General features: G+C 36.9%; 1 protein-coding gene across 1 annotated transcript; it reads left to right on the forward strand.

The window, feature by feature from the left end:
* Positions 1-3,416: 3,416 nt before the first annotated feature.
* TAPT1 (transmembrane anterior posterior transformation 1) lies at positions 3,417-50,768 on the forward strand (the record flags this gene model as incomplete). The annotated part of the gene is made up of 14 exons (XM_081999135.1): positions 3,417-3,657; positions 8,420-8,550; positions 12,232-12,350; positions 24,786-24,948; positions 28,762-28,897; positions 29,793-29,890; positions 30,044-30,113; positions 38,301-38,381; positions 39,246-39,355; positions 40,948-41,007; positions 42,389-42,457; positions 43,969-44,045; positions 47,648-47,808; positions 50,474-50,768. The coding sequence occupies 14 exons, from the start codon at positions 3,417-3,419 to the stop codon at positions 50,701-50,703; spliced, it is 1,746 nt and encodes a 581-aa protein (XP_081855261.1). The 3' UTR covers positions 50,704-50,768.
* Positions 50,769-54,590: the final 3,822 nt, after the last annotated feature.

Consider the following 54,590-nt stretch of genomic DNA (forward strand, 5'->3'; position numbering starts at 1 on the left):
TGTTTTCATATAGTTACGAGTATTGCAGTTACTCATAACTGTTTCATACAGCTATGAGTATTGCATTGTTATTATCACCATTTTAACACCTGCCTCTTCTTTATTGCTGGTTATTCTCCAGTTTCACTTACCTCTGCTTGGTACAGTACACTGAGTTTCCACAGTTCGCTCTAGACTTCTTTCGTATTTCCTAACCTATGTCCGCAATTTACTTCTCATAGAAGATGTAATTTTGTTGACAGATTTTTTCCATGTTTGTACTGCTCTCTAAAAAGAAGACCTTACTTGACCTCTTTTTAGCACACTTCACTGATAGACCACCTGTGTTAAAGAGGGGATATCTGAGTTGGTGGGGGTAAATGACATAGATGGCAAGGTCTGAAAAGACAACAAAGTTCCATCAGCAAAAACCACTACAAAAAAAATTATTATCCATTTTCTTAGCTTCTTAATGGCCTTTTGTTGGGCCTTGAGGGGAAAAAAAACCCTTTACAAAAAAGGAAGAGTTTTAGACCACGTAAAAGTGTTCTTTAGAAAAAGATGAGCCTCAGTAGGAGACACAGTAGTTGCAGCAATGAGTATCCAGAGACTAAAGCACAACTGAGCTGGACACACTGTAAAAGTTTTAATATTTGATAGCACCAGAATAAATTTTCCTGATACTAAATTAGCAAAAATCTTTCTGTGATCATTATGTATAAGATACATTATAGGTAGATAAACATTACTCCAGTATATGTATGGAAAATTTAAGGCAAAAAATGAAGTAGTTTGCACAAAGCCCCAAAGATCAGTAGTGCTGACATTTCTAATAAAATTCAAGTAATTCCATTAATTTCTAATAAATTCAAGTACTCTTCATTCCTAGTCTGTATTCACTGCATGACTATCCTAACGGTTTTTGCTGTTGTATGAATGAAACTGCTTGTTCTTCTTGGAGACAGCCATTATTTTGAACCAGTCCTCCCTTTCCCCCCTATCTGCTAATTATATTTTGGGGAAAAAAGTGGAACTCCAATTGCGGGAACATAGACAGGGCTGTGTCTTATTCTAAGAAAATTGCTTCAGGAAAAAGATTGGAAAATGGTTATGAAACTGCAAAGTGGATTCTGACCCGCTGCAGAGTCACTCCATAGCATGTCTCACAGCAGATAAGCTATGGAAAGCAACAAAATACAGCCTCTTATGCCCAAACAGCAGATGGTCCCAGATAACTCCCAACAGCAGGTATCGTAGTGAACCACTACTTCCTATATCAACACTGCTAACAGTTTTCACTAACAACATTTCCCCTCCGACTTGGCTAGTTCAAGGACTCAAATATCTAAAGACTGGATTTTGCTGCAGTTGTGTTGACCTTCTAGGAGTGGCCACCATGCCAAAATATCACATGTAATAGCTGAAATACACACATCTTTACATATGGAAAAGAACACATTAAAATTCTGGCCAATGACAGGTTACAAACTGGATGTAAAGCATAGAAAAAACCATAAAGACTCTGTGGGTAGAAACTTGAGGGTAGCTGCTCAATGTACTTTTGGAGCGTCAAAAATATGTCCAAATTCTTAGCTGAACCATATTGCAGTCATACTATTATTGTGCCTTCAGCTGAACTACTTCAAGCAGAAAACTGGAAGATCTTGTAAACTAAGCAAGCTTATCTTGAGTCAACCCCTGAACCGAAAATGTATGTGCTGTCACAACTATTGCCGGCAATTTATTAGATAGATTCTTAGTGGGCCTGAAGGAAGAAGAACATATCTGATTGTTAGATGATGCTTGATGCTGCAAATGCCTTCATTTTGGTAAGACTGATAACAAGGTTGTGACAATCTGTTGTCCTTAAATATCATGCAATGCATCTTTTATACACAGTTGGAAGCAGAGAAGCAGAGTATCTCTCAGGGTGTCATATAACTTTGGATAGACTGCAACAGAACTCCAGCTGAGGGAATTTTTCATCTCTTTTTGGAGCTCTTTGTTCTGCATCCTATTTTTCAAACTGCTTTGTACATCTGCAGAGAAAAGATGGGAGAAGGACCAAACTGATAATGTGTAGTAGCTGTCACTGTTAGCTTCCTGTACAATACTCTTATTACACATTACAAGTGCCTGTAAAAAGCTCTCCATGGCCTGAAAATATCAAGACTTGGATTAATCCTACTGGATTTTAGGCATTTAGAACCACTAATGGGAATGGAAACGGGCACCTCTAGTCTATACAAAGCCTGAAATGTTCTTTGAGACACTGTACAATTAACTTAGAGTTATAGAGGAAGACTACTACGGCCTTCCAAAGAAAGAATAAAGCACTCTTTGTTTTCCCAGGACGAGTAGCTAAATATTAAGCTAACTGAATCTGGCCTCTGAATGCATGATAAGAACATGAGAACTGAATGTGAAGGATACCTTGTACCTGGAATCCAGGCCAGGTATTTTGTCCTCGTGCTCATGTGAATTCCTCCCTGCAAACAAGTGCTTTGCTGTTTACTTGAGGTCCTTGCTTCTTATATTCCTGTTTACTCTTATATAAATTATAAGCACTTTGAGACAGGAACAATTATTTTTAGTAATGCAAGGCCTCATCACCGCCACTATCATACTGCCAGTAACTAACAGCGTTTCCAGCCTCAGCACCTCACGAACCATAGGACTTAAGACCCTGGTTCTCATGCTAGCGGGGCCTGTTGACCTTTGCGGGCTCTTCGAGCACCGGCATCAGCGCTCCTCTGCCCTGCAAGCCAGGTGGCTGCAACAGCACGCGTCCTTCACGCAGGTGGGCTCAGCAGCTCTGACTCCTTCCAGAGGCCTCTTGCGGGAAGCGCTATGCAACCCTGCGAGTGTGAGTCTGTGACCTCAAGTGACTGGTCTAGTCCAAGACGTTACGCAGTTCATTGAAATCCTGTTGGCTTTAGAGTTAATAATTCACCTCTCGCTTTCCTTTTCGAACAAGGTCTTTATTTCCATAGTGCAGGGTAGATTAATCAAGTTATTTGCAACTGTTTTGAACCACCATGCCCCAGCCAGTGTGGCAAGTGAAACCATGACCATTACACACATTTCTTACAATGGCAGAGAGCCCACTAGATCTCTCCCCTAACACAAATATATTTATTTGTGCTCAGTAGTATCTATAAAACCAGAGGAAGCTTCGAGGCCGAGCAGAGGAATGCGCTGAGGAGACGAGACTGGAGCGCGGGGTCCCGGCACCGAAGCAGTTAACGACGACGGCGGCGGCGCCGCGGCAAGATGGCGCCGCGCCGGCTTCGCCCCCATCCCGCGCGCTGGGCACTCGCGCGCCGGTCGGGCCGCGCCGCTGTCGCGCGGTGATGAGTCACCGCCAGGGGCGCGGCGCGGCGCGCGGCTCGGGGGCGGCGGGCGCGGGGCGGGCGGCGCTGCTGGCGGCGGCGAATATGGCCGGCGTTGCCGACGCCGCTGCCTCCGCCGCCGCTCCGGGTAGCGGCGGGGACGGGCGGCGCGGCGGCGCCCTGGAGCAGCAAGATAGCGGCCGGGGGGAGCCGAAAGCTCTTTGGGGGAGCAGCGAGCCGCGGCCGCCTGCCGCCGGCCCGGGACAGCCCTCTCCGCAGCAGCGAACGGAGACGCTGGGCTTCTACGAGAGCGACCGCGGCAGGAAGAAGAAGCGGAGCCTCTCGGGTGAGGGGCGGTGGCGGGGCGAGAGGCCTTCTCCTGCAGGCCGGGAAGGGTGGAGGGCAGCAAGGGCCCCTGGGCTGGGTTGGCCCCCACGGGAGACCGGGGCGGCGGTAGCGGTGTTGCCCGGGGCGGCGCCCCCGGGGCGCGCTGCCAGCGCTGGCTCCTCGCAGCGCCGCCCGGCCCGGCCCGGCCCGCCTGAGGGGCCGGGGCCGGGGTGCGTGCCTGAGGCGCGGCTGAGGGCGCCGCGGCCGCCCGCCTGTGCGAACTTCGGCGAGCGACTTGAGAAAGTGCGACGGGACCTCGCGGGCCCGGGCAGCGCCCGTCGCTCCGGTAGCGGGGGCGGGCGGGCGCCGAGCTTCCCCGCCGGCTGCGCTGCCTCTGTTCTCCCTGCCCTTAAGTTTAGTCGGCCAGCTCGCCCGCGTCGGTGAAATAAAGCCCGTCGGCGTGACTCGCGGTGTCCCTGCTTTCCACACGAGTATGTTCGGGAAGGGGAGCGGGGGCAGTGAAGTCCTTGTGCCCTGTCACGCAGCCTGTTAACTGCTAGTCGTCAGGAGGCTTTTAAACGACACCGGCACCATGCATAGAAGTGTTACACACTGAAGTTGAAGCTCGGGTTCTTAGGCTTGATGCCTGCCAAGTAGTGACTGCGCGTCGCACGGCGGTTTCGGACCGGAGCAGAGCGGTTCGGACCTGGGCCCTGTGTTTCCTGAGCCCCACGGGCTGGGCGCCTGCGGGCTCGCTCAGCTTCCTTGCTGAAGTACGAGAAATGCTTTATTGTCTTAACAGTTCTTGTTACTTACACATAACTATGAGTACAACAGCCCTTGCCTCTACTGAAAGTAGCGGTGCTGTTAGAGCCTTGAAGTTGTATGCAGATTATTAGAAGTCTTTTCAACTAAATGTAGCTTACTAACTGAGGATTTTATAGGGAAAAATAAGGGAAAATGTCATGGTCTTTGCAGTCGAACTACAGCTTTATTTACACTTGAACTGGTTATTTCAGGTATTTACAGAGTAATTTTTGAAAATACACCTGCCTTTTTTGTAAAAATTGTCGCTCGGTGTGGCAGGGTTGATTTAGTGTTGGTAAGGTTATAAATAACTTTATTAGCATCATATTCTTAATTGAGTGACTTGCTGAAAATCCATACAGTGCTGAAAGTGATGGTCACATTTCCAGGCTTTCTGCCTCAGTGTTGGCTTGAGTGTGATACCGCAGGTCATATCACATACAAGAAAGAAAAAAACAGGAATTAGGATTTAATTTAAATAACCTGCCAACAATTGAATGCTTTCCTTCTAAGTTTGACAGGTGCGATGTCCATTTCTGATGTGTTGTGTCATAGGACATGTGGCATCGTTGACTGCAGTTCTGTGGTGGTGATGAAACTGATGTAATTGCTGTAGTTGTAAGGAATTGGCTTGATTGTAGTATTTTGAATCACTTCGTGGTGAAAAAAGAATGGTCGAGATAGATGCTGATGTGCCTGAAAGCCAAACAAATAACTTTACAAAAGGAAATTGTTCTTTGTGGGTATGCGTGTAATTTCTAACTATGTTGCAGCAATTGATTTTTAAATTAAAAAATAGGTAAAAACCATTGGCACTCTGGCTCTTCAGGACAAGAAAACATTAGAAGAACAGGCTTCTTGACAGAGCAACTAAAAATTCTATCTCACCTAATGGTAGCAATATGTTAAATAGTAGGTAGAAGTAAGGTTTTTTCATGATGGTAAAGCAGGACCAGTACTGTACAGAGAAGCTGTTCAGAGCGAAAGGAAATACTTCTTAAAAAAATTGTGCTTTTTAATCTTGATTGATTTATTTGAGTATTTATGGAAGAAGTGTGTATTCAAGTTTGATGGGAGTGAAGTGAGTGCCTGGAATTGTTGCATTTAGGATTAAAGTTTATGGTTATATAACAATAGAAACTTACTGAGGCACTGTGCATTTCACGTTTGCACAAATTTTCCTCTCCATTTCGGGTTAATGGTTATCCTTTGTGTAGTTATGCACTGAGGTATAACTTAGGTAAATCATTATCTTTTTACCTTGAAGGAGTTACTGGCCTTTTATGTTTTGAAGATACTTGCGCTTTTCTGTCCTGAGGTGGGGAGATAAATGAGAATACTTTAATCATTAAGAGTGTGCTATCTGAACAGTTTAAACTTAGGCTGCAGTCTAAAACTTTCTGACTGCAAAGGGGGGAATTTGAAGTAGGGAAAGAATTTGAAGTAGGAATTAGAGTGCGTTTTGTTTTGGTTTTTTTTTTTTTAATGAAAATGATGCTTTGATAGCAGAATTGAGACATTTTTCAAATGATTTATTACTCCGTCCTGCTCTGGTGTCTCATGCTGTTCTTTTGCTTACTGTGTTTTTCCTATAGGATCAGCCGCTGATCCGTTTTGCAACTGGCACAGAACTAGGGCCGATGCTGGGTGGCAGTAAGTGCTCAGAAAGGAGGTGACTGAGCAACTGTGTGCTTCAGTGCGTCCCCTGTCACTGGAGAGATTGTTTCGCAGTCACAGTCTGGAGCTTGTGTATTGATCAGCCTCAGTCATGAGGAGTGATTATCTCTTCATATTTAGTGCATGAAAGTTTAGCCAGGTGGAGGAAACTTAAAATCATTTCTTTTTCAACAATAGGCCCGTGAAGCAGTTTGTGTGAAGTAAGGAGTGGGAACAAATAGCTCCTTAGAATCATGGAATATCTCAAATTGGAAGGGACGCATAAGTTACTCCATGGTAGTTGCCCATATGCATATATTTACTTCTCAGGAAACTTCAGTTGCTTGAGATGCATTATTGTTAAGTTAGTGAAGGTTGGTTATCTGAGGTGGAAGAAAATACACTTGGGCAGTTAACATGTTGACTAGTTAATTTGTGTGTTTATACCTAAGGTTATCTCTTTTTACTTTTTACTGTTTAAACAAGAAGGTATTGGGAAAAACAAAAAAGTTACAAGTGATAGCGTTACAAATGAAGACTCCAGAAAACAAGTTTGCAAGGTCCTTTAGTGGAATGAACTTCTGCCTTCTTTCACTGGAATGAACTTTGTTTGGAACTTCACATGTAAATATTAGGTTTTTACTACTCATTAAACTCATGTTGGTTTTGTTCGTTTTAAAATGAATACCTTTAAGGCTTACAGTGTCTTTGGCCTACTTACTAGAAGTGGATCAGTAATATATAAATCATCTAAATCACTATCCAAACAAGCGTGAACAAGAAAAAACTGTTCAGTTCACGTAGTTTAAAGCAAATCATTGCTTATTATTAACAATACATAATTTACCAGAAGTCAGTGAATTATATAGCTGTGATCAGTATCAGCAACATGATAAATCACAATACTAGACATACACAGAATGTTAATACACCACTGCAAACTTCAATATGCCTGTTTATATTCCCACAAGTTCTAATCACACTCCGTACATGTGCCTACCACCCAAGGCAGTGTAGGTTATAAGCACACCCTGCCTCTTCTGCTTCTTTTATACTTGTTTGAGCTGATTCCTTCTTTGCTTTAAAACTCTGTAATTTTCTGGCTACTCTTCCAGCTAATGGTCTTCATCATCTTCAATGTGGTGAATATTGAGAAGCCACTATCTTGAACAGTTTTGGGTGAACTCTTCACATGCAGCATCTATACTTGCATTGCTCTCTTAACAGCTGTTACCTAGGCTGTTTTACTAAGAGTGTGTTATGCAGCCTCTTCCTCCCCCAAGAAATGTGGAGCATTGTACCATGCAAGGTCCACCCCACCCACACCAGTAGTCATTAAGACTTTGGCTAAAATCTGAGTTTAACGATTTCTGAGCATGTGCTTGTGTCATGATAAATGCTCTGTAGCTCTTCACCGATCTGTCTAGATAAATTATTTCCGTCTTTTGGATGTTATGTGAATACTGAGAGTTTCTATTTTTAAAAGCCAATAATAACCAGAAATGTTGAGCTTTATTGTAGTGTTCTGTCACTTCTGAAGCGTTACCAGGAGGTGGTAATGTCAGACCATGTCAGTGAGTGTTGAGGTTTAAGCTCAACTTCCATGTACTGACAGCCTGAATTTTCATAATTATAATTTCATATTTTACTTCTTTTTGCAAGACTAATCTATACAAAGTTGTTTTTAGAAGCCATATGAGTTGACTAAACATAGGTCAGTCAGATTTCGGCTTATTTACCTACAGCCATTAAAATGCAGAAACCTGTACGTGCTTTCATGGCTTTTTGGTCTTGAAAGACTTCAATCTGATCATCAAATGATCAGCATGCTTGTACTGTTTGTGCATCGAATCACTTGGGATCATCTATTCATTAATGTTTTGATCATACAGGAAGTTGTTCTTTATTTTAAAGAACAAGTTGCTGGTGTTGCTGAGAGAAAAAATAGCTTTTAAGAAGTCTAAAATAGAGCTTAGTGAATTTAGGAGGGCTGTCAGTACATTAAGGATTAGATCCATTCAGCATATTGCATTCAGTGTAGCTGCTTTGAGTAGTGTGAGAAGTGGGATGTCTGATGAAGATGATTGGCTGGGAAAAGTGGGAGACAACAGGGGAATGGGAGAGCATAAGACTTGCTTCTAGTATATCTCCCTCCATACCAAGTTATTTCACATTTCTGGTTACAATCACATCTAACCCAGAAGGTTTCTGCTGATGTAAATGAAACATGTAGCAAGTAACAAAAAGCATAGCAGTCTTCTCACTCTTTCGAGGTCACGCCTGAAGTGTCTTCTGCTTATGTGTGTTCCTAAATGTAGATCTTTCATTGCTGAGATTCATCAGTGCTGAGCTAACAAGAGGTTACTTCCTTGAACACAATGAAGCAAAATACACAGAGCGGAGGGAGAGAGTATACACATGCATGCGGATACCAAAAGAACTGGAAAAGGTGAAGTATGCTTTAAGATTTGCTTTAATTTAGAGATTAAATCTGTTGTATTGAATTATTTAAATATTTATTTTTCAAACACTCTTGTTACTAAAAAAGATTTAGACATCTATAGTGATTAATTTTCAGTGTTAGTAACTTAAACATTTGTGTTTTGGGGTTTTTTGCCTACGTTTGCTTGTGCTGCTGGCAACTCATGTTATTAGCAGAGACAGACATGACTAACTTTCAAGTGCAGAAGACAAATTAATTCAAATACAAAGGTGTCACTGATCCTTAAAGGAACCGTCAAGCAAAAGAAAACTTTTTACAGCAAAATGTGATTTTACATTTATAGTGGAAAAAGCTTTTTTTTTTTAAAAAAATGTTTTGAGGGTGGGAAGGTTTCAGTCCTTTAAAAATATGGTGACAGATGAGTTTCTGTCTAAGGTTTTTAACTTCTGTTTTGCTTCTTGCCACTGTTTACTGCATCTTTCCTCTCGGTCCCAGTGCTTTGGCCCTTCATGGGGCATTCCTGCCACGTCCTTTATGTCAGCTTAGATATAATTCTGGCCCTGCAGTGAGTCAATTCCAGCACTGTAATGTAGAAGAGAGTTTTATTCTGGCTTAACATTTTGATTTCGGAGGCAGCAGGAATATGCTCAAGGATGATGACTAAGGCAACATCGGTAATAAGGTTTGTCTAGGCTGCATTGTAACTATAACATTAAAAGTAATATTGCTAAAATTCTCAAAATCTCTAGGGATGAAGTTACATGGTAGGGCTACATCAATTTAACCTATATTGAAGGAAGAGTCTTGTTTTGCTGTTCCTTTCACTTCAGTCTCCTCTTATGGATGCTGCCTGTTTTGCACGAGCTGTGATGCAAAATGTTGGACTGCTCTAAGTGTTAAATCAGCTCATAATTAGGCAGCGAACGCTTCACTTTTCTTGCTCTGTTTCTTCTTTGCTAGGATAGTGAGCTGAATTGCTCAGCCAATATTCTTGAGAATCCACAGCCCACACAAGGGCAGCAAGGGAGCTGTATAGCTTGGGGTAGGGGTAGAAAGATGAAAGAGCTGTGGAGGAGGGAGGGTGAATAGGATTCACTTTGTCAGCAGCACTCAGGTTCTCCCTTCAATATCATTAAATTCATCCTTGGACCATGATGAGAACTGGTTTTACAAAACTAAATTCCCAGTTAGTTACTGCAGAAAATCACGGAATGAATGAGATTGGGATAGACCTCTGGAGATGATGTAGTTCACCCCCTTGCTTAAAACTGTGTCACTTACAACAGGTTGCTCAGGACCAGATCCACCTGGGCTGTGAACATCTCCAGGGATGGTATCTTCACGTTCTCACTGTTTATCTATTCTAGTTTACAGTAGAATATTCCAGTTATAGTAGAGTCTCAGCTGAACAATATAACAGTTCTAAATCATCACCATTGTAATTATGTAGACTATTACGTGCCATCTCCAAGCCACAGAAATTATTCTGAAGGATCATCACTGTAGATTTCCAATAAAACTTTCAGTGCATAAGAACAAGTGAAGGCCAACAGCCTTGTATAAATAAGGTTGATGCTGCATAAGAACAAGTGAAGGCCAACAGTCTCTTATAAATAAGGTTGATGCTGTGGTGAAATTGATGGTTTTTGCATGGTAAATCAAACTTCAGTCTGTACTTTGAATATGAAAGAATATGAAACTGAGAAATAAGCAGGTAGATTTAAAAAGTAATAGCTATATTTTTACGGAGATTATGAAATTAATTTGTTAGTTCTTTGCATGGGCTTAGTCCAGATTAGTATACATACTAGCTATATTAAATTGAATCATACTTGTTGAAAAAATTGAAAAAGCATGATGAGCACCTAGAAACCAAACTAAACAGTGTACAGATCATCACCCATTGCAGGAATCTCTTGACTGTGTGATTCAAAAGTCTGCTTTGTTGAAATAAACATGCGAGACACTAGGAAAGGAAGAGTTTTCTTAATGACTTGTGTTGTTTACTAATAGTAATTTACTAAATTACCTAATAGTATAATTACAGACTAGGAATGAAAGTCATGATCAGATAGAGTGAGAATAAACTGGAGTAAATTTGTCAAAGCCTATCTCAGGAGATGTTCTTTAACATGCACTTGTTACATGTACATAATTTTGGAATGGGGTGTGATATTAAAAAAAAAACCCAAACCAACTCCTGTTCAACTCCAGTCATCCTCAGTGCTTGGATATTCAGCACCCGGTTTAAAAGTTAGCAAAGAAATGTATTAAAATGCAATACATAATTTCATCCATTATTTGTAACTGCTGCTTCTGATAATTTTGAGTGAAAACTCTCTGCTGAAATTTTAGAAAATGGTACTAGAGGTGAATGAGTGAATGTCAGGGAGGAGACCTTAATGTCATGGTAGTATTGAAGTACAGACTGCAGAATTGGTAGAAATAGTATTATAAGGGAAAGCGCCAGCTCAGTGATGATAGCAGTGCCCTTATGCCCGAGTCAGTCATCTTATGTGGCTTGCAGATAGATGTACTGGAGCGTACTCTGTAGGATTGCTTTCAAATTTACAATGATACATGAGGAGTAAGAGTGAGAGCAAGGTACCTGTCGGTGATATCTGCTCATTGGATGTTGAACTGGCTGTTGCACAAGCTGACAAAGAAGGTATTTTGAAAGGCAGAGAGATTGTGGGAGATAGAAGTATTTTACTTGTGCTTTGGTTTACTTTTTTCCTCCCCAAACCAGTGTCTTCCTTTCTCATCAGCAATACATACAACTTTCACATGTAAATGCATATCTGTCATGGATATCTAGGCCTGCTTAGATGTTGCTAGTCTTAATTGTGTAGCCAGTTAAGCTTGCCTTTTTATGTGAATTTCCTTGCAGGAAAAAACACTAACTTCTGGTCTGACAGAAGCATAAAAGCACATGACTAGAGTCCCATTCAGGTAAATCTTAGATACATTCAAAGAGCAGATAAAGAAGGAATGTCATGTGGGGAGAGTCTGGTATAGAAGAGCTTTCTAATTAGAGTTTAGGTCTAGTTTAATTATCATGGAGTTGCTTGGCTTGTGGCTGTAATGAGATGGCTTTAACTCTTTCTGTAACTTCAGGATAAAGCATTTAAACTGAGGACAGCTGGAAGATTACCATATTTTATATTCTTCTCTGTATGAAAAAGGTAGATATTCTCTGAAGGAGAACTTCCACAGCTGCAATTAGCTGTGCAATAGAAAATTAACAAGGTAAAAACAAAAAGTTTTTTTTTTTTTAAAAAAAAGCATATTAAAAAGGAGGTAGGCAGAAAATGCTCTATTTTTTTCTCCCCCCCCCCCCCCCCCCCAAGGTTAAAAACATTAACTTTTGTAATCTTAGAGGAAAGTCACCATTGGAAAATGAGCTCCAGTTATATCCAAATGCAATTCATCTATTCAATAAAGACTGAGTTTGGTGAGCCATGGAAATCTGCAAAAGCTTGGACCTTGTGGTGCAGAATTTTTGCTGAGTAGTCTTCCAAGTGCATAGCATGTTATTTTTCTTGCTGTTCAGCTGACTGAACAAGGGACAGTGTTGTGCTTATTTGGTTAATTGATGTATTTTTCATAAAATAATACAATTCTTTATAAACTTCTGTAACTCTTTATAAACTACTAACATGCTTCTATTTTATTTTTGTAATTTAGTTGATGTTTTTTGGAATCTTTTTGTGCCTGGATGCTTTTCTGTATGTATTCACCCTGCTTCCTTTGAGAGTGTTTCTGGCAATGTTCCGGTTCATCACTTTGCCCTGCTATGGCTTACGGTAAGTTAATTCAAGAGAAAGGTGTTGATACCCTTAAATAATGTTTCTATAGTTTTGCGTGTGCTTAATTTTATGATGTTTCAGTGTGTTGAACTACCAATGACTTCTTCCAGTGTAAAATAGAAGTTTTGGTCTAAACTAGCCAAAGCAAAGGTGTGCGTGCAACATTTAAGCTTTGCCACCAGTCACTAAATGTCATCGTTGTTTCCTTCAGACACAACAGTTTGATAACAGCACCACTTAGGCACATTCAGGTTAGTAAAGGACAGAGATGTAACCTTACCCTATAGGTTGGTGTTTTTTTTTTTAACTAACACCTGTTTTAAGTGTTTAAAGATTTCTTAGAGGTGAGTTAATGACTTGGCTCATGTCTTTTGATAGACTCTTTGATATTGAAACAAAAGTGTGATTTTTTTTTCTTTTTTTTTTTTTTTACAACAAAAGTTTTCCTTATTTCCGTGGTAAACTATACTCAAAGGATCCCTGTATAAAATGTGTTATTTTCTTTAGAGAGTAATTGGATAGGACTAAATAATCAGAATAATATTAAGAAATTTTACATCTTAACCCCTTGCTTTTTCATTCAGATCAATACTAAGAAGTTGCTAATACATAGAATTTTTGGTTTGCCTTTCTGGTCTAGGCATCAAAAATTGGATAGAATTAATTTCCTTCATAAAAGTTGCTATTTCACAGTAAAGCTGATTATGTAAGCCTTAAGTGTAGCCTAAAAGAAAAGGAGTACTGAATAAATATAGTATTGAATAAATATATCCTTGAATAAGTAAGGACTTCAGGGTTTTCATTCTGGATTTCTCCAAACGTGAACTTGATCTATGGTAGCTGATTTTTTTTTTCGTTGCTTGCATTTGCATTATTAATAGTCTTTTATATGTGAAGTGCTTTTAGATGCATAGTTTAGAATATATGTTCTGATTAGAGCAAATGGTAATCTATTTGCATAAGACATAATATTTCAAAGTATAGTCTTAAGTTGAAATATTTGTACTTTGGTGATGCTTAACATAGGCACTAGGTGTCAGTCTCTAATATTGTGCTGTTAATTTCGAGCTGAATCTCAGACTTCTGTTATGTTAAGAGAATTTTCCTATCTATGTAAAAAATATGAGAGCTATTTAGTTTTAGCCTGATGGCAAGTCAAATTAGGTGCCTATTTTTAAATATTTATATGGGTGCTATTGCGAAAGTATTAAAATTCAGGTAAATGTAATGGATTTTAACCTATCATTTCGATCTTACTACTTTTTTTTTATGTTTAAAAAGTGTTCTTCCTTGTTTATAAACTCAGGTTTGCTTTTGACAAACAAGTTTTCTGCTCTTCTGAAATTATGATTAAAAATCTGCAAGACCAGTTGCTGGTTTTGGATATTGTTCAATATACTGAAGAAAGCAACACTGGAAGTACCATATACAGTCACACGTGTGTGTATATATGTCTACATGCACCTGCAATGTTAAAACTCAGTCTGCTTGCTTGACAGTATTTTTAGTGTGTGAGGCAGGATAGAATCAAATTTAATCTATTCAGCTTGACTATGTTAACTTTAAAGTGTTATCAGGTAAGGTGCAGTGAAACTGAGATTATCTTGAGTGAAGAAGGCTTTGTTCCTGTAACAACTCCTGAAGCAATTTCTTTTGTCACAGTTATTTCAAATGTTTATGGAATTTATTTCCCTAGTTTCTCTTTAGTTGTTCACTACTTGAGTCTTTCTGTAATTCATTAATGTTTTAAAGTTGGTGGCTTTTTACTGAAACGTTCACAATTCATGTTCATAGTATGTAATGGAACTTTTTCAGATGTAATGATTCTTGTTTCCAAATATTCAGAGCCTGCACTTGGATTTTTGGGTTTCTGGTGTTTTTCTAGTTATGCTGATTTGATTTGTTATGGCAAAAAACGTTTGGGATTTTCTTCTAGCTCGGGAAATGCATTTTTATGTGTTTGTAACAAAACTTCAATAGGTAAAACACATCTGTAATTACAGAAGGTACTTACAAAGCAGGTGGCTCTTTATCTTTTAGCTTGCTCTTCCTCACAAATGTCAAGTAAGTGTTGAGAGACATGACTAGTTGTTATTTGAACCTGCCACATCATATTCCATTCTGTGTAGTAAATAAAAGTGCTCCTCCCTTCATCTTGACTTTTTTCTTAACATCTTAGTGATTAGGTAGTGAGTGTTCAGTCTCCCTGCCAGTTTATTCTTCTGTTAATTTATTTTCTCATAACTCTTTCTGGTTTTTTTAGTGTAGAAAATTGTTATATTACCCATTATTTCCTTAAAACAGTAAGACCACACTCTGGATAAGATGGGCTAATTCCTGTCTGGTATTGTGTGCAGTGCTTAAACATAGGGAAAAGGGAACAAAGAGTAACGTATCTTAAAGAACTATGTTTCCTTTTTCTGCGAAGACAGTGTAAGTGCTTCAGTTTGACTGCTAAGTCGTCATTCCTTGTCACTTGATCTTTCCTTTTGGGTAAATTTAGTTATGTGTATTTTTCAGAGCTATATTGGTGTTAACATAGCTATTTTGTAGAGAGACTTTAAAACTTCAAAAACTTCAGTCAGAAGAATCCAAGATTCTGTCATTAAATAAACTAAACTGCTGGTTAAATTGCTGTGGTCAAACTAGCAGAGGCTGAATCATCAGATTGTGGTGCTTTTGGCAGGTGCAGGTTCACTGCTGCTATGCTTTGGAAATAGCAGCATGCTCTTAAAAAAATTAACAAACACTTCACAAAATTAAGTTACATCTTCTGAAATTACAAAAAAAAAAAAAATCACCTCTGCGCTATTTTCTTCCAAGTTTCCTAAATTGCTGTCTTTGAGTCTTGTAAACTATTCTCATTTTATTAAAATAGTCTTTGACAAAATAAAAGCACATACTTTGCTGGAACAACAAATCTAAGGTAGAAAGAGAAGTGGACCTGGTGGGGTTTTTTTTCATAATTACAGTCCTTGACGATAAGGTTCCTAAAACTAACTCTACCTGTGGTTGAAAGATATGGTTTCCTTTTACAATTCAGAGACTTTTTTTTTAATTAACACCTCAGACCCAGAGATTCTGGGCAGATTAATTTCTCTACTTGTTTTGAAACACTTTTATAGAGCTAACTTTTTGTTTTTCTTGAAAATATGTTGCACACCAATAGAAGCTCTTGTGGGAATGTGGAAAAGCTCTTCTGTGTTATTTGAAGAACACAGATATGAAGGCTAAAACTGTATGTTAGGGAAACTCTGATGGGACTCTGGATTTAATTATACCTAAAGGCATTTTCCATCTTGTCCACAAAGCAAGTAAGGACTTGTTATGGAAAGTGAGACTTTTTTTTTCTCCAAATTCAAATTTTTTCAAGAAAATACAGAAGTAGGTTATGAATTTTCTTATATGTGAAGATTGATTGGCAAGATCTTTACATTTCTTCCACATGGAAATAGATACAGATTATGTGTTCTATGTTTTTCTTTTACTCCACTCTCTTCTCCCTGAAATAAGTGAATTTAGGTCCTGTCAGCAATAACATCATTAACTTCAGTTGTATTATATGTACCTCCTGAAATTCCCATTGCTGTCCTGTGAAATCATAGATCTATGCTTTCCAGTAGGAAATAAATACAACAGCATTACTTCAAGAAAGAAACTGTATAAAGAAAGGATCTCAGGAAAAAAAACCCAAATGAACAAAACCAAACAAATATACTGGCATTCTTATTATGGACATTATTTCTTTGTTCATATTATCAGGTTATTAAATAAATTTGAACCTCTGTTGCACACTTATTCCCAGGCCTTTTTTTTTTTTTTTTTTTTGCTAAGGGCAATCGCTGTTAAATACATAAACTTCCTATGGTCTAGTTAAGTTCATTGAGAAAGTAGAACACCTGTCCATGAAAATGTGTGGCTTTCTATCAACCAAAAAAAGGCAGGTGCATTCAGTATTTTCTGTAATAAACTCTCAGATCAAGTACTCCTTTCTCCTTTCCATAACAGTGCATAGTGTAGCAACATTACAACCTTCTCTTTCTTTCTTTCTTGTAAATCAGACCGAAGGGAAGAGCACTTTCACTTCCTTTATAGGATGGAATGTGGTGTCACAGGGATTCCTCCTTGGTGAGTAAATCCTGATTTTCTTTTTCCTTCTATGCTATCATCCAAATTGAGACATCTACATGTAATCAGTAAAAAGACTGATTACAAATGAACAGTGTAGCTAAATTAACCAATATACTTCAAAGGAGAAACCAACACTTAGTTTTAATATCCAACACAAAAAATTGATTCAGTGCTGTTTATGGTAGGTATATTTTCATATGTAACTTCACATCACTGTGGAAATAGGCTGTGATCTTAACAGATTTAAAACATTTTTTGCATAGAGTGCCTGTGGACCATTTGGCCCATTTTAAAATAGGCTATCTTGGAAAAACTGTAGCCCCTGCTGTACTTAGTTTATAGTGCCTTAAGCTTTTTTTATGCTTATTCTAAATAATGCTTCGGTGAGGTTCATAGCTATGTTTTTGTGTGTACTTCAAGCAGGTTTTTTTTAATGCTTAAAGTAAGTTTTGGGGAGTTCTGAAAGTTCATTGCCAGGTGTCTTTAATATTAGACTTGAAGTTGATTCTCTGCATAATAAAATACAGCACTGTAGCATATATTCCTATACTGACTTCAGTTATAGTTGATTCTGTTTTAAAAAAAAATAAAAGCTCAATGAAAGCTAATTCTGGTTGTCACTTATTTGAAACCTTATTTTTTTTATTTATTTTGAGACAGCTCTCATCGGGGCCTAACAGCAAGGTTGGTTTTGTTTCATTCTTAGCATGGTCTCGTGCTGTGTTGTGTGCATGTAGAGGCTTTTTATTGTTCAAGAAATTAAATGCCACCTAATCTTGGCAAACTCAGCTCTCCCTATCTTAGAATTCTTCATTTGGGACATATTTTTTATCAGCACCTAGTCTGTGTATCTCACAATTTTACAACAGTAAAGTCCAGCATACTGTATCTATTTTTGAAGTCTCAAACTGGATATTCGATTTGATCAAAACTAGCTTTTCTTCCTGAAGCCAAACTTAACTCCAAACTTGAGCATAATCGTAGGAAAATATTTCCAATAGATCACTTTGAACATTTTGAAAGTTCTTAGTGTGTAGCTATATGGGCAAGTATGCCCTTCAGACAGTTTTGCTTGGGTTTTGTTTTCCCTGACGTCTTTACTTAGTATGCTAACAGGAAAATAATCCCCTTATGTGTTAATCTGATCATTCTTGTTAGTGCTTCATATAAGATTAGAAATTTACAATACCACGGTTCATTAATGGAGGATACATTGAAGCATTGAGACTTTGATCAAGACTAAATATCTGCATGTAAAACAAAATCCCACAGTTCAGTTTCCATACAAGTGAATATTTTGTCTGTGTGAACTATGAAGGGGTAATAGCTTAAAGTAATTTGAATTATTTGGATGAGACTATGCTAAAGGAACCAATTAAAAATACAGTAAACTGTGAAATTAAACATGAAAAACTTACTGAATTCCTGTTGGTTTAAAAAAAATTTTTTTCAAAAACCAAACTATTCTACAAGGTGACTGAAAAACCCTACGTAATCAGACTAGTGAAGCATTGAGGAGGACCAGAAAGCCTGAAAGACAAAAGTAAAGAAGTTGTATAACTCTGCACTGACTGGCATATGCTAAGTTTAGAATAATATATGCAGGGTGTGTATGCAGCAGATGCTGAATGAAGTACTGGGACAAGTATACTTGCCTGCAGATTACTTTGTATACAATATAGTGAAAACATTGTTCCTCTTAGAATGACAGTTGCTGAAAAGCATACCATAGACTACTGAGTGAGGATTTTTTTCAGACTTTTTTTAATACAGTAAGAACAAATTCCTCTTTGTCCTGGTGTGCATTTTATGTTCCAAATGGTTTAACCATTTTAAATTCAATAAGCAAGGCTTATTAAAACACTTAACACCTGATCTTGGTTATTTTGGAAGTCAGTCACTTAAGGAAACTTGTGCATTAGCTACTTGTGATTTGTAACATATTAAAGCCATCCATTTAATTTGTAACAAAATAAATATTTAACATATTAAATATCAGTAAACTGTGATTTATTTTTCATAATGCTCTACTTAGCTTTAAGCAACTTTAATTGTACAGCTGTTGGAACAAAAAGGGATTGGTGGGGTAGTTGCCAGTACACTGAAAGCCTTGAGCTGTTTTTGCTTCTTGAATAACTTAAAGGAAAAATACTGTGACATCGAACATGCTGTTCAGTTGGAACAGTCACAAACATTATATGCAGGTAGTATAACCATTTGTATGGTCACAGCCCTTATGAATGATTGAACCTAATGTTTTTCAACCAGTAGATGGAGACAGAACTCTTACTATATGAAATGTGGATCATGGCCATTTGAGTATGGTATCAAATAGACATACCTTGAAAATGACTGTTAAGTAACTAGTTTCTTAAACTTTCGCTTGTCTAAGGACATTGCTTATGACGAACACTGTTTTTCACACCAAGTTTTTCTTCACTGGGTAGCTGTTATATGCATCTCTTGAAATAAGTTTGACTCTTAATTTTGTAACACTTAGAGTGGATTTTCTTAAAGTGTCGCAAGTAATCATGAAAAAAATTTAGATTTTGTTGTTGTTCCTAAAATGTATAGAACAAATTTGTGGATAGCCAGAATATTTGATAATATTCTAATTTGATAGTATTTTAATTTAATTTTATAGAATAGCAAAGTAATTCTTCCTAACTGTTTATAAGGGAAGTTGCTTGCTTTTAGCTTTCTAAAGCGGGGGGACGTATACAGATCCAGTGGTTTTCTAAACAGAGGAAAGACTTGGATTCATGCTTTCTGAATGTGTCTCAAGGTAGATAAACCATAAACTGGAAAGTTTGAAGCATGAGTATTAAACTTCGAGCTTATGAATTGTGTTGAAAAAAAGTAAATTTTTTTTTTTCTGTAACAGACTGGGGTTTTTTAAATTGGTTGTCAGTGCACTATATAAATTTTGCCTTAGTTTCACTTTCAACTGCTTCAAACACTGATAAGCATTGAGCTTGTCATGCTTCTTGGATGCTGCGGTGGAATAGGGAGGTATAGTAGTAAGGCTTGCACATCACTTTCTTATATTAAAATGAACAATAAGCTTTTATATCCCCTTATGCACCCATCTGTATAATTATGTTATTTGGAGACATAAGCGTTTGTTTTGGTGGAGGTTTTCTGTCAATTAGATGTAATGGTAAATGTACCCAAAGGCTTAGGAGTTTGAATATCTTGTTAAGTACATGCTGTAGAATATTGAAGACCCTGCATGTGTTTTTCCTGTGTTGTCTTAACTTGCTAGTTAGTGTTACAGTGTGAGAGAGGTTATCTGTAGAGGACTGCTTGGATTTTCACTCTGAATTCATGCAGATTGAAGGATCATCTCACATTTAAACAGCTTGGTGTATTCAGTGGTAGTAATAGTAAAGCAATACAGGATTTTATGTAGTGGATAATAGAAAGAATGGGTAAGCCTTACTTTTTACTATTAAGGTACTTTGATGTTAGCAGAATTTTAATTTAAAAATTTGATTCTTTGGTAGTCTAGTCTGTACAGCTAAATGTGGGAACTTGAGGCTTAGCATAATGAAACCACTTGTAAAATTCTGTAAAGAGCATCTTGGAGAGGCATGGCTTACAGCGAAAATGTTAGAAGTAATAATGGAATAGTGGCAGAAAATAATTAGATGAAAAGACAGAAATAATGTATCTTAATAAGGCACATTTGAAGGACAGTTCAAATGCCCTGAATCCATGTATTTACTGGTTTGTGAGATGTGAAAGTTGTAATTTAAATTACATTCAGCTGTGTAATCAGCTAAATTGTGAAATAATTCACATAACATTGTTTCTGGAATCCAGCAGGATATTAGAGGAGCTGCATCTTGGACAAAGGCTCTCATGATACTATCTTTTAAGAGTGGAGTTCACTAAAGCTGGGAAAGTGTTACTGTTTAGTTTACTTCAGCAGCATCACTGTATGCCTGGGATAGCTTTGAAGGAAAAGACCAACTCCGTTCTATAGAAAGATTCTACTGCCTGCTGTTTTGTAACTGGAGTGGTTAAATATAAGATAGCTGTTATGATCTTTATTCTTTTTTTCTGACTCAGGAGAAAAAACACCCATAAGTAATTTTCATCTGAAATCTTTCCCTCTGTATTCTGTCGTATTTCATGTACAACTGTAAAAAAAAAAAAAAAATATGCAGAGTCTCTTGAAATGAGCTAAGCTGTTTCAACTTCTTGTATCTCTGTTCAGTGGTGTCTAGACTTGTACAGTAGCTCAGTATTGTCTAGTTCTTACCTCTTGTCTCCCTACTTTCAAATGAGGTAATGAAAGTATTATCGGCATTATGCTACGTATTTCTTCTTTGTTTCTCGACCTTTGTATAGTTGACATAGCTTGGCTGATACAAGCTTTTTTCTTTGGTTGCGGCGGGTTTGAGATTCTGTAGTACTCATGGTGCAGATCAATATAGCGTTATGAATTTGTATGTGATACTAATCATGAGGTCCGTGTGCTTAGTACTCAAGATTGTTCTGAAAGTACTTTCCAGTGTTGGCACTGCATAGTTACTGGAGACTTAAGTAGAAAAGTATATTGAGAAAAATTAATGGAGAAAATGTAATGTGTGTAATGGGTAGGCTAAGACTTTTTATGACAGGAATAAAATCGCATCAGTGTGTGTTCATATGTATTAAACAGTTTAATGTGAAGGATAAGAACAATATGTGACAAATACGGATTAAACCAATGTGAGCCTGATCATATATTAAAACTGCAATGTTCAGTTCTCACTGAACACTGACTGCATCATTTCATAACTGCAGGCTTTGCAGTTAGTTCTGTGTATTTGCTAAAAGGTGACAAATCATTAGACTTAATTCGTTTACTTGATTTCCTTGTCTTTGTAGGAAATAATTATCCCTATCCCATATTAAATTCAGAGCCACACCTCAAAATCCTTTTGTAAATGTTATTAGCCAGAGTGGAAGAGGATTCTGCTGCAACAAAACTGCTTTTGTGGATTTATGCAGTAGCCATGGTTAATCTCTCAATTGGAAACAAGTTAGTTGTAGACCATAGATTATTTGCCTAGTCAATATGAAGGGGTCTGTCTTAGTGTATAATGCCAGGATCTTCTTACTCTTTTCACTTTCTAGAAAGCAGTTTTCAGTACTCAGCCTTTGCAGTAATCCCTTGTACTGACTAGGGGTTAGAGATACTGACAGCTCTTCTGTCATCAGACTGAGTAAATTGAAATTGTGAGGATATTTTTGCAACTTCTTTTAAAGATCTGTTTTGAAGAAGTTGTCACAGCATTACTGTTGGTTCTGCTTCTCCAGTGGAAACACAAGAAGTTATTGCACAACTTTGAATAGAAAATTAATAGAGTGTATTTTTAGTTAAAACATCAGAAAAAAAATTGAGTGTGTACTGCAGTTTTTTCTAGATATACAGACTACTGAGAAATTAAATCCAAGTCACTTGAGAGGTAAAATTCTCTAAAAACATTATTTGACTGTACTGTATTCTACAAAAGCTTAATTCCTGTAAGGCACAGCAATCAAGTGTAGTTGATCTGACCATTTTGGGCAGCCTTTGAATGGAACTGTGGTGATACTCAGTTTGTTCTGTACACAGCACATCCTCAAAAGATCTTAATCTTTCCAGTGTACAGGATGCTGTGTGCAAGTTTGGATGCATCTTCATACGCCATTATTCTCCTGAGTTAGTTTTCAGAGTTGAGATCACCTTTAGAAGAGCATTTGTGCTATTGATTGTGTGTAGTCTGTTCTTAGAGTTTGTATTCCCCTGTGATGGTTGCTATCCGCTTTTACATCTGCTTCTTCCAAGTTGGTTTTACTCGAGTATAGTCATGCTGATGAAAATCAACACAAGTCGAAGACAGATAGGTGTAACAGTACAGAATAACTGTGACTTGTGACTGTACTGGTTGTTGAGCATCTTTGATATTATTTGTAAGCCAGAAAGCCTTTAACGTGATAATTTTCAGTCTGTATTGATTTGTGGACATCAAAGCATTTTCCTGTGAGAATCTTTCTGGACTGCTTCAGTAACTTCATAAACAGGTTGTGCTTACTAGTGCATTTCAACAAGAGACTATCCCATTGCAAAAATTGGTACCTTGCCAAACTTTTAAAACATAGACTTTTGAAGCGAGTGTCTCTTGCTAGTCAGGTTTTGTCTGCCAGGTGCTCACTACTTCTCTAATGCTAAGGTAGGTGTTGGCTGGAAGAATTAAGATGCTAATTTTCTGAGTAACAAATTCTGGTTCTCTTTTTCAAATTCTAAGACCTGGCATTACTGTTGTGGAGTAATTAGGATAAAGTGGTAAGGGTATAATGTGGATTGCGGAGTCTGAGTGTTGTCTGGGTGACTCTTACTGAAATGACTCTGAGTACACTTCCAAAATTGAAGTAGGCTGGAAAAAAAGGAACATGCTGTGTTACTCAGCGTATGAGTGGTAATCATAATCATGGGCTTTCTTACATGCTATGAAATTTTAAATATGTGCTAATCCATTTAAATAAGTATCATTTAAGTCAGGTGTAGTTAAATAGGGCAATAAACTTTCAAAACATCATTTTGCTGGTTGGAGAGGGTGCATTATTTTTTTTTGTCATGCAAGGGCATAGTCATAGGGTCTTTAAGCAACAGGCAAATACTGGATGTGCTGGAAAATGGACACTTTGTTTTCTTTAAGTTTTTAAATTGGTGTTTTCAGTTAATGCTCAATTCAGGGTGGAAGGAAAAGAAAGAAATTTCACTGAGGTTTTCTGTCAAGGACTTGGTCTGAAATAAAATGTGGTGTGGTTGCTCTTACTGGATGACGTCTGAAAGCAAGAAAATGTCTCTTAGGGTGAAAAAGCCACTCTAAGCTATTCTGGTGTGCTGGACCAGGATAATTCTATTGTTCGGAATATAATTAATTTTAATACAGAGTATGCAGTAAAAAGTATATAGTAAAAGGAGCAGTTGCTGTCTATTGAAAGTGTAATAGTGTACATCTGAGAGTTCTGGAAACTTTTCTTGCTCATACTCCTAGAATGAGCATGATCTATTTGCCCATTGTAGAATGACACTGTGTGATTCTGTGAGCGTTATAATGCATGAATGCTCTCTTCAGGGCTCTTTTTCTTTTGAATGGAAGAGAACAAAGAACCCCAATGTGTAACACTCTAACTCTGATGTTGTATTTAAGTAGAATGAGTCAGTTAGCTGGGGTTTTTGACTTGTCTGCAGGGTCTGTAGAACATCTTGACTCCCAGAGGTCATAAGTAACTGTTCAGATCATGAATTTTTGTCAAGTTGCTGTAAATTTTTTCTAAACATATTATCAGATTATGGGACCATTGGTGAATCTCTGGATAACCAACTGATTTAAGAATACAGAAAATGAAAATTCATAACTTGCATTCTGCTGATTGGTTACGACTTTTGTGAAATGTTAAATTCTGCAAAAGCCTTTCAGTGTATATTAAAGATAAATACATGCAAGAGAAATTATTTCTCTTATTTTTTTATATTTAATTCTCAAATAACCTTTTGATTTGAAGGCTTTTAAAATGCTTTGCATCCTATAATACTAAACCAAATAAATAGATAAGTAAATATTGCCTTGCAATCTTATTATGCTTATGGCTGCTATTGTGGTAATTGAGCTAAAACTGTTTTCTTCTTATAGTTCTAGTTTATAGGATGAAATTGTATAATGATTCATTTAGTCTTGTGGGTTACTTGTGGGACTACAGATAGAAAACTCCTGCGTTGGTTCAACATCAACTTCAAGCTCTGATGTCAAATTGTTTGCATTTAATACTGCAGAGCTGAGAGCTAAAAGAAGATACGGAATTGTGTTTAGAACCTGTTCCTCAGCGTCTGGTTCATTATACTGAAATTGAAGATGACTGCTGCTTTTTTTTTTTCTTTTGGTTATAGCAAATACAGTTTCTGTAACTTGGGAAGTCAAAATGATAAGTAGAATTGGCTGGAAGAGGAAAGGTAAATTAAAAACCCAAAGTCATGCATGCAGAAGGTTTTTAACAAGTGGGAGCTCTTACCCAACAGATACTGTATTTTAACTAAATTGATGTGGCAGATAAGAGAATGTGATCCTGTTAGGAGTGTGATCTATGAGTGTCTATCACAGTACTGGTGCTCCTTATGTGTTGGAGTAAGGGGCAGGGGAAGTAATAAACTAAATTAAAATATATCCTTGATTAACAGCTTCCGTAAATTCATATTGACTTGGTAACATTTGGATTTTGTGGGTATGTGACATTTAGTGGGACTTTTTGCCCTTTGTATTTCAGTGATAGACGTTTGCTACAGCCTGCTCAGGTATGTGACATTCTCAAAGGAGTTATATTGGTCATCTGCTACTTCATGATGCACTATGTTGACTACTCAATGATGTATCATCTGATAAGGGGACAGTCTGTCATAAAGCTCTACATCATCTATAACATGCTTGAGGTAAGAATGTTGGCATCAGAATATCAAGCACGCTTTCTTCAGACTATCTAAAATATTGTTATATAACTGCATTTGTACTTAGAATATGGCGCATCTTGTATTCTCACAAATGTGCACACACCTGTGATAATAAGCCTGGATGCAGTGAAACTGACAAGTTTGTGAAAAATAAGTTTTGTAGGTAGTTTCGTACTGCCTAGTACTTGGAGCTTATTGATCAGTTTAGTTGAATGAAAATTGAGAACTGGAAATGGAAGAAGAAATGTCTTAAACTGAAATGCAAGAAGTGGAATGAATGAGGTTTTGAACTCATTGAAAAAAGTAGAAACTATTGATTTGAAATAGGCGATAAGATCCTGAGAGAGAGCAGAGGAATAAGATGGTAGAAGACATGGAATTCGGTTTTTAATTCTTCGTTATAGAAGTATAGCTTTCATCATATGCAAGGACACATGTTACTGCTTAGCCTATCTCAGTCCTGGCTAGCAGGCAAAAGCCGGAGTACATAATAAGTTGAATGAATATAGTGAAACAAGAAAAGCTATTTCTGATTTGGGAGGTAAGATAAAGAGAAATTATGGGGAAAAATTGCTTCGGTTTTGTTATTAATGTAAAGCATGAGATTTTTAATTGCATTTCTATTATCAATGATTCATAAAGTAAATACTGTTTTTCATAGCTACAATCTTATCTCCATCCTGCAAATGTAGGACGTATTAGGAATACAACCTCTTAAAAGGACTCAGTCAGAGCTTTGTACACAAGAGTTACTCTACTAGGATTCTGGGATCTCTGAATAACATATTAATCCTTGTTTGAACATCTGTTGTACCTTTGTTTGAAGGCTGCTAGAACAGAGCTACACTTTGTGCAAAATCTGAATATTTTGTCTAAAGACATTTGTTCTTTCCTCATAACGTGAAAATACTGCATGAGGAACACACTTTATTATCCTAAGTGAAATAAATACCATACAAACCACGTCAGTTTATATTCATAGGGTTTTGTTTCCTTTGATTTTAGATTTGCTGAAAAACATGTCCAAATATTAAATTGGCACTGAGCTACTATGTGGATTTTACTTGTGTTGGGAAATATTCATCCATACATAGTTCCATAATCTGTGAGAGGTTATCACTTACTAAATAAATCCACGTGCTCAAAATAGTAATTTCTCTTTATTTCAAGACCACTTCAAGTCACTTCTTACAATGCTGAGAAAGTACAGCACTATGTGCTTACCATGTAATTTGAAGAGAGACTGCAGTATTTGCTGTGAATTGGAAGCCATGTGCCGTTCCAATTTAAATGAAGGGAAGAATTGAGTTTCTTTGCTACGTTTGGCAGAACCAAAAGTGTGTGTCTCAACTAAGAAGTACTGCCAGAGTTTCATTTCCTTTTTAGGAAAGTGGGAAGTCTGTTACCACTCATAGTTATTAGAAAAATTACATTAGACTTGGAAGTAGGAAACAGTTTTTAATTTCCATGGTGTCTCGTGAAACCCAACATGCCAAGCAGACGGCGTGTTTTTAAAGGGGTGCTTTTATCATGGTGGGTTGCAGCCACACTATTTGCAGAAAATGTCATGAGATCCCACTGAAAGACTTGGTTAATAGTCAGATTTCAAGAGTTGGAGTATTTGCTTGCTTAGACTGGTGAATTTCATTTTAAGTCTTTGCTACTAATGCAAGCAATGCTTTTTAAGGAACTGTTAGATACACTTTTTTTTAAAGTAATAAACTTTACGTTTTCACAAGTTTTCAAAGCAGGAAGATCTTCTTAATTTAGTTAAATCACTGAACAACAGAGATGTTTACAATGTCCTAATGTTTTCGGCTGTTAGCAAGTCCGGGGAATATTGTCCTGGACAGATATGATGAATGCAAAGTCTTCAAATTATGTGCTGAATGCTCCAGATAGACAGCCTAAGGGGAGCATTCAGCACATTTGGCTTAAATGACACTTTTCTTTTTTAGATTCAGACCCACCGGCTCCTGCTCCTTGTGAAGCCCCAGTGTGCGTTACGCTGGTGACAGCACTCACCATGGAATTCTGCTGGAGCCTGGAGCCGGCATGTAGGGTTTAGGTAAGTCCTATTTGGAAAAGGAAGCTACAATATTGTGTGGTGGGTTTTAATATTTTCTACCCTGTCAACTAAGAAACAAGGCCTGCTTACATAAAAACGAAAGCAAAGCCAACATTGTATCTATTAAAACCCTCACAATATTGTGAACAAAAACCAAACTCTAAGCATTCTGTAGTTGGTGTTACTACACCAGTTGTAATTACTCAATGGGTCATTACAATGAGCAGGAACCAAATAATGCAGACCACCTTAATTTACAAAATCTAAAAGCCGAAAACAATACCACTGTAAATATCTCTCAAACTGATGGGCTTTTCAACTTCAGATTTATGATAATTCATCAGCTCATGGTTTTCATTTTATTTCACAGGTGATACTGAAAGAGTAGCATTATAGTATGGTTTACTTGAGACATGCAGTAAAAACTTGTTCTAATTCAGCCTTCATATTTTAGGAAACTTCAATAAATGTTGGCTTGAGTAAGTTAATATATATGACTTCTCTCCCTTCAGTATCTTTACCTTTAGAACTCTTTAACAAATCTGGAAATTATCCCAAATCTAGGTTTACTTATGTTGTCCCAAGAACTTATTTTCTAGTTAGTAGGTATGGTTCAATATTTGCAGGTACATCATGCACTTAGTTCTATATTGCTACGTGTTGTTTCAACATGTCCAAAATTGCTGTCTTACAGAAAGACAGTAAGAGGAAATATCAGTTGCCTTTATTAAGTAAAGATAATCAGTTTTTCATATTTAACTATTTCCATTTTGTTGAGTTACTAAGAAATGAAAGATACCTCTTTTTCTAGTCAGACATTTGCATTGTGATACCAAATTTAATTTTTGAAGTTTTATTTTTGTTGTCCCATGCAGCTTAGTGTTAAAATTACTGAAGTGTAGTGTATAGCCAGGAAAAAAGTCTTTCCTTGTAATGATCTTCAGTTTTACGTGCTTGCTGGTGATGAAGTGTTGAGAACTGGTGGAACTCCATGTGACCTTTCTTGCTGTGGTATTGAGTTACAAGGTCAAGGTCAAAAACAGGACAGATTGCTGTCCATGTTTTTTCCTATCTTTGGAATTACTGCTAGTAATTTTTTCCTTACTTGTGCGTATATTCTTTCAGTTACACTTCAGACATTTATAGTTTTTTCAAACTGTTTTTCCTTTTTGGCAGAATTTCTAATCCCACTTAATCACTTGCTGTTGGGTTATAGTACCTTTAATTTTGAATTTTGCTTTATGCAGAGATTTGTATTGAGTATATACTTTATTCCAAGATGTAAGGAAATACTACAGCCAAGTCTTATTTCAGTCCTTTTTGTACCTGCAGGCTGATGTTGGTCCCCTGTTGCACATTTGAAATTCACTTTTTTTTTTTTTTTCCCCTCTGTGAAACACAGAGGGATGGGAAATACTGCTTTATCAAAGGCTGAAGCTTGAACTCTACTGGTATGTCTTCCAAGGAAGCATCTAAGATAACTACATGGTTATATATTGTAAATACTGTTGAAAGGGGGATAGTAAATTTGAGAGAGAAGGTAGGCTGCCGAGTATATAAAAGGAACAATATCACTGTGAAATCCAGAGCGGAAACGGAATTAACAAGAGATGGAAAGTGATAAACATATGAAACTTTTTTTAGTTTGAGCTGTTCTTATGTTGGCATATTCAGGTGTTGGAAAGAAAAATATTGCTTTAAGGCAGTAAAAAGTTGTTCTTGTTTAGGTGGCTGATCGTCTGTTTTCTTCATTTGGACAAGATATTTTGGATGCTCTTTATTGGACAGCTACAGAACCTAAGGAAAGAAAAAGAGCTCACATAGGTGTGATTCCTCACTTCTTCATGGCAGTGCTGTATGTCTGTATCCTTCTTCTTCAATTAATTGCAAAAATTTTGAAAATAAATTACACAGTAATTGCTCTGCATTATTTTATTTCAATATATTTGAGAAATTGATAGTATTCCTACATCAGTTTCCTTTTATTTTCAAAGTATTGTAGTACTGTGCCAATACTACAGGTTTCTAAAATGAATTAAAAAAACCTTTTAACCTGCTTTAAAAAAAAAAAAACAAACCAGAAAAAAAACCCCTTCATAATGGTATACCACTGCAGTAGGAGACAGCTTTTTTAAGCTGCGTAGTAAAATGAAAAACAATAATTGGATAGTTACGGAAACTTTGATTTCTTATTCATACTTGAGTGTTTTGGGTCACAAGGTCTTGAAGACAGTAGGGTTTTGTAATTTAATGGAATGCTACAAACACCTAGCTTGAAAACATGTTCTTGAAATGAAGGGATAAAGTCATGCATATTCAGGATGAATATGAGTTTAGTGTAAAGTAACCTTACAGTGAACTGATGAAAATGATCTGCAGAGAGATAGGTAGTCTGATAGACGTGGTGATGTATTTAGAATTCTTGTACTTTCCTCTGTTTTCTGAAATGTTTAGGCTAATTCTGAATCTTTCTTTATCTCAGAATTTCTTCCTTCAGATTGTATTGCTGTTCCTCCTGAGTAATGTCATTGTGCTCTTTTAGAACAAGAAAAATGAACATAATTATTACATGCTACGAAGCACTATGGATACATTACACAGGTTTAAGTACTGTCTTGCTGTAAAACTAGTTGACAGGGAGATAGAAAAGTTTTGTTAAACTTTGGAAAAAAAACAGGGAATTTGAAGTTTGGTGCTGTTCAGTACTGTTGTGCAGAAAAATTACTTCCAAATATGCTTCCTTAACCCTGCTATCTAGTCCTGCACGCTATTCTTATAATGGTTCAAGCAACAACCCTTAATGTGGCCTTCAACTCCCACAATAAATCACTGCTTACCATCATGATGTCCAATAATGTAAGTATGTATCTTTATTATATAGCTACCCTAATTTTTTTCAGCATTCTTACCTTTGTGTATCGTATATCTATTTGCATATTATTTGATTGTCTGATTTTTTGTATGAATTTTTATCTATAAAAACTAACTAACTGTTTTTAAAAATTGCAGTTCGTTGAAATAAAAGGAAGTGTTTTCAAGAAGTTTGAGAAGAACAATCTTTTTCAAATGTCAAATAGTGGTATGTATAGCTGTTCTGATCAGGAGAAAATGTGAAGTGAGAGGCTGATTTTTTTTTTAAATTAATTTATTTAATAATATTGTTAAAACAGCTTTACCTTGGTGAATTTGAGCGTTCTGACTTGAATTCGTCATCTCCCCTATTAATGTTTGCTTCAGTAAGACGAAACTGGAATTCCACTTCCGGGAATACTGTTTTTCCTTAAATGGCTAGTTTTTTATTTGAGGTGCTAAAAAAAACCTATTGGCTGTATGGTAAAGTTATTATTAAATATTAATTTCAGGTTTAAGTTATGGTGTTCAAAACAGCCATGCTTCAAAGTGTCTGCAGTCATCTATGTTTTCAAAAAGTTGGCATTGACTTTGTAGTGTGCTGTGTTGACAGTCATCTCGGAATGCGTGGTGTTTGGCAGTTTTGAGGATGGATCTTGAAATAACCAGCCCTCACCCACCCCCCGCCAGTAATATAACGATGAAGTAGCTGGCTTATGAAGGAAATACCAGAGATGACTGTAACTTTTGACATGCTATCAAGATGTAGTAGAGGGTACTTAGGAAGCACGTTACGCTTTTGGCACTTAATTGTGTGGCTGCGTAGCATGAAATTTGGGAACTCTTACTCAGTGTGTCTCATGAGGAAAAGCTGTTACAGATATTCTTTGATGGAGGTTCGTTCTAATATTGATTATCAGCCATCTGAAATATTTGTTGAATTCTTGGTTTCAAAACTAATAGAGTTGTAAGGTTGTACAGGTTTGCTTGTAGTATTTTCTGATCTTTGAATATGTTTGTTTCCGTTATTTTGCGCATATGACTTATTTGGTCGAAGCTATTTATACAGATGAACAAACAAAATAAAATACATTTTTCCATTCCAACTCCTAGTTTTTTTAAACCAGAGAACTCAAAAGTTCAATAGGTTAAAATAAAAATTTAAATAGGCTCCTTATTTAAAAACAGAAGATTCAGACTTTTTTTTTATCAAGAGTTACTTTCAAGCAGGCTTGCTTCAGGCTTTGGACTCTAGCTATTGATGGGATATTTTTATAATTCATCTGCAAACTGCAATGATATTACATGCAAATGTTAAATGTCAATTGTTTTGTGATGCTTTGGGTAAAAGACTATTTACATAAAATCTTAAACATATCATGTAACAGAAAAATTAGCACTAAATTTTAATCTACCTCATAAATGTACCTCTTAAAAGCCTTCCAAAAGCCTTCCAAAATAATCTTCCCAGTGGTGTTGATAAGGTGCTATTCTGTGCTAATAGTATGGGTTTTTTTGTTCCAAGATCTAAATACACTTAATTTAAAAAATGTTAAGTATTTAACTTTCCAGTGAGAACCTCTAAAAGTGATGTTTCCTAAAATATTGACAGAAAACGTAGATGAGTTTTCTCTGATTAATCATTATACTTGCAGAAAATAGTTAAAAGTATGCATCTAGCTCTCCTACTGAAAGACAGGGCCTCTTCTTTGATTTAAATGTTGAAATAAATGAGGGACTGCTATTAGAAATGGGTAGTAATTTCCTCCATAAAAAGCACCTGCAATTGTATGCTAAAAGAAATATATATCAGTGTTTTTATTGCTAGACATTATTATCGAAGACCTATAATAGCAATATCAGGTCTCCCTTTATCCCTTGGTGGAAAAAGTGTTGCCATTCATTATACCATATGGGGATGGAAGCAGGTGAGTACATACACAGAAGAGTGCACAAAACAAGCTGATTTATTCCCTTCAAACAGGTAACTTTTACTGGAACGCTTCTCAGTATGGGTATAAATAGCAGTGTTTTTCTTCTCATAGATAAATAACGTAGAGAGGTTTTTAGGAGTGATTTTCATCTCTTTTGAACTTGAACAGATTTACTGCATCACAGCTTCAGTAAGGATGGATCAGTGTTGCTTCAGGTCATGTATTCTGATAACTTTGTTATCCTTTTAAATGGTTTATTTCCTGCAGCTGAAATGGTAGTGCATCTTGTGTTGGCATGCTATGCCAATGTTATATCCTACCCCTGGAACTGAGGCTAGTCTTGTCCTGTGGACTGAGCTTCCAGTTAGCCTGGAATGCCTTGTGCATCCTAGAACACGATATGCTTAAACTGCATGCCTGGACTGAAATAAACTGCTAAAATAAAGTACTAAACATAGGTTCACCCATATATTTCCCACCTTTCTCTCAGCTTCTTCCAGCTGTTTTCCCAGGTCTGCAGTCTTTGCTGTAGGGCAACAATGGCAACAGTAGCTGATTAAGCTTAGACAGACTGAATGGATGCCCCCTTGCCCCACCTTTTGTAGGGTTCTGCTCAAAATATTACCATTGTATCAAACACGTGCTTTAAATTCAGTGGAAAGTTACTGATTAGTACACAAGCTAAATATACTAATGGGGGGGGAATAAGGTCAATCTCATAAAGGCATATGAGGAACTTGTCACTCCCTTCTTATTTAACACGTTAATCAAAAGAAAAATATGAACTAGCAGAAAAGTAAGATAGCAGTGACCTCAAGGGTAGACATTGTCATCAAGAGAAGTTGCTACAAATACAAATCAAAAGCAAGTAATCTTGTGAATAGAAGCATGAAAAAGGAAATGAACTGCTTCAGGTGTACTTTCTATGTCCTATATCATACATTGAAATACTTTGCAGAGCTCTGCATGGTATTGAAGATGCTATCTAGTAAGACACCAGGATATGAAGTGCCATTAAGCTGCCAGTTTAGATCTGGAAATCGTGAAATAATTTTAACTTGGCATTGTGCTCAGCACTGGCTTGTGAATAGCAAGCTCGTGTGTGGCTGTATTATTTTTCTCAGTATTTCCAGTTCTGTACTTAGTGTCAGTGGAGTCTGTGATCCTTCTCACCTTTGTATGGCCATTTAAAATTTTGCTGTAACAGCTAATTCATTAAAACTTCAGGACTAAAAGACCCATGAATCACCTACGTAAAAACTAATTGAATGGACCATGAGATATACATTGTTTACACAATTATCCAATAAAATCACACCTGTTATCTTTTAGGTGCAGGAGGTCAACAAAGATCTTTGGGTTCGTATAGGTGCTTGAGATTGTAGCTGTAGAATCTGTGATTTCAACCATATCAGCTCCTGCAGCTTTGATACCAGCTGCAGCAAAACTACTTTTGCGTTATCACCCTGATGTTGACTAGGAAACTAATGTACACCCACGCAATCTAAACACTGGGGCTGTTGGAAGAGGCTTTGATACAGAAGACACAAAACCTTATTTTTATTGTAGCAGGAAGAAATATTTCCCTGAATTTCAATAATATATTCTCCTTTTGAAATAGATATCCGTGAGCTAATTTTGTAGGGTTCAGGATTAGTGAATGAGGAGACCAAAATTATAAAGGTAAGTTCTTTCATCGTTAAAAGCCCAGCATGCTGCCTTTCTTTATGGTTTTAAATGTCTTATTTTAACTCCAAGCTGCTCTCTAAACTAAATTTTTCACAAAACACAATTGTACCTCATATGAAGCAGTACATTAGGTGCAGTGCACTATGTTACTTGCTTCAGTTAGCTGTTTGGCCAGATTATTCCTTGTTTTTTTAAAATCTCTCATCTCAAAAATTTAAAATATTTATTCTGAAGCTTTAGGAACTTCAGGTTTTTTTCTTTTTAATTTCTTACCTTTTTTTTTTTTTCCCATTCTGTTATTTCTGCTTTTGTCTCTGATTTATCAGTCTCATTGGCTTTGATCAAAATATTGAACAAACTTTATTTTTACCTTTGGTCTCTGGAATTCAAAGTGCTTTCTCATGTGTCTTTAGTTTTTTTAATACCATTATTCTAATGCAGTTGTTCATTTTAAGGATGAGGGATTTGGGGGCAGGAGTACATTTAAGATAGATCGGTGCCCCCTTGATGATTCCTTATTCAGTCTTTGATCCTTTCTTGTGCTCTGGTCGCTTGTTAAGAGGTAGTTGTCACTAGAGCTACTTAGGATTTGCTGAGATTTAAACCAAAAGACCTTGTTTCATGTCTTACACGCTATGATTTAGAACACCTTTTTGATCTAAACACCTAAACAGTGGGATTAACGATCAAAATTATGTTTTCCTTCCTGGTTAAGGATTCCTGCATGATGTGTCAGGGAATCTGGAAGGAAATAACTAGGTCTTCTAAAGACTGTTTTCTACCCAGGTGAGTAGAAGTGCCACTTCTGGATCTCTGGTCCTGGGATCTCACTGCCCTTCTTGTTAGTTACTGCTGCAAACTACCTAAGTTTATCAGAGTTCAGGTCCTTCCTGAGTAAGTTCACTAATCAATTGTTCGGGATGTTGGCTAATTAATTACAGTAGTCCATACTAGATGCAGTGCTGTCTTAGGAACATCCTTTATTTCCTATCACATGCATTTCTCTAGTCTTTTATATGTGTTTTTAGAGTGATGATACTCTCTGACACATTGACAGTTAAATTTTGGGTCTCTGTTGCTATCAGTCCTTTAAATTGAGTGTCTCCATTTTCCAGAAGGATTTGTAGAAGGGCGGAATGGAATGCTAATATGGGCATAGAATTCCATTCAAATTGGAATGGTAGGGTCAATGTAAGTGGGGTGAAAGTATTTAAAATCTGATACGGCTATGTGCAATCTCATTTTTGGCTTTACTTGACAGAACCAATAGCAAAAAGTACATCTTTCTTTTTTCCCCTGTTGCATTTATGGCACTATGTGCATTACTGGCTTTGAAATAAACGTTTACAGCCTCTCTTCATATGACAACACTAATAGGCACACGTGACTTATCTTCATGGAAAAAAGTATATTGTGGTTAGATTTTGACACATGACCACTAAATTCTGATGTGGAATCTTGGAATGTCTGATTCTTCCTTTCCCTTTTCAATATAGTGAAATACATATTTTAAAGGAAACCTAAATGATTTAATCATATGTAGTCGTTTACACCACCAGCGGATGCATGGAAGCACAGGCAAATTCAGTGTCATCTTTCAAAATAGTCTAAAGAGTGTGTATATGGAGAGTATATAATATGATGTGTGGCCAGGCTTCAGGGCCAGCCCTGTTAAGAGCAGAGTTTTAAGCACGGTATTGGAATGCAGTGGTATGTGCTGACAAGAGACAGTCAGGTGGATAAGTAGATTTGAATTAGTGATAGATGTCAGTTCTTCAATGCTTGGGAGCATAGATAATGAGAAAGTAAACTACTTAATCTTGTGCTTGTGAAGGCCATTTAAAATGTCCTCAGCCTGTTGTTTTGGCTGTCATTTAACCCTGTCTTACAATGGAAAGGGATTATTAAAGCTATACTGTATTCTAACTGAAAACTAGTTTATGATATGCTCATCAGCAACACTGTGTGGGATATGTTCAAAACTGAGTTGAAATGGCTTATAGATCAACATTATTAAGGATTGTCATGATGGAGAATGAAGAAGAGAGATCCCTTTTTCTTCCCACTGTACTCTTCGTCATGCCAAAGCAGAATAGAGAAACTTGCTTTTGCCAGTACCTACGCTCTCTATAACCGAACAGTAACACTGGTGGCTTGTCACTTTCCCCAGGTTCACACATACAGTCATGTACTTTCCCTTTGTTCTTCTTTAAGAATATGATGCCCATGACTGTGGGTCTAGGGATGTAGCCTCACTTGTTCACCTCATCATCTAACAAGTGGCAAAACATGGTATAGCAAATTCCCCTCACCTGTTTAGAAGAAAATACATGTACATATACAACACCAAATAAGTTCATAATAAATGATGAAATATTATTGGTGCATATTTTGTATTCTGAAATTTTAATTGGGATTTAGGACTGATTTGTTTTGGATATCCTGAAGCCTTTTTTGTCCTTGTCAATGAGGGTGAGAAATGAAACAAACTTCTGAATCATTTGGGCTGTAAAATGCCCTTTCTCCCTTGCTTGTGTCTCTGACAATCGGTTGATGAGAGCAGTGAGGATGAAGAAGAGCAGCCGCACTCATTCCCCTCACTCTGAGCAGCCTTGAACAACTGTGGCAGCGGAGATAACAGATTAGAGGGGAGGCCAGTGAGAACAGGAAAAATAAGCAGAGGGGAAAAATAGGTCTCAGCCTGTCATCCAGTCTCAGAAATTAGTGGGGGGAAAATGTTTATTATTACAGCATAAGAGGAAATCTGAGGCCAAAGATGTCCCTTCTCAATTTAATCTGTTGACTGGTGAGCTAACATATACTGAGCAGGTAATAAATACCTGAAGGATTGGCTTGGAACATTCTGTAATGTTTAGGCCTGAATTAAGGTCCATCCTTCCCACTTGAGAATTTCTATCTGTATAGGCCTCTCTAGGATCTGAAGCACTGAAGATGGGTTCTGTGTGTTGTCTTAAGCATTGCTGATCATTGATGTGTCATGGCAGTGTGGAAGTATGCAGTGTGGGAAATAAAAGATGAAACCTCTGTGATTTTTAGGCAAAAGTCTGAAAACTCTGTGCACTTTCAAGTCGCTAATGGGTGTGATAGTATTGAACAAGGAATGCTAGACTGCATATTAATCCATTGATGACAGTGCCAAGGGATATCTCATAACTAGATTTATCAGAAAATACTGTGTTCTGGTAATTTGGGCAGTATTTGGTGAATTCAGAAGAGCATACTTGATTTGCTGGAGCGTTATTGGCAGGAAACCAATAAATTAGGGTTAGGACTTCACCATGTCCCATTTTTCTTGTATTGAAATTTATTTTACTGAAGAATTTCCTTGTTTCTTCCCCTGTACATATGCCGCTTGTTCTGTTTTGGAAACCTGTGCTTCCTCTGACCCTTCCCCAGCCCACACAGAGATGAGCTTATGTACCCCAAAATGTGCCTTTTTACTTGTGTGCAATGCAGTCTCATTCGTCTTGAATTCTGTGTGCTTTTTGTTCACCTCTTCTGGAGGAGTTCTTTTCTTTTTACTCCCTTCCTTCAGGCTTGCCAGTATTTTGAAACATCTTTTTAAAATTTTAAAAATGAGGGATATTGTTATAGTAGAATATAGTCACTGCAGCCATGAACATCATCGTTGGTCTGTAGTCAGCTAGAGAAGATGGAAGCTGCTGACACAAAGTCAAATATGTTTTTGGCCAGCTCGATCCTTCTGTGTTCTGAACATTTCTGTTTCTTGCGTGCTTATTTTCTCTCAATTTTGACCAAAATCAGTAAATAGAACCCCATGGAATATTTGAGGTGCTTAAGGAAATGAACCAACCTTTCAGGTTTGGAGATGACTTGGCCACAAAGAAATTACTGTCAAGGTTATTAACAGGTGTAAAAAGCGATAACAGAACTATTATGAAAATTTGTGAAGATACTGTCTTCTAAAAAAACTTCTTTGGAATTGCTAATTTGTGGTGACGTTACATTTTAGGTTTTACCCCATTTTTCACTAATACAATTTCAGGGAGATTTTTCAATATATTAAAAAATGTGATGTTTCTTGGAGTGAGCTGTATGGGTTGTTTCTGGAGGTAGGGTACCAAAGTAGAAAAAAAGACCTACCTAGTCTGGGAGGGCAAGTCATAGGACTCCATCTCAAGTCGGATCACTTCTGTGTTACAGTTCTTATGGTTTTGATAACTAGCTGATATATCCTGCTGTTCCCTTTTAAGGTGGCAATGTGAAAGACTAGTGGGAACTTTCTAAATAAGGTGTAATAGTTGTCTTGAAATGCTTCCCCCGCTTCCTTACTACTGGACTCAGTATATAGCAATTTGGATATCCATGATCTGCAGAAAACGAAATTTGCCTTGCTAGTGACTTGAAATGACAGACAGGTGCATTGTCTCCATTTGTGCACCAGGAGGTGCTGTTTCTTTTTGAATCCCACAAGAAATGCACATCTTTTTTCAAGAAACATTAATATTTTGTTACATGTTAGAAAAGGTGATAGCAAGTCACAACTTAAGTCCCCGCTGATGCTGGGAGCCCTGAGCTGTTGCAGCACTGGATGGACATCCAGTCAGGGCACAGCATACTGCAGAGAACCTGCCCATGGTGAGGTTCCCAGCATACCCTCCCCTCAAATCTGATCAAATAATTTGTGGAAAAGGTTGTCGAATGCAAGACTTAATAAATGATAGAACCTCAGAATGAGTAGATATCTATGTATGCTAATAAATGTTTCTTTGGAGTTGACAGCTCTTTTTTTTTTTTTTTTTTTTTACTAGATATAAAGGAGAGGTTCACCAATTATGTGCTGCTACTAATTGTATGTCTTAGAAATATGGAACAGTTCTCATGGAATCCAGGTGAGTAAACTAGCAGAAAAATTTAATAGAAAATGGCAAGTTCCTGTGCTATCAACAACTGTATCTCTTGCTTCTTCCCTCAGTCTGAAAGGTAAGGGTAACCAAAACATTTAATTGAGGAATCTGAATTTGTCAAATACCTTAGATTCTAATTTTTCTGTTTCTGGCTTTCTTGTAAGAGTGACTCTATCCTTTCTGCTAGACATGTATGCTGTTATGCTACAAATGTGCGTAGTTATGTTTCAAGTAGTGTCTTGAATGATTTCCTAGTCCTTCCCTTTCCTTGGAGTACATTAAGGATGAAGGATCCCCTAGGGAATTTTATTTTGGGAGGCTAGTGAGATTGAAATTTGATAGATTATGTAAAAATTTCCATTCATATAATATTGATTATACTTAAGATTTTAATAGCATGTTGAATAGAGTAAAATTTGGATTTTATTTTATTAAAACTTTGTTTTAATAAGTTTCAGCCCTGATGTGTGCGCTGTCTTTTGCTTGAATGTTGCCAGTCTACCTTTTACCTTAAGCATCTTAAACCACAGGTGCTCTGTCTATTCCTCACACGTACTGAACATCTATCTAGTATGTGCAAAGGTTATCTTCCTAGGAGAGATAAAGCTGTACAAAGTAAAGACTTTAGAACCTGATCCTAATTGTGGTATGATTTGTATAGTACTGATAAGTTTCTAGAACAGCAATGTAATAAGCTGGAACTTGCACACTATGTGCTGAGTGGTGATGTAGTTACAAACTCCTCAGACTCTTGAGGATTTTTTCACTGTTGAGTAAAAGTGCTATAATCTTCGTTTTGTATACTGGCATCAAATTAAATGGGCTAACTTGTTTCTTCCCAACCTTCAGATCATCTTTGGGTGTTATTCCCAGATGTTTGCATGGTGGTTGCCTCAGAAATTGCGGTGGATATTGTGAAACATGCCTTTATAACAAAATTCAATGACATCACAGCAGATGTAGGTATCCTGTTTGGAATGCTGAGTGCTATTTTAAGTTGTAGTTTATTTTGCCTTTTTTTAATTAAAATTGATTTCAGTGCAGAAAATATAAAAATTGTTATTTTCATATAGTGGATCTCATTTGGGAAGGCTTGGTAATTTCCTGATACACAATATACTTCTGAGGATCTTTATAATGTGGAACAAACACCTCCGTTTGTAAATTAGTGGTTCTAGATCCATAAATTATTGAAAGTGTTGTATAACACAGTTCACACAACTGGCAGATCATTTTGTGAAGTGATCACTAGTTAAATTGGCAGAAGGTTGCATGTTCTACAGTCTAGACAGAGCTTGTATCTTTTCTAACATAATAGATTGTACGTTAAAATTCAGTCTTTAGGGAATACAGGTATTGTGAGGCTGCTGAATCTTTGTTCTTGCATGCCTGTTAAACGTGGAATCTGAAATCAGTGAGATATTTTTCCACTGTCCCTGGAGCACTAATGTGAAGTAGGTTATGTTAGTTTCCCACCCCTGAAATTTCTGAGGTCATATATATTACGCAGTCCTTCAAAAGAAGGACTAGTAGAAGGTTCTAGTAGTAGATGAGGTTATTTTTTGTGTGGTGCGGCATGATACATTGACCATTTGTCTTGCGTGTTGTTTGAATTCAAATGCACTTGATAAATTTGTGAAGAGAAACGAGTTAGTGTTTTTCCACTGTTAAAAGCACTTTTCAGGAAATGAGATCAGAACTTGGAAGTGCTATCTTTTTCAGCATCTCTAAAGTAACTACATTGTGCGGTGTAGAAACAAGTTTAATGGATGTACTTAATAAGTTCCCTTATGACAGAGGTTTTTATGCATGCCCTACTTTCATACAGAGAGTGTGGAAAAGAGGAATGATGAAGTCATGATAGCCAAAAATGTAGCATGCTTCAGTGTGCTGAAACAGCTGGAGGATGGGGGGTAGTGAGTGACAATTTTGCAAAGCTTATTTAACAAACTTCGTACTTTTTGTATGAAGTTCTAAAGATTTACAGTTGCTAGGTCAGACTTTTTCAGAAGTTTTGAACACCTGCCATGCAAGTTGCCCTGCCACTTTTCTTAAAATAGATGCTTTTCTGTCTTAATATGCAGAACTGTTTTAAAGAGAAGGAAAATCTTCATTCATCTTCCGATACAATTTCCTTTTTTCATGGGATTGCTTTCTCAGTATTTAAATAACCTCTCAGTTGTTTAATTTGATCCCAGTGCTACCTTTCACATAGCTTAAAACAAGTTATGAACTATAGGAAAAAAGTAAACGACTTCTTTTTGTGTTCTGATAATCCTAAAATTCAGTAAATGCTTTATAAAGCCTCATTCAGTTCCTAAAACATAGCATAGTGTTGTTTGGTGGATATGTATGCAAGTTACTTTATCGCAGAAATACAGACTCATCTGTTAAGGGTGCAATTAAACAGAAAAACTGTCTTTGATTCTTTCAGCCTGTGCATGAGTTTTTTTATAATACTTTTACAGAAATATTTTATTAATATCTCTGTTGCTTCCATGAAGTGTGATAACAAATTAATCACACATCAGATGTAATGGATTTTTTCCAGGTCTACAGTGAATACAGAGCCAGTCTTGCATTTGACCTTGTTAGCAGTCGACAGAAAAATGTAAGCCTGAAAATAAAGGCATTTTCTCATAACTGAGGGGGGCGGGGAGGGGGGGCAATATTGGAACAAATACTTAAAGAAATACATCTAGAACTCTTACACTCCTACAGCACTGAAATTCTACTCTGCTTTTTCTAATAAGAGATAACAGGAATATCTCCTTATGATTTATATTCTTATTTTTATCGAGTTGTTTAGGTCAGTTCAGGCTTTATTTAATATATTGTTGAGAAGTTTGTCTTCCAAAGACACTTACAGTCAGGGTATGGGTGTAACAACTTTGACATTTTTGAGATATATGGGAAGTAAGTAAGCTTGACAAGATGTTGTTGAGATAATTTTAAATTACTGTTCTTTTTGCTGTATTTTAACTGTGTTGGATCAAAATACAGTGTTCATTAGGACTTTATATTATTTCTTCACAGACACTGTGCTCAGATGTATAGGGGTGTTTGTACCACGCATGTTACTGCTGTGGCATGGGTATTTACAGAACATGCAGACTGCTTGTGTTTTTCGTTAGTACTGTTCTTTCAAAGACTGATTACAGCACACCTTTCCTGGATGAGTCTCTTAACTATTAGTGAGTGCTCTGGATGAGTGATTTAACTATTAAATTAACTTTATTATAATAATTTATGTAGTTTTCTTGGGCATGTTTAATAGCCATTTCTAGGAATGCAGTAGTTATACCTCATAAAGAAGTTTGTCATCTTCAATTAAAAATAATTAATTAAAAAAGTTTATTAATTCTGAAAATGCCATTACTTTTCGTAAGGATCCTCTGTGGAAAATGAGTGCCTATATGATGCTACCTAACTTTGGCATGACATTCAATACTGCATGAAAGCTGTCATGCAAAGTAGTTGTAGTTTGAGAGCTTAAATGTAAACCTATTTTCAAAATGATTTTAACACAATTACCCTGAGGCTAATTATAGATGTTTGTAGAATTATTTAAAATTGCTAGTGTGGTGGATAATTGTTCTTTTATCCCTGTTATGGGTTTTTCTGTACAATATTTGAGGATAAAAGTCAAATTAATACAAAAAGGTCTCTAAGCTAGTAATAAAGGACAGATGAAATACCATAGCATGTTTGGATTCAGTGTCCTAATTGCTCTCAATTTAGAGATTTGAACTATACTCCAGTTGCTCTTGATTTAGAGCACTGAAGCTAATCTTACTGGTCATGCTTGTATTACATTTTTGTCTGAGAGTACAGTTACCTGCATTTGAATTTCAAAATGTGAATAGGTATACTTTATACGAGCACGGTGTTTGTTAGCAGAGATTGATTCTTATCTAGAGGGTGTGCCAAGCTAAAATAAGCTCATTCCTCTGCATAAATACTTCATTATTCTTCCTCTTTTTTTTTTCTAGGCATATACAGATTATAGTGATTCGGTTTCCAGAAGAATGGGTTTCATTCCTCTTCCACTGGCTGTTTTAGTAAGTTGTGTCTGTCCTATCAGTTTTTTGTCATAAGATCTCACTTTGAGAACATGTGCCTGTGAGATAGCTAGCTCATTTTGATGTTTTGAGAATGAAATGATAACTAAGTAACTGAAACGATGCTGCAAGGTTGCGTTAGCATTCAATATAACCTATATCACACATTAATTATGGCTTCATGAATGTGTTACTGTTTATCAGCCTTTCATAGGAAATTGAATATATATTAATTTTATAGAATTTATAAACACTTGAATTGTAGCAGTGGAATTAAACTACATCTGTGCTTATTAAACATTTATTTCTTTTGGCAATTCTCCCGTTCATTCATTCGGCATAGTCAAAGCAGCTGGTTGCCAGAATGCTTGCAGTAGCGTACTAGGGTTTTTTTTAGGCTTTCGTAGGAGTCCTTGTGGTTGTCCCTGCAATGGTATGCTTAATGACTAAGTTTTCTTTTATATGGGACACTGAGTTTCTGAGCTGTTGTAGAATATATGATTCTGAAATAGCTGACCCTGTTACATGGACATGGTGGTATAAAATGAATCACTTTGTTATTGGAATTGTGTCCACATGCTGTCTGTTCTGAATTAACTACTGCAGAATGTATATACATGAATACGCACATGTAGACAAGCAGCAGTTGTTATAATACTGGGAATGAGTCCTTGCTTTGCCAGCAAAGATAATTCATAATTTTCCTGGAAGAATACCAGTATGAATTAACTTTTACATGTAATGTTCCCCCATAGAGCTGGGGAAAATTATTACTGACAGGCTTTGCCTAGTTTTCATCCAGGATTTAAAAACAGAAAACATAAAAAAACCCCAAAACAAAAAAACACAAACCAACAACAACACCAAAAAACCAAAACAACTATGACCATAATCATGATTTCTTTTACAACTAAGTATCAGTGAGGATTTGATTGACGTGCTTTTTTCAAGTTAATTGTGTTCTGATATGATAGCCTGGATAGTGATAGGTTTAAAACAAACTGACGTGCTTTGCTAACTTGGAACCCTAACTGTGAAATAGTGTAGTAAACTGAGATTTCAGGATCATTTGTTACTGAAACTTGGGATTCATATGCCTCGTCCACAACACAATTTTGTATTCAGAATGTTAGCATATTGCGAAACACAGATTCTGTTTTACTGCATCAGCATCTCTTGACATTTTCCTCAAAAATTGTTAACTCAGCTTCCAGACCTTGACTTTTGAGGAGGTTTTTTTCACTTGTTATTCTACTCAGAAGTCAGTGGTGAAGGAAACATTATCAGACTGTGGTTTTGGCAAAGTTGCAACTAGACACTAGTGTAATACTTGCTCAAACCAAAATCTTGAATAGTTAGCACCACCAAGGGGAACATTAGAATAAATTACTATTTATGTAAATGTTTCTACTTTTGTCTTGAATTTACCAAATAAGAAATACCTGTTAAAACATTCTATTAATAATTGTGTGCTATATGATTTAACTGTTAAACTTTTATCCTTAAAACAGCTCATCAGAGTCGTAACAAGCTCAATAAAAGTACAAGGAGTCTTAGCTTATGTTTGTGTTGTGCTGTTCTACTGTGGGTAAGTAAATCCATACAATTGAAAAAGTATTTACCATTATTTGATCAGATATGTGAAAAAAGCTTCTGTTGATAGTTCTAGGTATAAGTGTAAACACAGTTTATGTTCAATAGAACATAAATGTAAAACACTTATGCTCATAAACTGAAACTGAGAGTGCAGATTGGTCCCTAAGTACTGTAACTGTGTTGGGGTATTACAGCCCTCAAAAGTAACTTCAGTAATGAAAATAACTAATGGAAAAATGATTGAAAAAATTTATGACACCACCATACCTCTGCATAGAAGGGGAAATTGAATTCTTAAGGAATGATACTTTCTGTGAAAAGGGCTAAAGATTCAATATGCCAACAAAAATAAGCAGGTTAAGCGCTCTGAGTAGATCATGAATTCTTCTCTCTGGTAGTTAAATGCAAGGTTTCTTCATGCTAGGAAACTGCTATATGAAAAAAAAAGTAAATGCAAGGCTCATCTTTCTGGGAAGGGTGCGATTAGTACTCTTAGTTAAGGAATATAATCAGATAATCATGGAGTAGTTTGGGTTGGAAGGGACATTTTAAGGTCATCGAGTCCAAATCCCCTGCAATGAACAGTGACATCTTCAGCTACAGCAGGTTGCTCAGAGCCCCATCCAACCTGACCTTGAATGTTGCCAGGGATGGGGCATTTACAATCTCTATGGGCAACGTGTGCCAGTGTTTCACGACCCTTGTGAAAAATTTCTTCCTGTCCTATGGCAATTTGTTTTCCAAAACCAGGGATTGGCAAGTATCTCTTCACTGCCAAGTCAGTTTATGCTTGTGTTATCCTTAACTTACTATCAGTTGGTACGTACTTCTGATGCGTTTAGTTGTACTTTAAATCCAATCTAGTTTGCCTGTCTTGAGGCACTTGCTGTAGACTATATGGGGATCACCAGTTTCTAGGAAAGCTGCATACTGAACTGTGTCAGCATTTGTTGTCACTCAGTACTGATTGATATTGGAGTCCTTCTAAAATTTATTATAAAGAATTAAGTGATTCATGTTGCTGCAGCATAGAGAAAGCTGCCTATGGTATTGTGGGAATATCTCTTCCAATGCCCTACTAAGTTGTGGTTGTAACTGAAGGCAGCAAGACTTGGGAAGTAAAAGACTTCCTAGGTCTGGGGTTTCTAGGTTCGTCGGGTACACTGGAAGAGTGGAGGCTGCTATTTTACAATACCTTATGAAAAGAATTGGATTACTACACATTTTTTATAAGTAGGTAGAAAAAAGTAGAACTTGGTCTGATGTGTCTAGTCCACATCAGTGTAGAGACACACTTCGTCAGTGTCAGATAACTAGGACTTTGAGATATTGCACATAGGCCAAATGTTAAAATGTTAGCCATATTCCTCTGCACCATACTATGATTTCTTCTCCAGCTTACCACGTGCTGTGCCCATGTTCTCCCTAAAGCCAGCTCTATATAACTGAAAGCACTAGCCCCTGATCATCGCATCCAAACTGTGCTATACCAAGCTCAGAACCTTCATTCTGCTCAGTGGTTTTTCCTTTTTCCCAGTATATGTAGTATTTCCCTACATCTACCATTCCAGTGCTGCAGCCCAGTCCTGGATTTTTCCCTGTCTCTGTGGCTTGGAGGATGGTCAGGAGGAGAAGTAATGTGATTAACATAAAGGATTAAACACTGCTCGTCGAAGGCATAGGTCACAGGAGTAAATACATTTTTATTTACTTTGTCCTTATTAAAGTGAGAACAGATTTTTACTTCTGCCATGATCTCAGTTTTGGAGCTAACTCACCTCTTGCATCTTTCAAGTACTTTGTGTTCTGAACATAAATTTCAGCTTTTCATCAGATTGGTATAGCATAGATATGTGAGAAAGTGTGATGAAATCTGAAACAGTTGACTGGGCAAAGGGTTGAGACTATAATATGGAAGACATTGTTTTGTATTGATATTTAACAACTCTTGTACTTTAAGTTATACTATTGGAGAGTCTTGCACAGCATATGAAACCCGAGTTTTCTTCTAGAATTTTGAAACTACAAACTTACATTGAGCCTTGGTGGACTGACAGAAAAGAATAAAGGAGAATCGCTAGAAACTCTTGCATAATTTTCCATGAGAAGCTGGAACTGAGTGTTGATTTATGCTCTTTTCAACTTCTGATCTTATTAAATCAGAGCCAATTCATGCTGTAAACACCTACTTTCTCAGAACAAAAGCATGTTACATAAAAAGTGCAGGGGGAAAAAAAAAACCTCTAAAACTGACTAAAAATAGAGGAGAGCTGCTCAACTCTCAAACAAAATTTGTCCTGATAACCTAATAAAATTGTAGAGAATCATGGCTCTCGACTTGTATAAAATGATACCTTCTTTGTGGTTGCTTGGATACTAGAACGTCTGTTTCTTCTGAGTACTGAAAGTGATCTGCTCTGCTCATTCTTCCATTTCTATAAATTTCTTCTACAAGTAAATGTATTGCATAAAATTCCCTTAAAAGTGCAGTGTACTTTGTTCTGTTTGACAAGTTTTGATTACATTAATGCAGTGAGATGGTGAAGCTGCTGCTGAAGTGTGCTTGGATCACTTTACGATTAAGCAGTTAGAGCTGCTCCATGGATTTTAATCTGTGAATATTCACTTCAGGTCTTCTTTTTAGTCTGTTACTGATGTACATGATAAACAGGTTTTTCAGAGAGTGGAGAATGAATTTAGAGTCTGCATTTGGTTCACTTTTGTTACACAGATTGATTTGCATGGAGAATATTTATATTAATCCTACAGAGAAGAGATAGCTATTTCCTTGTGGTTCTGTACTGAGCCTTTACCTGCTTCACCTCTGCTTTCACCTCTGGAGTAGACATTGGTCTGCATGTCGTGTAATGCTAGTAATGGAACTTAGATTTTACAAAGCTCATTCAAGTTGTAAATCTAAAAGCGCTTGATGGTAGATGAGACCTTCCTGTTCTTCAAATGAGAAGACAGGTATAAAAGGGACTGCAATGATTTGCTGAAGTTTGTGCCACAAATTAGTGATAATAGAAAAGGAGTCTGCCATCAACTGGACTGTGCTATGACGGCAGTGCAGTGCTGCCGCTTTGGATTTATGAGTTTTATGGACTAGATGGGAAAAAGGATTTGTTATGATTAGCCTGTAATTTGTGAAAGCTAGGTATTTGCTTTCTTGTGGTTCAGAGTCCACTAGTGACCCTTGGCTGGGCAGACTTAAGACTACAGTTTTAACAGTAGTGCATTTAATTTGGACTTGCACTGTTGAGGGCCCTTTTTAGTTCTGTGTTTAAATATTTGATGTATTAAATGGCTGCTTAACTGTCCTTGTAGTCCTTTTGTTAAACTATGATAAAACTTGATGTTTTCTCTAGATGCCTTCTGAAAAAAAAATTAAGCATTGAATATGAAACAACTTCTTAGGAAAAGGAAATTACCTTTTGATCTTTTTATTGGAGGGATTTAATTTGTTAGCTACTCCTTCCAAGACAGCAGTAACCATATGCAATTATTTTAATACGAGTAATTGCAGTATGAATAATATGCAATTATTTTAATATGCTAATGCAAATATGTAAACAAATCCTTTTATTTTTTCAGGTTAATATCTCTAAAAGTCCTTAACAGTATTGTATTGCTGGGAAAATCATGTCAATATGTAAAGGAGGCAAAAATGGAGGAGAAATTATTCAATCCTGTCCTGACTGCCACTGCAGGGAAGTCGGCTGGCAAACAGCAAAGCATGTTTAAATCTACCCAAGGTAAGGCTAACTTCTGTGTTGTTTTTTTCAACTGTAATGAAAATTGCTTTCAGACTAAACTTAACATTAAATCAGATGTATGACATTGCTGCACAGTAACCCTGTTGTTGGACCCTAATTGTACCATATCCCAGCTGTGAACACAAGTCTGTAAATGCAACAATTTATTGCTTTTAGTTCATGCATCTTCTTTTCGTTATAAATACTCATGTCTCTGATAAGATCCCACCCTCATGTGTGAAGGTGATAGAAACATTAGAACAGTAGCACACTTTTGTTTGAAAATCATAATCATAGAATGGTTTGGGATGGAAGGGACCTTTAAAGATCATGTAGTCCAACCCGCTCTGCTATGTCACTACACAAATAAGTAAGTACACATCATCTCTGTTGGTGCTGAAGTTTAATAAGGAAGCAATCTATGCATTTTTTATGGAAGTTAATGTAAAACATGGCACACAATAGGTATAATTACTTGTAGGTGTCATGAACACATTAATGAAAAGCTCTATGAAATTCAAATAGGAATTTCAGCTGGTCTCTACTCAATTTCAAGTTGGTGCAGTGTGGTTTTCTCATGTAGGTCCTCAGCATTAGCGGTTAATATATAATTGGAATGGGGCATTGTTATATTCCTGTGACACTTTATAAAAGGAAACAGAAACCTTCATTGTTCCAGTCAACTGAAATGGATTGTGTATCTTCCTCTGTGAAGAGCTCAGTGAAAGCCCTAGAGAACTTAACAGTGAGGCTTTTATTGTGTTCACTCTTGCTTGCCAAAGACTTGAACAGCTTGAAATGTAAGGCGCTTATTAGTCGTCATAGTGTCTTGCCAGTAATAGTAGAGTTAAGAATCTGTCAGTGTTTGAGTCATAAATACCTATCTCACCCGTGTCAGATGACATCAGGTAGAAACTTGGTGCAGACGTTTATTTTTAAATAGCTTAAATTCATAAAGTTACTTTAGTTCCATCATGAAAGAATATAATATGAATTGGTCTGAATGTCTTTTGCATTTCATTAGATGGCTGTCATAATGATAATGTTTTAATTAAACATTTTAGTACTGTACTTGGATATGGGACTTAATCAGTCATACTTAGATTGACCCTTAAACTTACAGTAAATAAATCCTGAAGATTATTTTTAGCTGAAGCAGCAGCAATTTTACCAGGTCAGTCAGCAGAGATGCTTATTTCCTCAAATGCAAAGATTTTTGACTGAAAAGTAACAATCAAAAAGGGGTTTGCTGATTGTTTTTAATATTCTTAACTTCCATCGGTGATGAAAAAGCTCAGTTTTTCTGGGTTTTTAATATGTTTTAACAGCTCTCTATTTTCGAGAAACCTCAATTATGTGAAAGAACAATTTTACCTTCCCCAGCTTGTGTATGTCTGCATTATTACGGCTGGGTTCTGCAATATTGGTTAAATGCTGTGCCTCACTTATCAGGTTTTTTCCAATGCAGTCTCTCAACACATCTGTTAGTAGAATGAGGGTGAGGGAATTAATCTGGTCTACTTTTTATCAGCTTATAATGTAAGTCAATTTATTTTCCTAAGAGTTTCCACCTCATCCAGAAACAGTTTAAAATTTTGGAGGATAAAATTTTATACTTTCTCTTGAATGATGGAAGTTCTAATTACTGATAATCATATAGAGGCTGGCCTGCTGGCTTAGAAAATACTTGACTTTGTAACGAAGTTCTACAATTAGCATTACTTGTCTCCTTTCTTGATGCAAGTTTAGTACCTTTGACTTGCATAAGACTGTAGAGAGTAATCCATGTACCTTCAAGTAGTAGATAGCATACAGGGAAGAGATGCTATACTGAAAGAAGTTTTTGTAGTAATTTGGATAGTGCTGCCATTTTGACAAATAACATTCCCTTGGGCTGATGTGCAGTATTCTCCATGTTAGCCAGATTTTTTCAAATTCCTTTAGAAACAATAACTTAAATGTTTACAAGGAGGTAGTAAATAAGAAAAAATTATTTCCTTGTTATTTGCTTGTGCATTTTAGTTCTTTAAACATTTTAACAAAATGTGGAAACAACACATGGATATTGCTTACAAGTATCTTAGGTTAATAGAGCCAGTGTTCAATTCAACAGAAGTAAGAGGCAGGAATGAAAATTGACATCTTTAGTAGACCTGCTTCAGAAGCCAGTGCTATTGAAGTGTGCAGCACTGCATAAGTCATTTATTAGCTATCCCTAGAGAAGCCAGGTTTATTGTACATACGTAGAGGATTAGGCACACCTAGTTCCTGCTACAGAGATTCCTTTTCTTCATTTCAGTAGATAATATTTGGGTGACTCACACAATGACTGTCAAAAATCTTTTTGCCTAAGCCAACAAAAATGAGTATGTAAACCAGAAGAATGCAGAGTATGTCCTAACATCTGTTGCTTATGCTCTTGCTCCTTATCTGAACTTCTGTAGAATTCATTTTCTGTCCTTCTACCCAATTAGAAAAGGAAATCTCTTATGGTAAAACTAAGAGGAGGAAGTGACTTCCACAAAGCATGCCTCTTGTTGCTTCTGGTGTTTTGATGCAGCACACTTTTTCAGAACAGCTTTGGATGAATCTGGATGTTACAGATGCATCAGTATGTCTGTGTTAAATTCAGGATTATCTTTCTAATTGTCTTCTGTTCCAACAGGAATTTCCACAGATGAAAATGGATCTACATCAGTTACCAATCAACCTGTGCATCAGAGAGAGAGTACACCGTCTTTACTTGTAACAAGCAATTCTGATCAATTTCTGACAACTCCTGATGGAGAAGAAAAAGATATAAGCCAAGACAGTTCAGAATTAAAACACAGGTCTTCAAAGAAAGACTTGTTGGAGATAGACAGGTTTACTATTTGTGGAAACAGAATTGACTAAGATTTTTTTTTTTTTAAATCAATGTGCTAAGGATACTGAGCTGTTGGAACAGCAGATGCTACCAGAATGGACAGTTGCCAAAAAAGGCACATAAATATTTATTTAAAAACTTAAATTATTAATGGCAAAAAATATTAATTTCTTTCTACAAGTAACTTGGCTTGGTATCTGGTCAGGTCAAGTAAGTGATCTTTAACTTGCCTCTTGGAAAATGTGGTGGATCGTGAGTCTCTAGCCTCGTGGCAGAGCTGCAGTATCACTTTTATGGAAAACAGACTGGAAAAAAAGCATAATCCTGTTCTGCGTTATGAAACTATGCTTCCAGAACATACTGCTTTTCATGAAGGTTCCTCCAGTGAAAGGATATTCCTGGAAATGTATGACAACTTGACCGGAAGCTTGCCTTTCCAGTTACCGTGTTTCATTAAACATCTGCAAGCAGAATTCAAAACTTGTGCTTATATCAACAAATGCATAAAGCATTGGTACATAAAACAGTAAGTCAAAATAGTTATCCTTGTCAACAAAAATCTTTTCAAGATGTATCTTGAAAATCTTGTAATCGGAATAAAAGTTTGCCTTTAAATGAAAGACTTACTGCATAGTATTTTATCTAAATACTAAACACCAAGGAAGGGTCACAGTAATGAAGGTTCTGCTTAAGAAGCATAATAATTTCTTGTGTTAAGCTGTGTGTCCTGCAAGGCAAATTATTTATAAAGGTATTTTTAAAAGCTGAGGATTTTTTCGTTGCTGTAGGAAAAAATAACAAAGGGGCACTTCTGTATGTTGAGGAAAGGCGGTGTTAACTGCAGCGAGCAGCCATTATGTTAGAACTGTTATGTATGGCATTAACGCAGCAGAAAAGAAAATTACACTGCATTTTGGGTTTAACTCTTAAGAATGACATCTGTGTATTAACTTGCCTGAGAACATGCCTATGAAAGCTCATACTGACAATCAAATCAGAATTATCCATTTTAATTGATTGGTTTTAGCCAAGCTTAAGTAGATGGACTAGATCTATAAAGAAAATTTAAGCATTACATCTTAATTTCTGGTGCAAGATGCAGTTGTGGGAGAATTGATGAAAGATGGTTTGGAATCCTCAGACCAAGAATGGAATAAATTTGAGCTCAAAGCTTAGGCTGAAGACCTGTATCACAAGAGACCCTTTAATTAGTGATAAATTCTTCATTTATTGTTGCTAAAAGACAGCATTAACTTCAAATGCTTTTCAGATATTTAAGTAAGCACCCGTTTCACTTTCTGAGGGAAGGTATCGTAAAAGTACTTCAGTGCTGAACAAATGAAGACAAAATTTGCTCTTTGCTAGTCAGAGTGGGAAAGTCAAGGTTTATTTGGTTTATGAACGTGTGAAAGTTTAATGTATATGCTAATCCCTGAAATTTGCACGACTACAGTAATGGAGACAGTTGGACAGAGTTACCGCTTATCTGAGCAGACTTGGTAATGACACAGCTTTGCCATACACAGTGTGGTCTCTGGTGGCAACTTCTTGCTGCAGTCCTTCAGCCTCTCCTCTCCTATCGAGAGTAGTTGGAGTAACAGCCAAAATCTGTGGTTACGGTTCAGGGATGAGAGTAAAAAGAAGAGGACTTATGCGGGGAAAAAAGTCTGAAATTCTTTAATTTTTGATGTGTTTTATACTGATTGGAGATGTTCACACATTGAAATTCAGATTATCTGTCAATTTGCTGTATCTTTTTTTTTAATTATTTAGCAGTTGCTAAAGGAAGCGTGGAATTGCTTTCTTTTTTTTTCTGTTGAATGACATTCTGTATCAATTTTATAAGTGCATCTTGTGTGAAACTCAATAAAATTCAATTTTGTAATATTTGTTTAAAAAAGGAAAAGTACAGTGTCAACATTTCTTTCTTAGTATTCAGAGTTGGTGAACTTGCAATGTATTTACTGTATTAAATTCCAGTTTCCATAAAGTAAGATTCTTGCAAATGTGGGACACAAATGTGCATAAAAACTGGGTTATCAATGGCTTCTGATTTATTTCTATAGCAGTTGGTTATGGCCAGTTGTGGGAAGAAGGTAGTGATGCCAACCTACTGCTAATTTGTTTTTTAAAGGCAAAATGCATGTAAATGAGAAAATACTGTGTCTGGAGGGAGTTGTAATTTATCTAGTCAGTTCCTACACTTGGACTAGTTACACCTACACAGTCAAGCCAGACGTTACTGCAGTATGAGCCTGGGCAAATCCTTTACTGAGCATGTGGTGGTGACGGAGAAAGGGTAATGGCTAACTGCTCTTAAGTCCAAGGCCTGGCCCAGACCCTCGTCTTGAGACTGGGAGCCTTTGTTGCTTTGTTTTCACACTTTAATTGCGATAACTAGATCTAAAGCAAGTATAGCTGGGCTTTGGGATATGGCTTTTACATCTCCGTTTGTTGTGTGGGCATAACTTTGAATTATTTTGATCCGTAAGTCAAAGGTATGCTTGAGGCATTGCAAATGCAACACTTCCCGTTAAACACTGAAAGTCTGGTAGGGGCCCAACTGGGCATGGAATTTAATTGTTTTCTCCTGCTGCAAGCTCTCTAATTGTTCTTATGTTCTTGTTTGTGATTAATAGGGATTCTTTGAATATCTAGCAGTGCATCTTTAATAAAAGGTCACAGCTTCATCTGTGACCCTTGGGTGGTCCTCTCAGAACTCTGGAGGTGGCTGGAATCAGGGGGAATAAACCACAAAACAAAACAAAAAAAAAAAAAGAAAAAGTGAGACCAAATTTGTTGCCTATAGATGCAGTTCTTTATTTATTTAGGTTTTCTTGAAAAGCTGCTGTCTTAACAGTGAAATAAATAAGAGCATCAGAGGTTCAGCAGTGAATAAATTGAGTTCTTCAATTAATAAATCCCTCCAAAAACAAAACAGATTCTAGACAGTTCTGATGCAAGCAGTGATATTTCAACTAAAGTTGCAGGTGCCAAATTAATTCCAAAAGCACACACTGAATACTGTGTATATTCATCATTAGTATTAAACATTATGAGAGCGTTAAGAAACAACCATGTTTTCCACAGGATTATTTAATTAATCTTTTGAAGCCTTTCAGATGTTCATCAGCCAAGCAGAATTTCCCCTCAAGCAAAGTAGTTTTACAATCACAGGTACACTGTTAATTTACTTGCCTCTCAATTTAGCTTGTTGAAACTTTGTCTTGTTTTTGTAGTGCAAAATTTTCTATATTCTAAATATTCATTTAGAAGTCAGTTTTGTAAGTCAGCATAGTTCTTAAGATCAGGTGTTAAAGCCAGTATTCGCCCAGTCGTGGCCACTATGCCAGCTCTGCTTTGGGGCTACAATTCTGAATTTATTTGGTGGTGGTAAGCAAGGACGAATGCAACTTAATTATAGCACAAATGTAATCAAACTCTGAAGCTCCTGAAACATTGCAACATTTTGTCTTACAAACTGGGCTACTGCAACTGAGTAAACCAGGAGTTGTTATCAACTGTGTCGGTCTTGAGTAATCATGGCTTCAGAAGTGCTCTTCACAATTACTAAAAGTTTGCTCCTAAAAATTCTTCCGAGTAGTTGCTCTTTCTTAGAAATTTGGACTTGTTAATTTTGCTGACTCCCGTGAAGCAAATAGCTTTGTGTAAGTACTAAGCAGCTGGCAAAGGGCTGTAACAAGCACTTTGAAAGCCATGCAATAGGACCACCTTTATCACAATGCAGTTTCTCTCTATAGTGGTATGAGATGCTTAGACTATGAACGCTGTCAAAAATATCTGATGTCATTTCTGTATGTCTTTCTCTAGGAGAACAGTATCCTTCATCATCCATGCCAACTAAGCCAGAGCCTAGCTAGACTTTTTTTAGGACCTCGGTATATGTTATACACTG

The sequence above is a fragment of the Phaethon aethereus genome (genome assembly GCF_964289735.1).
Source record: "Phaethon aethereus genome assembly, chromosome: 4".
Classification (NCBI taxonomy): domain Eukaryota; kingdom Metazoa; phylum Chordata; class Aves; order Phaethontiformes; family Phaethontidae; genus Phaethon; species Phaethon aethereus.